The sequence below is a fragment of the Zea mays genome, chromosome 5 (genome assembly GCF_902167145.1).
Source record: "Zea mays cultivar B73 chromosome 5, Zm-B73-REFERENCE-NAM-5.0, whole genome shotgun sequence".
NCBI classification, from domain to species: domain Eukaryota; kingdom Viridiplantae; phylum Streptophyta; class Magnoliopsida; order Poales; family Poaceae; genus Zea; species Zea mays.
Window position 1 is genome coordinate 5,711,556 of NC_050100.1, and position 70,506 is coordinate 5,782,061.

At 51.9% G+C, this 70,506-nt stretch overlaps 2 protein-coding genes and 2 non-coding genes across 5 annotated transcripts; 3 read left to right on the forward strand and 1 right to left on the reverse strand.

Annotated features, from left to right (window-relative positions):
- The first annotated feature begins 20,412 nt into the window (after window positions 1-20,412).
- Window positions 20,413-28,718, forward strand: LOC100282522 (NADH-ubiquinone oxidoreductase 23 kDa subunit). Of its 2 annotated transcripts, XM_008645452.3 has the most exons (9): window positions 20,413-20,681; window positions 20,834-20,915; window positions 21,561-21,614; window positions 21,755-21,846; window positions 21,931-22,044; window positions 22,951-23,018; window positions 23,178-23,289; window positions 23,371-23,496; window positions 28,456-28,718. In XM_008645452.3, exons 1-8 carry the CDS (start codon window positions 20,628-20,630, stop codon window positions 23,464-23,466), a joined length of 672 nt encoding a protein of 223 aa, XP_008643674.1. In that variant the 5' UTR covers window positions 20,413-20,627; the 3' UTR covers window positions 23,467-23,496; window positions 28,456-28,718.
- Window positions 24,520-24,593, forward strand: TRNAT-AGU (transfer RNA threonine (anticodon AGU)). The gene has a single exon. It is a non-coding gene; the product is annotated as a tRNA-Thr (tRNA).
- A 308-nt stretch (window positions 28,719-29,026) lies between the features above and the next one.
- Window positions 29,027-29,100, forward strand: TRNAT-AGU (transfer RNA threonine (anticodon AGU)). Its single transcript has one exon. It is a non-coding gene; the product is annotated as a tRNA-Thr (tRNA).
- Window positions 29,101-29,846: 746 nt separating this feature from the next.
- LOC542395 (Alpha-tubulin 3) lies at window positions 29,847-32,587 on the reverse strand. Its single transcript, NM_001111970.1, has 4 exons — window positions 32,395-32,587; window positions 31,313-31,547; window positions 30,854-31,224; window positions 29,847-30,755 (listed from the first exon to the last, which is right to left on the reverse strand). Exons 1-4 carry the CDS (start codon window positions 32,485-32,487, stop codon window positions 30,102-30,104), a joined length of 1,353 nt encoding a protein of 450 aa, NP_001105440.1. The 5' UTR covers window positions 32,488-32,587; the 3' UTR covers window positions 29,847-30,101.
- Between the last annotated feature and the right edge of the window lie 37,919 nt (window positions 32,588-70,506).

Consider the following 70,506-nt stretch of genomic DNA (forward strand, 5'->3'; position numbering starts at 1 on the left):
CTCTCCCCTTCTCTCCTGTTCTCTGACTGAAAGGCAGTGGAGCCCCTCTTTCTCTCCCTTTGTGCAAAATTCAAATTCCTGTGAAATCTGGAGATTTCCTGTTGTGGAATGTGTTCCTTTGTATGCCTTAAACATCATTGCAGGTTCCTAGCTCCTTCTGGAGGGTTTTCATACCTCAAATGGCCATTTTCCTAAAACCCTAACTCCCCGCACACCATGTGCTCGGTGAAATGCCCAAACCAGCCAAACTTGCTCCAATTGAACCCAAATTTTTCAAGCACCTCCACAACACTTCCAGCAACATCCTTGCCAAATTTCACGCCAATCCGAGATCCCAAGCTTAAATTTTACCAAATTTCCCATTTAGAGCGATCGTTTCCGAGCCGAGTGCCCAAATCCCTTTTTCTTCGCCTAAATTCAAACCAAGCACACACTTCACTCATATTCACCTATATAAACCTATTCGTGAAGTATCGGCTCCATCCCATATCGTTTCGTGCCTCAATTCGAATTCCAATCATCCTATGACACTATTTATCTGTCAAACGCCGTTTTTGCATCATTTGACTTCTTGATCGTCCCGTCTCATGCAATATCTCTCTGTGTATGTATTTATTCACATTTCATATGCTTATGACTATGTGGCTAATACGTGCTCACCTCTTCTGTCATTTCAGTGACCTTGTTTGACCGTGTGCCGTCTCCCGTCCTGCCTGGATCGTCACCTCTCGTGTGAGCTTTCCAGGTAGTCATCTCATTCTTTGCTAAATCTATCGGTGATTTTTGCTCTGTGCTTAGTCTCTCTATCTCATTTGCAGACTGTAGATCAGGATGCCGCGCACGAAGAATGCGTCGGCGTCAGGGGGTGGCGATGATGAGGACCCTCGTCGCCCATTCAGGCAGGTCAAGGGCAAGACTGTGTATTTGGAGCAGCAAGAAGGCCGCAAGAAGCGGCGTACGGGCAGAGAAGCCCGTGCAGCGGCAGCAGCTGCAGCAGCCGCTGCGCAGGCCGCACTTGGAGATCAGCCGCATGTTCCATCCGATCAGATTGCATTTCGTGCTCGTCGTCTCACCTCCCGGCCTCGCTCCTCCACTCACACCTCCGCTTCCACTCCGCCACCCACTCTGCCTGCTCCCGTCACTCCTATTGCTCCATCCACCTCCACAGCCATACCCACTACCTCCACTACGCCAGCTTCCACTGCTTCCCCTGCTCCCGCTCCCGCTTCAGCTCCTCCTGTCCCTCCACCTCGTTTCCGGGAGCGTGATGAGACTGAGGTCCGTCCTCTGGTTTCGGATCCTCGTCTGTTTGATCTTCAGTGTGCTACTGCGGCACGGGTACGTCGGTTCAGGTACGTGCTCGTGGAGTCTTGGCTACCAGCTCAGAGAGACCCAGCAGCAGGTGTTCTTTTCAGCACACGGATTCACGAGTCATTCTTCAGAGCTCAGATGTCTGCTCAGATAGCGCTGCGAGTGCACCGCCTTTTGGATCTTCCAGCTTTTCTGCTTGCAGCGGGTGCTGAGTCTGAGGCACATCTCACCTATCTGCCTGGCCTCCTGACCCTTCTGACTATCAGCGGTAGATATGTTGAGGAGTGGGTCCGCGTCTTCTACGCCTCTGTTTGGATTGACCCGGATCATCACTGGATGAGGTTCCGCTTTGAGCGAGAGGATGTCACGATCACTGCCAGTCAGATCCGACAGCTCTTTGGATTCCCAGAGTCGACGACTCGCCTTCACAGTCTCTGCTACGGCTCTTCTGACCCTCCTCGTCGCCCTCACGGCGGTGTGGCTCCAGGGACAGCTCACGTCGCGGCTCTGTTCCGCCCGCCTTTCACAGATGGGTCGCGACGTTCACCAGCAGACTTTACTACAGCAGCGAAGTACTTATATGAGCTCATCAGACGGACACTCCTGCCGAGGATGGGATACAGGGAGGCTACCACTCATATTCAGCTTTGGCTCCTTGGTGCCCTGGTATCCCACTCACAGTTTAATGTTGTGGACTTCCTGATTTGTGAGATTGAGGACACCGTTCTGGGTGGGGTTCGTGCTCGTCGGCAGTTACCTTATGCTCACTACTTGTGCCACATCTTTGCGCAGCTGATTCAGCCACCTCGATTTCAGAGCATCCTTGAGGCCTCACGCCTTGTATTTGGATCTTACCGTCCTGCTCCTGAGATTCCAGTGCCAGCTTCTGCTTCTGTGTTTGACTCTCAGGCCGAGGATGCAGCTCTTCGTCAGTTTGACACTCAGGGTACAACAGCTGATGATGATGATGATGATGATTTTGGGGTTCCTCCTTCGCCTCCGCCTCCTATGCCTCCACGCTCACACGATCATGAGGCTGGGAGTTCTCGTGCTGCCCCTGCTCCTCCTCCGGCTATGGACCCTGCTCTTGCGGCGATTCTGGCCAACCTGGCAGCTGAGCAGGCCCGGTTATCCGAGACGATGCTCTCGATGTTTCAGAGCATGCAGGACAGGCAGGATGCACTTCAGCAGCAGCTAATTCAGGATAGGGCAGAGAATAGGGCATTCATGGCTCTCATGCTTCAGCATTCTGGTATCTCAGCACCTCCGGTTCAGTCTGCTCCGCCTCCTCCGCTTCACGCTCCAGTGGTGCCATCGATTTTGTCTGGACCCCCTGTTGGTACCTCTCCGCTCCGGCCGGTCACTTTGGCGTTCACCTCTCCGGTTCTCAGCTCTGTCTGTCCGCAGCCGCCAGTGCCACCAGCATCTGCTGTTCCCACTACCGCTGTGGCAGTATCTGTGACCGCTTCTGTTCCGGTAGCTCCTGCAGCGCGGCCTCCGTCCGAGTCAGTACCAGCTCCAGCTTCTACCGCAGACCCTGGATCCAAGACTGACTCTGACCCTCCGCCGGCGTTCGCTCTGCTACCTCGACCTCGACCGGATGCGCCCCCGTCGCCTCCTCCTGCTTCAGATGTTTAGGTTCAGGTCCCTTTTGGTGTTTGACGCCAAAGGGGGAGAGATATGAGTTGTGAGAGCTAGGGGGAGTTAGAGAGTTAGTAGAGAGTCAGAGTCATTTTGATGTAATATATGTGCCTGCTACTCTCTGTACTAGCTTGATGTTTTTAGCTCACAAACTCGTCATATACTCTCTCGTTGCTTATGATTGACTGTGTGTGTTATGTTTTCACCTTATATTTTATCACCAGTCCTCTAGTTCTTGCTTCATTGTTTTAACTTCACTTTTATATGAACAAGAATCTGATGATGTGTATGCGCTCACTCTTATTATTATGGTACACATTCTTTCTGTCAAAGATTACTGAGTATAACTAACCATTCTTTCTATTGACAGAATCTTCAAAACAAACTACTCTCACAAAACTTGTAAGGTTGTCATCAATCACCAAAAAGGGGGAGATTGAAAGCATCTAGGCCCCTGGTTGGTTTTAGTGATTAATGACAACGTAATATTATATGTGACTAACGTGTGTTTTGCAGAGACAAATTGTAACGCCCCGAATTTTTGCAGTTGAATTTTTTCTTTTCTTTACTTGCCAAAATTCGGGCGTTACCTTTTCTTTTTCTTTTTCCCCTCGCTAAACCTTGACCTTTTCCAAAGTTCTAGCGGGATTCGGTTTGGATTTCCCGTGTAAGAAAAACCCTAAATACTTTATGTTGTTTGATGCACCATGCCGAACCTTGCATTTCTTTTGATTGCTTTGAAAGTGCAAATGCATTCATGTAGAAAGATCGGATTTCGAAAATGAGGAGAAGATCTTTTCTTTCTTTTTCTCTCTCTTTCTCTCTCCTCTTTTTCTCTCTCTCCCGCGCCGTGGGCCGACCCCGGCCGGCCCAGCCGCCCCTGGCGCCCCCCCTTTGGGCCCAATTGGCCCATGCCGCCCCCCTCCCTTTATTTTCCCCAAAACCCCCCAATCCCTCTCCCTCTCCCTCATTTTCCCTCTCTCTCTCCTAGCGCCGCCCCTACCCGCCCCTGCCCTAAGCCGCCGCCGCCCCCTGCTCGGCCGTCGCCCCCTGCCGGCCGCCCCTCGCCGTCGCTCTCCAACGCCGGTGAGCCCCCCTCCTCCCTCTCTCCTCCCTCCCCCATCCCCCCCTCCCCTTTCCCCTCGCCGCTCGGCGCCATGGCCGCCGCCATGGCCGGCTCGGCCCGCCCCCCGGCCGCGCCCTGGCCGGCTCGGCCAGCCCCGGCCGTGCCCCCCAGCCGGCGCGCCCCCTGGCCGCCCAGCCGTCCGCCCGCCCGGCCCCTTGGCCGCGCCCCCGGCCGTGCCCCCAGCCGGCGCGCCCTCGGCCGCCCGCCTGGCCGCCCTGGCCGCGCGCTCGCCTGGCCGCTTGGCCGGCTCGGCCGCCTGGCCAGCCCGACCCCCCCCCCCCCCCCCCGCGCTCGCCTGGCCGCCGGTTCAACCGGGCCGGCTCAGCCGCCCCGCCGCCCAGCTCGCCGCCCACGCCCGCGCCCGGTTCAACCGCCCCTAGGGCCGGTTCAACCGCCCCCCTCTGTTTTTTTTATTTTTTTTATTTTATTTTATTTACTTTCTATGATCAGAGTTATTGTATTTTAGGTAGGCTAATCATTGTTAATGTTATTGAAATAGGGAGTTTAATTTAAAATTCCGTTATGCTAATTGATTCATGTAGTTAATTGTTTATCTCGTGCAATGTTGATCAACTTAAAGTGATTAGGTTTCCATTAGTGTATATGTAACAGAATTCTTTTGTTAAGAACCAATTGTAATTGATCGTTAGTGCATAAGATTTAACCCCCTGCGAGACCCTTTCCCGTTTCTTTCTAACCATAACAAATGCGATATCGAATGTCATACTTGATGCATACTTACTTTATTTGTTCCCTTGTATGGTGTACTGTTCTTTTGTATTAAATGTGGATGGATGTATGTATGTTTGCAATCGCATAGAGAACGATTCGGTCGAAGAGCCCGAGGAACCCGCAGGAGAAGCCCCTGAGCAGCAGTCGTTTGGTGGAGGCAAGTGTCCCTTGACCTATCTCTGTCCTATTCATTATTTAATTCACCTCCCGCTTACACATTTATACCTAAGGATTGACTAGCTTTTGTTATCCATGTCCTTGTTTACCTATCTGGGTTGGATTATTACTGTTTAGCTTTATGCTATTGCTCAACTATAATCAATGAACATGATGAGATTATCTATGATACGCTGTTTTCCCTTATCTTATGATGATGTATGCTTGTGGTTATCAAGGGGGCTCGAGCGGTTTCTCGAGTGCCTCTCCGTAAGGACCTGTTCTATGGATGACCGCCCGGGAAAACAGTGCAACCATGAGGGTGGAATGGGGTGCCCTTAGCTGAATAATTAGAGGATCCGGGGTGTAGTTCACTTAGCCGTCGTGCCGTCAATGGGGCTCGGTGTATGCGGCTCGCTCTGCCAAGTTTGGGTTCGCCCCTTGGGGAGGAGTGCGGTGCATTTAGGAAACCTAACGGGTGGCTACAGCCCCGGGGAATCTTTGTAAAGGCTTCGTAGTGAATCCCTGGCCATTCACCTCGGGAGTGAATAAGGGTCTTGCAAGCCCGGGCCAGAGAGGGAATCACGGCTTGTGGGTAAAGTGCACAACCTCTGCAGAGTGTTATGAAACTGATATATCAGCCATGCTCACGGTTATGAGCGGCCAAGGGAGCTCCAGTGATTAGTGATACTTGATCAGAGATACTTTGGTACAGGTGGATATGAGATTGATGGTTTTGATCATGGTTATGGTGCTGGTAAGTGGTACTCTTTCCGTTTGGAAAGGAGTACGTTTGGGTTAATAACTTGGGTTAATGCTAAAACTTGGCTTTCTACTAGTAAGTAATAATCTGACCAACTAAAAGCAACTGCTTGACTTATCCCCACATAAAGCTAGTCCACTACAGCCAAACAGGATACTTGCTGAGTATGTTGATGTGTACTCACCCTTGCTCTACACACCAAACCCCCCCTAGGTTGTCAGCATTGCAACCACTGCTCAGGCGAAGATGAAGCTGTGGAAGGAGACTTCCAGGAGTTCCAAGACTACGACGAGTTCTAGGTGTGGGTTAGCGGCAACCCCCAGTCGGCTGCCTGTGAAGGCCGCGTTATCTACGTTTCTTTTCCGCACTTTGATTTATTGTAAGAGCTATATGGACGTCTCTGACGTATGATGTAATCGACTATTTCCCTTATTAATACTATTTTGAGCACTGTGTGATGATGTCCATATTAGTAACTGCTGTGTACGTGAATAACTGATCCTGGCACGTACATGGTTCGCATTCGGTTTGCCTTCTAAAACCGGGTGTGACACAAATGGTAAGTTAGGTCGCATGACAGGTAGAAGTACTACAACGTGAAAACAATCCCGGAGATAAGAACTCGAAGCGACGGCTAAAACGACGGAACAAAAGGTGAAGGTCTATGGAGTCCGAGTGTCAAGGAGATGTGGACACTCGCGATTTAGTTAGGTCTTTTATTCTCTTTTAGCCGTACTATAAAGAGGGGTTGTCGATGAGTAGTTTGACCAAGAGAGTTCTAGTGTAGTGTTGGTGCACAATCACACTCATATACAGTGCTAGGTGTCACTCTAGAACTCACACACAAGTTAGAACGAAAACCGATTTGAAAATCAGCTAAAACAAGACTTAGTGTTTCTGGCTTAGGGGCACCGGACTGTCCGGTGTGCACCGGACTGTCCGGTGCACCCTCTGCCAGGTGGGGCCAGGCTGGTCCACGGTAGAGTGTTTTCCCTTCGCAGAAACCCGAGAGCGCAGCTTTCAGAGTTGAATTTTAGTGGTGCACCGGACACCGCACCGGACTGTCTGGTGTGCACCGGACAGTGGACTGTTCACTGTCCGGTGCGCCATGAGTCCAACGGCTCTCTGTCAGAACTAGCCGTTGGAAGTGACCGTTGGCGCACCGGTGGCGCACCGGACTGTCCGGTGCGCCATCGCGCAGTAAATTGCCTGTAACGGCTAGTTGGTGGGTGAGGGCTATTTATACCCCCTCCACCCACCATATTCAATGTCTTGCACTCCACATTTATTCCAGCACATTGGTAGAGCATTGCAAGCACCAAAAGCCTAGTGAGGAGATTAGAGAATCATAATCCACGCTTGTTCCTCATTAACGCTAGTGAGAGCCACCTAGAGCACACACCACTTGCATTAGGCTTCTCTTGGTCAAGCGAAAGTCTACGGCTTGTTACTCTTGGTGATCAGCATCACCTAGACGGCTTGGTGGCGTTGGGAGCTCGGTGATCACCGTGAAGATCTTGTTGGTGACCCGACTCAAGTTTGTAAGCGGTCTCGAGGGATCCACCGCGCCGGAGTGGCAAAGGATCATCTCGTAGTGAGCACTTGGTTCTTGCGAGGACCAAGGGGGAGCGATACCCTTGCGCGGGTGCTCCAACGAGGACTAGTGGAGAGTGCCGACTCTTCGATACCTCGGGAAAAATTGGAGGAGTCTTCTAAACTTTGCTTTACATTCCACACTTAATTCAAGCACTTTACATTGTGTATTTGTTTAGCAAGTATTTGAAGTATTATCTTAGCTTTGTTACATTTCTAGTATTATATTCTTAGTGCTAGTTGTTGGGGTGAAGTTGGGCTCTTGTTTAGCTCTTGCTTAGGTTTTAATTAGTGTTGATTTTTAGAAAAGCCCAATTTACCCCCCCTCTTGGGCATCGTGATCCTTTCAAGGTTGATTTTTGAATTCGGTCGAACACAGAGGTATTAAGCCGAGTCAGATAAGAATTTATTTGAGGACAACATACTGAGAATTCCGCGTGAGAGTACGGATCCGAATAAAGTAGTCGAACATAGATCAAGGTTCGAGGAATTAGATATATCAGCCCGGGCCAGAGAGGGAATCACGGCTTGTGGGTAAAGTGCACAACCTCTGCAGAGTGTTATGAAACTGATATATCAGCCGTGCTCACGGTTATGAGCGGCCAAGGGAGCTCCAGTGATTAGTGATACTTGATCAGAGATACTTTGGTACAGGTGGATATGAGATTGATGGTTTTGATCATGGTTATGGTGCTGGTAAGTGGTACTCTTTCCGTTTGGAAAGGAGTACGTTTGGGTTAATAACTTGGGTTAATGCTAAAACTTGGCTTTCTACTAGTAAGTAATAATCTGACCAACTAAAAGCAACTGCTTGACTTATCCCCACATAAAGCTAGTCCACTACAGCCAAACAGGATACTTGCTGAGTATGTTGATGTGTACTCACCCTTGCTCTACACACCAAACCCCCCCCAGGTTGTCAGCATTGCAACCACTGCTCAGGCGAAGATGAAGCTGTGGAAGGAGACTTCCAGGAGTTCCAAGACTACGACGAGTTCTAGGTGTGGGTTAGCGGCAACCCCCAGTCGGCTGCCTGTGAAGGCCGCGTTATCTACGTTTCTTTTCCGCACTTTGATTTATTGTAAGAGCTATATGGACGTCTCTGACGTATGATGTAATCGACTATTTCCCTTATTAATACTATTTTGAGCACTGTGTGATGATGTCCATATTATGTAACTGCTGTGTACGTGAATAACAGATCCTGGCACGTACATGGTTCGCATTCGGTTTGCCTTCTAAAACCGGGTGTGACATAAGTGGTATCAAAGCCGTGCTGACTGTAGGACCGCTAACCTAGAGTAGAATGGTCGTTCTAAGGACTATAGACCTCTGTCTCTGCCTTGACTTTGATATCCCTTCAAAAGTTGGTCATACCGACCAAACCTATGTTCTACTATATACTATACCTTGCTGAAAATCATGTTTTATTCTAATCCTTCATTTACTTATGATTCATTATTTGTTGGTCATATTAATTCTGTTCTCACCCTTTTGCTTGCGATGTCTTTTGTAGATGGCTCGACTTAGACACACTGCACGAAAGTCAGTCATCCCCTTCTTACCCTCCCGCCTTGCTGAGCGTCCGCTTCGCCGTCCCGTGGCCGGACAGTCCAGCCACTTGGAGAGACTACACCACCGCCTGCGTGAGGAGCAGGAGCGTCGACGACAGGAGCAGCAGAGCTCTTCCTTCTCGCTCCACCAGGAGATAGAGTCTGTGAGGAGCTGCTCCCCTGTGCTTCCTCTGGAGCCGCCCCCTGCACCACCACTGGGCGCCCCAGCTTCTGGAGTAGCTGCTGGAGGAGACCCAGACGACGGAAATGGCGACGACAGCTCGAGCCACGACACCGACTTCTCTGCTAACCCTGAGCCGGAAGGATGGGTTGCTCGACCCATCACTCGCGACGCTGCTCGCGGGTGCCACTTCCACGATGCGCTCGACACCCTGCTACGTCGGGCATTTGACCGGCATACTTGGTTCGTCGAGTATCGCTGTGTGGTCTACCAGCATAGTCGCGGGGTCTACCCGGACCGCTGGGAGGCGACTTGCTTGGTGCGCTGCCCGGAGAACAGTCTCCAGGGTGCGGAGGCCTGCTCAGAGCACTATTCTATCTCTGAACGGGGCTCAGCTGAGGCAGCCATGCAAGATGCTGCACGGCGTGCGCTTTCGCACTACTGCTCGGTTTTCGGTGGGGCAGCTGACGGTCTTGACCTGAAGTATTACCCCCGCCGTCCATCTGGCAGCACAGGAGGCGTGATTGTCTCACCGGTCGGTGAGGGCAATCCTAGGTTGAGCAGCACAGTCAACCTAGCCGCCGTGCTAAACACGGAGCTGGACCATGCATTAGATGAGCTGAGTAGGGCTCGTGCTGAGATCGCCCTGCTGCGGGCTGAGCGCGCGGAACGTCGTCACTTGGATGGTGGTTCCCCCGCTCCCGTCGGGACTCAGCACCCGTACCGCTCACCTCAGCGTGGACACCAGTCTTATGGCAATCCCGCCTGCAAGACCAAGATAACTCTAGAGCCATAGATCGTTAGAGTTGGATCTTGTAATTAATACGAAATATATATATACGTAGAAGCTTCAGTCTTAGCGTTAGTCTCAGTCTTAGTTAGTCTTAGTTAGACAGGGTAGTTTGCTATATCCTGTGCATCTATGTTTGTCATGATGAACTATGTTTGGTTTGGATCTTTGTAATGACTGTCACCAGAGTGTGGGTATCCCCTGCATTTTGGTTTACATATTATGTTAATGGAGTTAGTTATATAGTTGGGAAACCCCTTTTATTCCACTCTCCTTTCTATCTGAGAAGTTGTGTGGTCTGTGTTGGAGATCAGTGAAGATGCTCATCTGTTCAGTGCTGTTGAAGAATTCTATTCTCTTTTCTTATGCTGCAAGATCTGCCAGATCAGTTCTGATGTGTGGTTGCATTCTGCAGATGTCAGAGAACAGGCGCAGAGGAGGAAGGCGTGCTCAGCAGGAGCGAGCCGCTCAACAGGAGGAGGTGCCTCAGCAGCAGCACCTGCCGCCCCCGCCCCCGATGTCCATCGAGCAGATGTTTCTGATGCAGACTCAGGCAGTTCAAGCCATCGGTCAGACTCTGGCCGCCATTCAGCAGCAGCAGCAACAACAGCAGCAAGCACCACCTCAGCCTCAGATGCCTCAGATGCCCAGAGACAAGCGTGCTGAATTCATGAGAGGTCATCCACCAACGTTCGCTCATTCTTCTGACCCTATGGATGCTGAAGATTGGCTGCGCACTGTGGAGCGGGAGTTGCATACCGCTCAGTGCGATGACAGGGAGAAAGTTCTGTATGGTCCCCGTCTGTTGAGAGGAGCAGCCCAGTCATGGTGGGAGTCTTACCTCGCCACCCATGCCCACCCTGACGCCATCACCTGGGAAGAGTTCAGAGGTAGCTTTCGTCAGTACCATGTGCCTGCAGGTCTGATGACAGTGAAGAAGGAGGAGTTCCTGGCCCTTAAGCAAGGGTCATCATCTGTCAGTGAGTATCGAGACAGGTTTCTGCAATTGTCTCGCTATGCTCCTGAAGATGTCAACACCGACGCCAAGCGACAGTACCGTTTCTTGAGAGGCTTGGTTGACCCTCTACAGTATCAACTGATGAATCACACCTTCCCGACATTCCAGCACCTAATTGACAGAGCAATCATGACGGAGAGAAAGCGTAAGGAGATGGAAGATCGTAAGCGCAAGATCAGTGGACCCCAGCCTGGAAGCAGCAACCGCCCTCGTTTCTCAGGCAATCAACCTCAGCAGTTCAGGCAGAACCAGCGTCCACCTCAGCAGCATCAGCAGTTTCAAAGGCAGTACCCTCAGAATCAGTATCAGAACCGTCAGAGCAACCAGTCAGGAGGTCAGTTTCCGAGGCAGAATCAGCAGGCACCTCGCCTTCCTGCCCCAGCAAATCAGCAGAACAGTCAGGCAGCACCAGCTCAGGTTGGAAACAGAGCATGTTTCCACTGTGGAGAGCAAGGCCACTGGGTGATGCAATGTCCGAAGAAGGCAGCCCAGCAGCAGTCAGGCCCCAATGCCCCAGCAAAGCAGAATGTGCCTCAGCCTGGAGCAGGCAATCGCTCTCAGCCGCGCTATAATCATGGAAGACTGAACCACTTGGAGGCTGAAGCAGTTCAGGAGACCCTCGGCATGATAGTAGGTATGTTCCCAGTCGACTCCCATATTGCAGAAGTGTTATTTGATACTGGAGCAACGCATTCTTTCATTACTGCATCATGGGTAGAAGCACATAACCTTCCAATAACTACCATGTCAACCCCCATTCAAATTGACTCAGCTGGTGGTAGAATTCGAGCCGATAGCATTTGTTTGAATATAAGTGTGAAAATAAGGGGGATAGCGTTTCCCGCCAACCTTATAGTAATGGGTACTCAGGGAATAGATGTCATCCTAGGGATGAATTGGCTAGATAAGTATCAGGCAGTTATCAGTTGTGATAAAAGGACAATCAAGTTGGTGTCCCCACTAGGAGAGGAAGTGGTGACCGAGTTAGTCCCGCCTGAGCCAAAGAAAGGAAGTTGTTATCAGCTAGCTGTCGATAGCAGTGAAGCAGACCCAATTGAGAGTATCAAGGTTGTGTCTGAATTCCCGGATGTGTTTCCAAAGGATTTACCGGGTATGCCACCAGAGCGGAAAGTTGAGTTTGCCATAGAGCTTCTTCCTGGAACCGCCCCTATCTTTAAGAGAGCTTACAGAATATCTGGACCAGAGTTGGATGAACTTAAGAAGCAAATTGATGAGCTGTCAGAGAAAGGTTACATTCGGCCAAGCACCTCGCCTTGGGCCGCCCCTGTCCTATTTGTGGAAAAGAAAGATGGCACCAAAAGGATGTGCATCGATTATCGAGCTTTGAATGAGGTCACGATCAAGAACAAGTATCCCTTGCCCAGAATAGAAGATCTGTTCGACCAGTTGAGAGGAGCCAGTGTGTTTTCCAAGATTGATCTGAGGTCAGGTTATCATCAGCTCAGGATCCGACCTTCGGACATTCCGAAGACGGCATTCATTTCCAAGTATGGGTTGTACGAGTTCACAGTGATGTCTTTTGGTTTGACCAATGCGCCAGCATTCTTTATGAACTTGATGAATAGTGTATTCATGGATTACCTTGATAAGTTTGTGGTGGTATTCATTGATGACATTCTGGTTTATTCTCAAAGCGAAGAAGAGCACGCAGATCATTTGAGGATGGTGTTGCAGAGATTGCGAGAGCACCAGTTGTATGCAAAGTTGAGCAAGTGTGAGTTCTGGATCAGTGAAGTCCTGTTCTTGGGTCACATAATCAACAAAGAAGGATTGTCTGTGGATCCGAAGAAAGTGGCAGACATTTTGAACTGGAAAGCGCCAACAGATGCTAGAGGAATCAAGAGCTTCATTGGAATGGCCGGATATTATCGGCGATTCATTGAAGGGTTTTCGAAGATTGCGAAACCAATGACAGCGTTGCTAGGCAACAAGGTTGAGTTCAAGTGGACCCAGAAATGCCAAGAGGCCTTTGAAGCGCTGAAAGAGAAGTTGACAACAGCGCCTGTCCTAGTCTTGCCTGATGTGCACAAGCCCTTCTCGGTGTATTGCGATGCTTGTTACACAGGTTTGGGATGTGTGTTGATGCAAGAGGGAAGAGTTGTGGCTTACTCGTCCCGACAGCTGAAGGTTCATGAGAAGAATTACCCGATCCATGATCTAGAGTTGGCAGCAGTGGTTCACGCACTGAAGACATGGAGGCACTATCTGTATGGGCAGAAATGCGATGTTTACACAGACCACAAGAGTCTGAAGTACATATTCACTCAGTCAGAGTTGAACATGAGGCAACGAAGATGGTTAGAGTTGATCAAAGACTATGAGTTGGAGATCCATTACCATCCAGGCAAAGCAAACGTAGTGGCAGATGCTTTGAGCAGAAAGAGTCAAGTCAATCTGATGGTTGCCCGTCCGATGCCTTATGAGTTGGCCAAGGAGTTTGACAGGTTGAGTCTCGGATTTCTGAACAATTCGCGAGGAGTCACAGTTGAGTTGGAACCTACCTTGGAGCGCGAAATCAAAGAAGCGCAGAAGAATGATGAGAAAATCAGTGAGATCCGGCGACTGATTCAGGAAGGCAAAGGCAAAGATTTTCGAGAAGATGCAGAAGGCGTGATATGGTTCAAAGACCGCTTGTGTGTTCCCAATGTCCAGCCTATTCGGGAGTTGATTCTTAAGGAAGCTCATGAGACAGCTTATTCGATTCACCCTGGCAGTGAGAAGATGTATCAGGATCTGAAGAAGAAATTCTGGTGGTATGGAATGAAGAGGGAAATCGCAGAGCATGTGGCTATGTGCGATAGTTGCCGAAGAATTAAGGCAGAACACCAGAGACCAGCTGGATTGTTGCACCCGTTGCAGATCCCTCAGTGGAAATGGGATGAAATTGGTATGGATTTCATAGTCGGACTGCCTCGCACTCGAGCCGGCTACGATTCTATTTGGGTAGTGGTGGACCGTTTGACCAAGTCAGCCCACTTCATATCTGTCAAGACCAACTACAACAGTGCAGTATTGGTAGAGTTGTATATGTCTCGGATCGTTTGTCTTCATGGTGTGCCAAAGAAGATAGTGTCAGACAGAGGAACGCAGTTCACCTCTCATTTCTGGCAGCAGTTGCATGAAGCTTTGGGCACGCATCTGAATTTCAGTTCAGCTTATCATCCGCAGACAGATGGCCAGACTGAAAGGACCAACCAAATTCTTGAAGATATGTTGAGAGCCTGTGCGTTGCAAGATCAGTCCGGATGGGACAAGAGATTGCCTTATGCAGAGTTTTCCTATAATAACAGTTACCAGGCCAGTTTGAAGATGTCACCATTTCAGGCGCTCTATGGAAGGAGTTGTAGAACTCCGTTGCAATGGGATCAGCCTGGAGAAAAGCAAGTGTTTGGGCCAGACATTTTGCTTGAAGCCGAAGAGAACATCAAGATGGTCCGAGAGAATCTAAAGGTAGCGCAATCGAGGCAGCGAAGCTATGCAGACACAAGAAGAAGAGAGCTGAGTTTTGAAGTCGGAGACTTTGTCTATCTGAAAGTGTCACCGATCAGAGGAGTCAGAAGATTTGGAGTGAAAGGCAAGCTAGCACCCCGCTACATTGGTCCGTATCAGATTCTTGCAAGACGAGGAGAAGTGGCCTATCAGCTCAGTTTGCCAGAGAATTTGTCTGCTGTGCATAATGTCTTTCATGTGTCTCAGTTGAAGAAGTGCTTGCGTGTGCCAGAAGAGCAGTTGCCAGTGGAAGGTCTGGAGGTCCAGGAGGACTTGACCTATGTTGAGAAGCCAGCTCAGATCCTTGAGATTGCAGATAGAGTCACCCGAAGGAAGACCATCAGAATGTGCAAAGTCAGATGGAATCACCACTCTGAGGAAGAAGCAACCTGGGAGCGTGAAGATGATCTAGTGGCCAAGTACCCAGAGCTCTTTGCTAGCCAGCCCTGAATCTCGAGGGCGAGATTCTTTTAAGGGGGATAGGTTTGTAACGCCCCGAATTTTTGCAGTTGAATTTTTTCTTTTCTTTACTCATCAAAATTCGGGCGTTACCTTTTCTTTTTCTTTTTCCCCTCGCTAAACCTTGACCTTTTCCAAAGTTCTAGCGGGATTCGGTTTGGATTTCCCGTGTAAGAAAAACCCTAAATACTTTATGTTGTTTGATGCACCATGCCGAACCTTGCATTTCTTTTGATTGCTTTGAAAGTGCAAATGCATTCATGTAGAAAGATCGGATTTCGAAAATGAGGAGAAGATCTTTTCTTTCTTTTTCTCTCTCTTTCTCTCTCCTCTTTTTCTCTCTCTCCCGCGCCGTGGGCCGACCCCGGCCGGCCCAGCCGCCCCTGGCGCCCCCCCTTTGGGCCCAATTGGCCCATGCCGCCCCCTCCCTTTATTTTCCCCAAAACCCCCCCAATCCCTCTCCCTCTCCCTCATTTTCCCTCTCTCTCTCCTAGCGCCGCCCCTACCCGCCCCTGCCCTAAGCCGCCGCCGCCCCCTGCTCGGCCGCCGCCCCCTGCCGGCCGCCCCTCGCCGTCGCTCTCCAACGCCGGTGAGCCCCCCCTCCTCCCTCTCTCCTCCCTCCCCCATCCCCCCCCTCCCCTTTCCCCTCGCCGCTCGCCGCCATGGCCGGCTCGGCCCGCCCCCCGGCCGCGCCCTGGCCGGCTCGGCCAGCCCCGGCCGTGCCCCCCAGCCGGCGCGCCCCCTGGCCGCCCAGCCGTCCGCCCGCCCGGCCCCTTGGCCGCGCCCCCGGCCGTGCCCCCAGCCAGCGCGCCCTCGGCCGCCCGCCTGGCCGCCCTGGCCGCGCGCTCGCCTGGCCGCCGGTTCAACCGGGCCGGCTCAGCCGCCCCGCCGCCCAGCTCGCCGCCCGCGCCCGCGCCCGGTTCAACCGCCCCTAGGGCCGGTTCAACCGCCCCCTCTGTTTTTTTTATTTTTTTTATTTTATTTTATTTACTTTCTGTGATCAGAGTTATTGTATTTTAGGTAGGCTAATCATTGTTAATGTTATTGAAATAGGGAGTTTAATTTAAAATTCCGTTATGCTAATTGATTCATGTAGTTAATTGTTTATCTCGTGCAATGTTGATCAACTTAAAGTGATTAGGTTTCCATTAGTGTATATGTAACAGAATTCTTTTGTTAAGAACCAATTGTAATTGATCGTTAGTGCATAAGATTTAACCCCCTGCGAGACCCTTTCCCGTTTCTTTCTAACCATAACAAATGCGATATCGAATGTCATACTTGATGCATACTTACTTTATTTGTTCCCTTGTATGGTGTACTGTTCTTTTGTATTAAATGTGGATGGATGTATGTATGTTTGCAATCGCATAGAGAACGATTCGGTCGAAGAGCCCGAGGAACCCGCAGGAGAAGCCCCTGAGCAGCAGTCGTTTGGTGGAGGCAAGTGTCCCTTGACCTATCTCTGTCCTATTCATTATTTAATTCACCTCCCGCTTACACATTTATACCTAAGGATTGACTAGCTTTTGTTATCCATGTCCTTGTTTACCTATCTGGGTTGGATTATTACTGTTTAGCTTTATGCTATTGCTCAACTATAATCAATGAACATGATGAGATTATCTATGATACGCTGTTTTCCCTTATCTTATGATGATGTATGCTTGTGGTTATCAAGGGGGCTCGAGCGGTTTCTCGAGTGCCTCTCCGTAAGGACCTGTTCTATGGATGACCGCCCGGGAAAACAGTGCAACCATGAGGGTGGAATGGGGTGCCCTTAGCTGAATAATTAGAGGATCCGGGGTGTAGTTCACTTAGCCGTCGTGCCGTCAATGGGGCTCGGTGTATGCGGCTCGCTCTGCCAAGTTTGGGTTCGCCCCTTGGGGAGGAGTGCGGTGCATTTAGGAAACCTAACGGGTGGCTACAGCCCCGGGGAATCTTTGTAAAGGCTTCGTAGTGAATCCCTGGCCATTCACCTCGGGAGTGAATAAGGGTCTTGCAAGCCCGGGCCAGAGAGGGAATCACGGCTTGTGGGTAAAGTGCACAACCTCTGCAGAGTGTTATGAAACTGATATATCAGCCATGCTCACGGTTATGAGCGGCCAAGGGAGCTCCAGTGATTAGTGATACTTGATCAGAGATACTTTGGTACAGGTGGATATGAGATTGATGGTTTTGATCATGGTTATGGTGCTGGTAAGTGGTACTCTTTCCGTTTGGAAAGGAGTACGTTTGGGTTAATAACTTGGGTTAATGCTAAAACTTGGCTTTCTACTAGTAAGTAATAATCTGACCAACTAAAAGCAACTGCTTGACTTATCCCCACATAAAGCTAGTCCACTACAGCCAAACAGGATACTTGCTGAGTATGTTGATGTGTACTCACCCTTGCTCTACACACCAAACCCCCCCTAGGTTGTCAGCATTGCAACCACTGCTCAGGCGAAGATGAAGCTGTGGAAGGAGACTTCCAGGAGTTCCAAGACTACGACGAGTTCTAGGTGTGGGTTAGCGGCAACCCCCAGTCGGCTGCCTGTGAAGGCCGCGTTATCTACGTTTCTTTTCCGCACTTTGATTTATTGTAAGAGCTATATGGACGTCTCTGACGTATGATGTAATCGACTATTTCCCTTATTAATACTATTTTGAGCACTGTGTGATGATGTCCATATTAGTAACTGCTGTGTACGTGAATAACTGATCCTGGCACGTACATGGTTCGCATTCGGTTTGCCTTCTAAAACCGGGTGTGACACAAATGGTAAGTTAGGTCGCATGACAGGTAGAAGTACTACAACGTGAAAACAATCCCGGAGATAAGAACTCGAAGCGACGGCTAAAACGACGGAACAAAAGGTGAAGGTCTATGGAGTCCGAGTGTCAAGGAGATGTGGACACTCGCGATTTAGTTAGGTCTTTTATTCTCTTTTAGCCGTACTATAAAGAGGGGTTGTCGATGAGTAGTTTGACCAAGAGAGTTCTAGTGTAGTGTTGGTGCACAATCACACTCATATACAGTGCTAGGTGTCACTCTAGAACTCACACACAAGTTAGAACGAAAACCGATTTGAAAATCAGCTAAAACAAGACTTAGTGTTTCTGGCTTAGGGGCACCGGACTGTCCGGTGTGCACCGGACTGTCCGGTGCACCCTCTGCCAGGTGGGGCCAGGCTGGTCCACGGTAGAGTGTTTTCCCTTCGCAGAAACCCGAGAGCGCAGCTTTCAGAGTTGAATTTTAGTGGTGCACCGGACACCGCACCGGACTGTCTGGTGTGCACCGGACAGTGGACTGTTCACTGTCCGGTGCGCCATGAGTCCAACGGCTCTCTGTCAGAACTAGCCGTTGGAAGTGACCGTTGGCGCACCGGTGGCGCACCGGACTGTCCGGTGCGCCATCGCGCAGTAAATTGCCTGTAACGGCTAGTTGGTGGGTGAGGGCTATTTATACCCCCTCCACCCACCATATTCAATGTCTTGCACTCCACATTTATTCCAGCACATTGGTAGAGCATTGCAAGCACCAAAAGCCTAGTGAGGAGATTAGAGAATCATAATCCACGCTTGTTCCTCATTAACGCTAGTGAGAGCCACCTAGAGCACACACCACTTGCATTAGGCTTCTCTTGGTCAAGCGAAAGTCTACGGCTTGTTACTCTTGGTGATCAGCATCACCTAGACGGCTTGGTGGCGTTGGGAGCTCGGTGATCACCGTGAAGATCTTGTTGGTGACCCGACTCAAGTTTGTAAGCGGTCTCGAGGGATCCACCGCGCCGGAGTGGCAAAGGATCATCTCGTAGTGAGCACTTGGTTCTTGCGAGGACCAAGGGGGAGCGATACCCTTGCGCGGGTGCTCCAACGAGGACTAGTGGAGAGTGCCGACTCTTCGATACCTCGGGAAAAATTGGAGGAGTCTTCTAAACTTTGCTTTACATTCCACACTTAATTCAAGCACTTTACATTGTGTATTTGTTTAGCAAGTATTTGAAGTATTATCTTAGCTTTGTTACATTTCTAGTATTATATTCTTAGTGCTAGTTGTTGGGGTGAAGTTGGGCTCTTGTTTAGCTCTTGCTTAGGTTTTAATTAGTGTTGATTTTTAGAAAAGCCCAATTTACCCCCCCTCTTGGGCATCGTGATCCTTTCAAGGTTGATTTTTGAATTCGGTCGAACACAGAGGTATTAAGCCGAGTCAGATAAGAATTTATTTGAGGACAACATACTGAGAATTCCGCGTGAGAGTACGGATCCGAATAAAGTAGTCGAACATAGATCAAGGTTCGAGGAATTAGATTCGGACTCAGATCAATTAACAGCCTTCGAGAGTTTGATTTAATGAGCTTCAGATGAGATTTATAATTCGAAAATGATTTTCGAGTTCGCATTCGTTCCGAGAAATAAAAGTTTTAACAGGCTCCAAAATTGACTGTTTCTCGCGATCGAATAATTCCGACTTCAGTGAGCTTCCATGAATAATCCTGATAAGCAGAGATAGACACGATCGAGAAATAGGAAATTTTCACTGAGCATTCGCGTTAGGGACAAATTTCCCGACATAGCACGAAACTGACACCTGGGTGTCACACTTTAAAGGCAATAACTTTTTTTAAGATCACCTTAAGTGACAAATATATAATATAAGTTTTTTTCTATTTTTTAAAACAATGTCAGTTGCATAGTCACATCTGTCATGTAACTCAAGTTGTACGTGTATTTGAGTGAATGTTAACATTGAAGTCTTGCGTTCCAATCTAAAGAAAACTGAAAGTTGCATAAATTATAAGATGGATTTTATATTTATCAAGTTAAATAGACATTACGCGTAAAACAATATCATTAATAGATAATTTATTTACTAAAATTAAATTTTGCATAATTTAATATGGTTATTTTTTAGTTATATGGTCTTCTGACTTTTAGATGTATACTTTTTTTCTATACATTATACAATATATCTAGTTTCAATAATAGATAGTTTTAATAATAGTTAGAGTTCTACGATCATTAAGTAAATTGTTGCGATATATATATTGTTAGAGAAATATCACAAAACGTTATATGATAAAATAAGTTTTAGAGATAAAATTTGTTTTAAAAGCATAATTTCAACTGATACTAGCCTTAAGTAAAATCCATGTCGGATCAAAATTCTCGCTGCGATGTATGTAGTCCCTTCCCTTAAAGATATTTTAAACGGACTAACTTATAATTCATTTCACTATTTTACTCAAGGTCTGACCGGCGTGTATTATTAAAAAATCATAACTATTGTTAATTTTTGCTGTGATATTTTTATCATTAATATACTTTAAATGTGGCTTTCAATTTTGTTTTTCTTAAAAAATGAATAAGATGAGCCGCTCAAACTTAACAAAAAAAGTCAAACGAATTATAATTTAGGACGGAGTGAGTATTTTTTATTCTAAACTCTACTCTATAAACAAAATAGGACCCTTTTGGGGAAAAAATAAAAAATGTCATAAATTCTACATTTCTTGTGAATTTTTATATCATTTTTTGTGAAATTGCTGCATAGTCTATTGTATAAAATGTTATGAAACTGTGTTTGGGCCGCCTTTATCCGCTTGGGCCCCTGTCGCGCTATGGGACACAAGCCAGCCCACCGTCAACCCGCATCTGCAGCACGTCTCCTCCTTTTCCTCGTCCACCCGGCCATCTCCGCATCCACTACCGCAGGCCGCAGCCCAGCACCGGCCGCTCTACGCCGGCACGTCCTCGTTTCTGTCCGAGGTCATCGCCTCCGCAACTTCGTGGCCGGTGAGGTCGCACCACCATGGCGTCGCTCCTAGCCCGGCAGGCAGCGCAGGCGCTCCGCGCGAGGCAAACGGTACGAAATCCCTAGCCTTATATTTTCGTGCCCGGCGCTTCTAGAGTCCAGATCCCTCTATTTGCTCGCGGATTCTTAGATCGAGCCTTGCCCTCCATGGGTGCTGGCGTTGCGATGCGCGTGTGACTTTGTGGTGCTGGTGTTTGTTCCAGGCGCAGCTCGGGCCGGCCGCGTCGGCGATGCAAGGGCACCTCCGTACCTACATGAACGCGGGGATTCCCAAGCGGTTCAAAGGTCACTGCTCTCCCCTTTCTATTGGGCCGTTTTCCAGTATCGGTACACAAAAATAATGCGCTGGTTAACTACATGTTACGAGTAGTGTGCAACAGCAGTGAATTGAGGGATGTATGAAACCTTTTGGTCTTGGGTTATTGATTGATTGTATGTCTTTGTTTCAATCAACATGACGCGATCAAATAGGACAGACTGCTGAACTTGAAAATTGAAATCAGAAACTGATGAGGATAATTCAATGCGGTTCTGTATGAGTTTGCAATTAGTTATCTGTTGATGGATTTTGGTACCTTCGGCAGTGCAAAAGAGCAGTATATGAAACTTTTCAGGATGAGTTTTGGGTTACCAGTTAAATTTGAGTTTCAAGTTTCAGCCAACATTTAATTCTCAACATGAAGCTGTGCCTTGCCGTCTTGGTTTATTTTTAGGATGGCCTGTTGAACTTCACATTTGAAGTTGATGAGTGATTAGGCATACTACCATATGAGCTTTATTTATTCACACTTCGATTTTCATGTCCTCCTATGTGTTTGCATACTTAATTTAAATTTGCTCAGTGTTACTGTTCTCTGATTGTTTAATCCCTTAATTTAAATGTGCTCAGTGTTACTGTTCTCTGAGTTTTGAATCCTATTTAATCACCAGAGGATGAGGAGAAAGAACAGCTTGCAAAAGATCTCGCAAAAGATTGGAATGCTGGTGAGTTTCTGATAATGTCTTTCTGTGCATTGGACAAGAGTATGGTTGTTGCCAATTTTGTTTATTGCTGCCCCCCCCCCCCCCCCCCCCCCCCAAGCAAACACGTGCACGCACATCTCATTGTGATTTTCGTGTTTCAGTGTTTGAAAGGAGCATCAATACATTGTTTTTGACTGAAATGGTCCGTGGCTTGATGCTAACTCTCAAGTACTTCTTTGATAGAAATGTCACAGTAAGTGATGAATTTGTCATGTGACAGTAATCTGTACTGTAGTTGCACGTTTTCATTGACTGCTTTTATCTCACCGCGTTGCAGATTAACTATCCGTTTGAGAAGGGTCCTCTGAGCCCCCGCTTCCGTGGTGAGCACGCTCTCAGACGTTATGAATCTGGGGAAGAGCGCTGCATTGCTTGTAAACTATGCGAAGCTGTAAGTTGTACTGAAGTTTAAAGTTTTCTTACTTCAGATGATGAAGATCAAATACAGCCAGGAACCTGTTGTTTTGCTGTCTTTCCCGAATGCTAGTTGTCAAATCAAATCCCAAAAATACCAGTTACCTACTGGTATCTTTGCTGTCGGGGTCTGAGATTTTTAGCTAAACCAGACGCAAAACCCCAAATATGTCCTTTTGAGTTCATACAAGTTACTATAATTTTAGTATTTTGAGTATCATGTCTTGAAAAGAAATTTGAAACGTAAGTCATTTGCAAGCAAATCATTTCTGTCGTATTGCTGCTCAATGTTTTAGGTGTTCCTTATTATCTTCTGGCTGTATATGGAGTATGTTCGTATAAGGTGTCATGAAAGTTTTGGCGTGGGCATTATGCATTCAATCATCATTGTACATTCAACTATAAATACCAGTGGTTCTTGATGTTGAGATCAAAATTATAGGTTCCTTGTCTCTACTGACTCGATACTAGATATACCAAACACTTTGGTAAAATGTACTCCATCCGTTCACAAATATATGACGCGGTTGACTTTTTTCAAAAGTTTAATCACTTGTCTTATTAAAAAAATCGTGTGTTATCGTTTATTTTGTTGTGATTTATTTTATCACTTAAGGTCGTTTGAGTGTGACTTAAAATTTTACATTTTCGAATAAATATTTTAAATAAGACGAGTGATTAAACTTTTTTAAAAAGATAAATTGTGTCATATATTTATGAACAGAAGGAGTAATATATTAATTGAATATGCTTGCTTCAACACGAGGTACTTCTGACTAATTTAGTATAGTGAAATGTTTTTTTTGTTATACTAGGATTGTTGATGGTTCTTGTAGTAATTAAGGTGGCTGTTATTGATACATAATTCTGACTATTCGAGCAGATATGCCCAGCGCAGGCAATTACAATTGAGGCTGAAGAACGTGAAGATGGCAGTCGCCGAACCACAAGGTAATCAAAATGAAGTTTTTCCTCTTTCTTTTTTGGACTTGTGGCTGATATCGGGTTTCAACTCGAGTCTACCTCAACTTGATTGGGACAAAGTCTTTGTTGTTGTTCTTATGCAATTAAACTTCATTCTGAACTTGTGTTGCTTTTTTCTCATCACAGATATGATATTGACATGACCAAATGCATTTACTGTGGGTTCTGTCAAGAGGCTTGCCCAGTCGATGCTATTGTTGAGGGGCCTAACTTTGAGTTTGCCACTGAGACACACGAGGTAAACCACTTCATTCCACTGCAGGTTTTATCTCAAGTTTTTTCATGTCTTGCTGCTAAGTTTTGGCATGCAACGATGCAGGAACTACTGTACGACAAGGAGAAATTGCTTGAGAATGGTGATCGCTGGGAGACTGAGATTGCTGAGAACTTGAGATCTGAGAGCCTCTATCGCTGAATCTGTCTTCCATTATGGTTGATAAACTGGGTTCTTCCATTTTCCATATTTTGCTCAACTAGCTGATGAATAAGCAAACGATGTATCATAACTTAGGTACGATGTTTTTGTACCTTGGCACCATCTGTGTGTTTTGTTCATTGCCTTGCTAAAGGTGGCACCAGATGTTCTTTGATGGGAAAATTCCTTTTGTAGCACTGAGCTGTTTTCAGTCACCTTATTTTGTATACAATGAAACAGAACGCTGTGTTCATGGCACAGTGATTTGGTGAATGTTCACATGCTTGTTTCCGACTCCGTTTTAAAACAAAACAAGGTTTGAACTGATTAGCTTGTTGTAAATGTCGTTTATTTTGAAAATTGAAACAAACGGGGCTGGTACCAAAATTTTGAACTTGGGACATTGTAGGATACAGTTGGGGTGGGCTGGTCTATAGTATATATACGTGTCTGCCTATCTATGTCCTTGCACATGAAGCGTTGAGAAACTTTTGGTAAAACTGAGAGGAGGTGGTGTCTTGGAAAACATATACGGAGTATATTATTTTTTGTAGATTTGAGGGTCTTAGAGTGTGTTTGGTTGGAGAGTTAACTTGAATAGAGTAGCTTTATTCTAGTTTTTGAGAATAGAGCAGCTTCATTCTAGTTTTTGATAATAGAGACATTCTATTCTGTATTTGGCTAACAGAACATAGTCGCTCTATTTTTTGTTTAGTTAAAGAGTAGAATATAGTGGAGTCACTCTGTTCTTTGTTTTGTTGGAGAGTCATATGAGTATAGAGGGGAGGAGAGCGAGGAGAGTGCTTGCATCCGGTCATTTTTTGTGGAGCGGGAGCATTTCAAATATTTATGATAAATTTCTAAATAGAGACTTCAGGAGCCGCTCCGCTCTTATTTTGTTCAAAACCAAACACCAAATAATATAAATAGAGCCACTGCATTCTTCTCCACTCTTCAACCAACGCATCTTAAGTGTCTCCTTATATATATTTAAAGGAAAATATCGGACAAGTGTTCAGTTTATGTTGATGACTATTTCAAATAAAAACAAAAGCTTTCGTAGCTCAGTTGGTTAGAGCACCCGTTTAGTAAGCGGGAGGTCTTGAGTTCAACTCTCAACGAAAGCTTTTTTTTTTCATGTTGTTTTTACTGTTCAGCTGACCTTTGATTTTTTTTCTTTTTTTTGATAGTTTTTTTTTTCTCTTTTTTTGGTAGTTCACCTGAAGTTTGGGAAGTTTTTCTAAAGTTTTCAGCTCTATCGGCTCTCGTTTTTAGAGACCAGCGATGTCTCGTGGTCCGAACGGCTGCAACAATGACAACAATAAATCAATACTGTTCAGCAACCGCAGCCTGCGGCAACAGCCAAGGAAAGAAAAGCAACTTATCAAATAGCAACAAAGACCGAACCTTTTGCAAAATCTTTTAGTATGTGTTTGGTTTTGGAACGAAGTGGGTTGAGTCAGAGCCAACCATTTTTCTGGGTTGGATCGGACCCGTTCCTTATTTGCTTTCAGTAACAAGTTGAACATAGTTTGTTGTTTGATTACAGGGTTAAAATGGGTTGGAGTATGCACCATCTCTTGTTTGTTTCGTGATGAGCGATAAATGAGAGATGAACTCAATATGATCACCTTCTTGATCATATTACTATAATGAGAATGATAAAGATGGCAAAATTCAAAATAAATAAAACCGACACTATTTTAATATTTGAGAAATCCATAAGCACAAGATATACATAAATTAAAGCCATTATTGACCAAGTCATAAATTTTTAGCGATGAGGTCTCACTATTACATTCCAGTCATCATTAAAGAAACATCCCAACAACATCAAGATGCATTTTATTTGTAACATTTGCCATGACTAGCAGACTTATCTAGACGATGATGATCACTGACCTTTAATTGTTCGACGACAGGCTCGTGGGTTGTGCTTACCCTAGCATCAGAGGGTAGGCTAGCGGGGGACTGCTGGTGGGAGGTGCAGCAAGCCAGTGGGAGAGTCTGACGGCACTGACGGAGGCCAACACGCTGGAGGGCAGGCCAGTGGGGGACTCACGATGTGAGGTAGGCGTGGTATTAACGTCGGAGGGGGGCCCTCGTCCTAGCAGGCTAGTAGTGGCGACACGCCCTTATGCTCGTGTCGAGTGGATAAGACATGAATGACGGGATGGTGGAGAGTAAGTGGGTCGAAATGTTTCGTTTGTTTTTGAGGAATCACCAAAACTCACAATTTCAAGAAGTATTTCGATCCTGAACCAACCTAATACACGAGCCTTTTAAATCAAGCGCGTGTTGTTATGGATTGAACCTGTTCCAACCCGCATTGACCCGCTAACCAAATACACGGTTACTGCTTGGTTCTGACTTCTCATTGATTGACGGGATTGCAATTTAGCCATCGATTAGTTCTAAACCCATATTTGGTTAGCCTAGAAACTTTGGCGTGCCACGTGCGTCAGCTACAGCCAGAAGTCAACTGCCGATTTAGCCACTCAAATTGGTCGCCCCATTTTGGTTGGTTGAATGTCTGTTTTTGCTTGGACTAAATGATTAAAGTACTGTTTAGTTCGTAGCTAATTGTACCACAATCCGAATTGAATAACTAACTTTAAGCAAAAAAGTTACACAAAGTATGACAAATTAGTCAGGGAACCAAACATGCTCTAAATCTCCCATGTAACTCACCTAGTAACTTATCTGTTCTAATTTATAATTCGTTTAACTTTTTTACATTAAGGTTTAGCCAGCTCGTTTCATTAATAAAGTTCATAACTTTTTTACATTATTTATTTGGTTTGAATGTTTCATTTTTTCTGCAATTTTTTTGAATAAGACTTACCAGTCTTAGAGTAAAAAAGTCAAATTATAATTTGGAACGGATGCATTAGAAACTAAAGTTACTACTGCTTACAATGACCGTAAACCATATTTGAGACCGCCGCCTCCGGGGAAGGAAATGTGCTAGTCGGGCAAGGCGTCGAGCCTTCGACGACCCGAATTTGGTTTTTGATGCATCGATTTTACTAGATGTCTAGATATATAGTGAAATATATGTAAAAAAGTTAAAATTACTTGTAATTCAAAACGGAGGAGTACAACATATATATTCAATAGCAGGAATAATAATGATATTTGTAAGTATATATTATACTATAATAAAGTAATGTTATTTTAAAATGTTTTATTGCGCTTAAATAATTTTCTACTAATGGAAGCCATTTTCGCACGAATATATGACAATTTCACAAACCAAGAAGGCATAACGACATTTTTTATAAAATAAAAACAATTTAATCCTTATGAAATTTCTGAAGAAAATATTGAATATTTTGTGTTAAACATAGAACAGTAATGCTCGTGTGTAAGTGTACCTATCCATTTAGTGGGTTATAATTAAATAACAATGTAATTAAAAAACTAACAAGTGTGCTAAGTGTTGGACTTATAAGTTGGTGTATTAATGGTTAAATTATAAAGGCAAACATGATGGTGTTTTTTATTATGTTGAAGTAAAAAGCATATCTAGTTCAGACAGAAGACAATAACACAAACAATCCTAGGAAAAGACATCTAAAACTTTATAGCTGGTAATCTTTTGATTTCAATGATTTGTGAGTCTAACTATGCAATATAAGTTATCAGATTCAGTATGATTAACATTGTCAGCTGAAGATGAAGTCAATATCAAACATACAATAATTTACAAGATACACAACTTTAAAGCTAATAACTTTTTTTAAGATCACCTTAAGTGTCAAATATATAATATAAGTTTTTCTATTTTTGAAAACAACGTCAGTTGCATAGTCACATCTGTCATGTAACTCAAGTTGTACGTGGATTTGAGTGAATGTTAATAGTGAAGTCTTGCGTTCCAATCCTAAGAAAACTGAAAGTTGCATAAATTATAAGATGGATTTTATATTTATCAAGTTAAATAGGCATTACGAGTAAAACAATATAATTAATAGATAGTTTATTTATTAAAATTAAATTTTGCATAATATGGTTATTTTTTAATTATATGGTCTTCTGACTTTTAGATGTATAATTTTTTCTATACATTATACAATATATCTAAATATAAGTTAAAAGTTATGCAAAGCCGCAGTAACCTACAATTTAGGTCAAGGGAGTATATAAGAAATCATATTTAACTCCCTTCATTAACTATAATGCAACATTAGTATTTTACTTAGTCCATACACTAATTAATTATCATACAAACCTAGTGAGTCGAGAGTGTTTTAGGCTAGTTTCAATAATAGATAGTTTTATTAATAATTAGAGTTTTACGATCATTAAGTAAATTGCTGTGATATATATTATTAAATAAATATCACAAAAGTTATATCATAAAATAAGTTTTAGAGATAAATTTTGTTTTTAAAACATAAATTCCACTCATACTAGCCTTAAGTAAAATCTATGTGGGATCGAAATTCTCGCTCGATGTATGTAGTCCCTTCTCTTAAAGATATTTTAAACGGACTCTTTCAACCTACTCACTCTGCCCCAATTTATAATTCGTTTCACATTTTTACTCAAGGTTTGACCGACGTGTCTTATTAAAAAAAATTATAACTATTGTTAATTTTTGTTGTGGTATTTTTAGCATTAATATATTTAAATATGGCTTTCAATTTTATTTATATGACTAGCTTGCAGATAGGAAGGGGTGGAAGTGTGCAATTCACGTGCCAGAACCCTGATTGATAGTTTCGCTTTTCCTCCTTAATCGTTTGACCTTTTCTTGTGTCCATTTTAGATCTTGCTGGTCCTTGTGGGTTTTATCTCGTTTATGTGTTTCCCCGTTTCGTTGTTTTCGGTTCTCCTTTGCCTTTGTTTCCCTTTTCTGTTCTTTGGGGGTTGAGCTCTGAGGTTTTCATACGGGGTTTCATCTCTAGCCTACCCCAACGTGCTTGGGACAAAAAGGCTTTGTTGTTGTTGTTGTTGTTGTTGACTAGCTTGTTGATAAACTGGGTTCTTCCATTTTCCATATTTTGCTCAACTAGCTGATGAATAAGCAAACGATGTATCATAACTTAGGTACGATGTTTTTGTACCTTGGCACCATCTGTGTGTTTTGTTCATTGCCTTGCTAAAGGTGGCACCAGATGTTCTTTGATGGGAAAATCCCTTCTGTAGCACTGAGCTGTTTTCAGTCACACCTTATTTTGTATACAATGAAACAGAACGCTGTGCTCATGGCACAGTGATTTGGTGAATGTTCACATGCTTGTTTCCGACTCCGTTTTAAAACAAACAACGTTTAAACTGATTAGCTTGTTGTAAATGTCGTTTATTTTGAAACAAACGGGGCTGGTACCAAAATTTTGAACTTGGGACATTGCAGGATACAGTTGGGCTGGTCTATAGTGTATATACTTCTGGTAAAACTGAGAGGAGGTGATGTCTTGGAAAACATGTATGGAGTATATTGTTTTGTAGATTGGAGGGTCTATAAGTGTCTCCTTATCTATGCATTTGAACAAAAATATCTGACAAGTGTTACATTTATATATATATGACTATTTCATATTTTAAAACAAAAGCTTTCGTAGCTCAGTTGGTTAGAGCACCCGTTTAGTAAGCGGGAGGTCTTGAGTTCAACTCTCAACGAAAGCAATTTTTTGCATATTGCTCTTACACAATGCTGCTGAACTATGATTTTTCTCTCTCTTTTTTTTTTGTAGTTCACCTCAAGTTTGGGAACTTTTTTCTGAAGTGTTCTGCTCTATCGGCTCTCGTTTCGAGAGACGAACAGTGTCTGCTCTATCGGCTCTCATTTGTAGGTTCAGTTGGTTCGATACACATCAGCAACAGCAAAGGAAAGAAAAACAGTAAGAGCAAGCTTACAGCAACGAAGATCGAACCTTTTGCAAAATCTTTTACTCTGCCTCGTTCTCGACTTCTCGTTGACAGACGGGACTGCAATTTATCCATCGATTAGTCAACCCATATTTGGTTAGCCAAACTGCCGATTTGGCCACTCAAACATTGGTCGCCCCATTTTGGTTGGTTGAATGTCTGTTTTTCTTGGACTGGGGATGGCAAGAAAGAAATGATTAAATCTCCTGCGTAACTTATACTACCTAGTAACTTACCCGTTCTAATTTATACTTCGTTTAAACATTTATTATATTAAGTTTGGCCAACTCATTTCATTAATAAAGTTCATAATTATTATTTATCTGGCTTGAATTTTTCATTTTGTCTGCATTTTTTTTTGAATAAGACCTATCGGTCTTAGAGTAAAAAAGTCAAATTATAATTTAGAACGGATGTAGTTAGAAACTAAATTACTACTGCTTTAAAAAAACACAATGACCTTGAGACCATATTTGAGACCGTCGCCTCCGGGGAACTAAATTACTACGCACGACCCGAATTTGGTGAGTTTATTGGAATCTGGGGCAATGCAAAAACACCCCCCAAAAGCACAGAGATCTTTAGAACCAAGAGTGCTTAAAGCGACAGACTTCAATTACAAATGCAAATACTAGAGCAGTTCAGCAAGTGATGATGGAAGGAAACACCCAAACATTACCCAGGGGGGCCAGGACACAAACAAAGGTTTTTCAACACCACAACCTGGCTCGACAGCCAAACAGATTCATGCAAGCAGATCAGTATTCCTCCTCCTCGTCACCGTCATCACTGCCGCCCTCTGCGGCGACCTCCTCGTAGTCCTTCTCCAGGGCGGCCAGGTCCTCGCGTGCCTCGGAGAACTCCCCCTCCTCCATGCCCTCGCCGACGTACCAGTGCACGAACGCGCGCTTGGCGTACATGAGGTCGAACTTGCTGTTGATGCGGGAGAACACCTCGACGACGCTGGTGGAGTTGGAGATCATGCACACCGCGCGCTGCACCTTGGCGAGGTCGGCACCCGGCACCACTGTCGGCGCCTGGTAGTTGATGCCGCACTTGAACCCCGTCGGGCACCAGTCCACGAACTGGATGGTGCGCTTCGTCTTGATGGTGGCCACCGCGGCGTTCACGTCCTTGGGCACCACGTCGCCGCGGTACATCAGGCAGCAAGCCATGTACTTGCCGTGCCGTGGGTCGCACTTGACCATCATGGAAGCCGGCTCGAACGCGCTGCTGGTGATCTCCGCCACAGACAGCTGCTCGTGGAAGGCCTTCGCAGAAGAGATCACCGGTGCGTAGGAGGAGAGCATGAAGTGGATCCTCGGGTAAGGAACCAGGTTGGTCTGGAACTCGTTCACATCCACATTGAGGGCACCATCGAACCTCAGAGAAGCAGTCAGCGATGAGATCACCTGCGCAACAGTTTACACATACATTTTAGCAACGGTTTCAAGGATGTATGAACAAAACCAGAGCACAACCCCCAGCTGGGATAATGCAATTGTCCTACCTGAGACACAAGGCGATTCAAGTTGGAGTAGTTGGGCCTCTCAATGTCGAGGGAGCGCCTGCAGATGTCATAGATGGCCTCGTTGTCGAGCAGGATGGAGACATCAGTGTGCTCCAGGAGTGAGTGAGTGGAGAGCACGCTGTTGTAAGGCTCCACAACAGAGGTTGACACCTGGGGAGATGGGTACACAGTGAAGCCCAGCTTGGATTTCTTGCCGTACTCCACAGACAGGCGCTCAAGGAGGAGAGAACCAAGGCCAGAGCCAGTGCCACCACCAACGGCATTGAAGACCAGGAAGCCCTGGAGGCCGGTGCAGTTGTCAGCAAGCTTGCGGATACGGTCAAGGCACAGATCAACAATCTCCTTGCCAACTACAGGAACAAGAGCGTGATTGGCATCATCAGCGATCAATCAAACAGTGTGAGCTGAGATGAGCTAATTCTGTGGAAGGCTAATTACTTGTGTAGTGGCCACGGGCGAAATTGTTAGCGGCATCCTCCTTGCCACTGATGAGCTGCTCAGGGTGGAAGAGCTGGCGGTACGTGCCAGTGCGCACCTCATCGATCACAGTGGGTTCTAGATCAACGAAGATTGCACGGGGAACGTGCTTCCCAGCACCAGTCTGGCTGAAGAAGGTGCTGAAGGCATCATCGTGATGTCCCGCGGTCTTATCTCCAGGCACTTGGCCATCAGGCTGCGTGAAATAGAAAGGTGTTTAATGTGGTTCAGATCATAAAACGATCAAAGGAACATGATTGCGAGGTGCCATTAGTGTAATAAGTATTTGAATCAGAAGGCAGGCGAGCATCTCAAATTCATAGGAGAGAGAAATTTCAGTACAGTCGTATTACAGTTGCACAGCACAAACTAGAACTAAAGCGTCATTCCTGCATCAGATCTGAGAAATGGGAACAACATGGGTAAATTTTACAGAATCAGAGCTTGAGTCACGAAATATTGCAGTTGTACAGCACAAAAGAAAGCATCGTTCCACTGGAAAATTTTGGATCAGGCCGAAGAAATGAAAACAACATGAGTAAAAGTTACAGAATCAGAGCTTGATTCACGAAATAGTAAAAGGCGAATTCAATCAATTCCTAGTCGACAATAACAGAAACAAAGATAGCGCAGTTCATCCACACACAAACCAGATCCAAACCGGTCACGGAACGGCAGATGACTTATTACGACATCGCAATCTGTCAAGAATTGGCGTGACCATCAACAAATACGAGATGCCAAATTCGATCGGAACATCCTGTTATTTCTGCCGCAAAGTATTAACAAACGAAATCCACGATACACCTAAAACACAGGATGGTGGCAGCTTAAATCGTGCAGGAAATTTCAGATCCTAGTAGTACTAGCAACAGATCTGACGAAAAAAAAACCCTAACCTAAGCCACTTCAGTACTTCACCCCGATTCGAGTACTAACGCCCTGCAACTGCAAATTGCAGCACTCCTCGACGACAGATCAGAAAACAATCGAAGATGGTGATGGAGATGCTTTTCAAGGAAGAGAATACGAGCCGGTCGCACCTGGATGCCGTGCTCGAGGCAGTAAAGTTCCCAGCACGCGTTGCCGACTTGGATGCCGGCCTGCCCGATGTGGACGGAGATGCACTCCCTCATCTTCCTCCTCTCCTCTCAAACAACCGCGCGCGACGCCTTCGGAAGAGACCGAGACTGGCGTGAAGGTCGATCGGTGGGCGGAATGGGGAATTGAAGATCTGTCGGGCTCGGGCGAGAGTTTGCGCCGGCGTTTGTGAAGACGCCGAGCTGAAGCGATAATGCTGCTCAGCCTCGCGGCGGCTTTTATAGGCAGCGTGGGAGAGGCGGCCGCGGCCGGCCCGTGATGGCGCGGCGCGGCGCGGAAGACCTAGCCGCCGTCTGGTTCGGGGCTAACGGCGTGATGGTAGCCGACGGCGCAGCCTGGGTGGTTAACGACCGTTTTGGCTTCGAACGGCTCAGCGGCCGGCAACGGTGGGTGTGAGCTGGCGGCGGGTCCCGCGGAGCCGGCGGGCTCGGGGTCTTGGCGAGACGGCTATCTTTACCTGCGGTAGAGGATGTTGTGACACGAACATGTGGGACCAATAGATGGTTATAAATATTTGGGCCCCATTGATGTGGGTGAATTTATCTGCGTGAGGCTCCTGGGAGCAGCGGGTTCTGTTTATAGCCGCCCGTTTCAGTTTTGAAATTTGAAACTGTGTGTCGCACGCGCACTCTGTCACTGCTGAGTGCTGACTGTGCCCGCCTATGGAATGGCCGGCCAGTTGCAACAACGGGCAAGTATAGCTAGGGTTCAAAACCGGATCGAACGTAACAATCTCTCTTATTTTTATTTTCATACTTTATTTCGAAAATAAGATTAAATTGGAACTATCAGAAATAAGATAAAAACGGGACGGAACAAATCGATATCGATAACAGATCGGAATAAGATGTAAATAAAAGCGGAAATAATTGTCACATAGAGTATAAAAATAAAAGTAGTGTTGCAATCGATTAAAACATCACATCCATACATATGGAAGCGAAATATTGTAATGTACATATGACTATCAAAGAAAAATAATTCATTACGGGTTAATTTGTTGAGATATGATATAATCAATTATGATTTGTTCATGTATTATCTAAAATGAGATATCATATGTGGATAAAAACGAGCTATTGTGACTAAAACAAGAAAAGCGGAAACGGTCGAAAAAACACACATGTTGTTTTTGTCCCATTTTCATATTTGTCAAAAACATACCGATGGTTTTTCGCTTTTTCCCATCACCAGCACTGCACAGAATCAAGATCTGTGTAAAATTTTGAATTTTTTCGGTTCAAAAGATTGAATTTTAAAAATCAAAAATAATTTGGGAAAATCTATAGGGGTTCCTATGAGTCTAGAGAATATATTTGTTTTCCAAATTTTTATGTTTTGGTGTCCCAAAAAATTAGGTCATAGACCCATTAACCTGCAGTTTTGGACTACGGGGGTGTTTGGTTACACCCCTCTAAAATTTAGCCCCTGTCCCATCGAATGTTTGAACCTCCGTTTCGGGTATTAAATGTAGTCGGATTATAAAACTAATTTGTCAGCCGAAGATTAAAAGACGAGACGAATCTAGTCCAGTTGGTTGGGTCTATATTTCATACTCCTATTTAAAAGTCAAACGCTTGATGTGACCCGGGCTAAACTTTAGCAGGAGCAACCAAACAGCCCCTATATGTTTTCGACTAGATACGGTATCGTGAGGTCACAAACTTACGGTCGTAGTACTCCTCATTTACACGCAACCAATATAACCAAAGAGTAATTCTAGACTAGAATATAACCAATTATCCGATAAGACAACAATATAACCAATTGTTAATTAATTATAGACTAATTTAACAATAGAAAATAGTTATAGCACTCGTAAATTATTACATCACATTAATTAAACACCAAAGCTAACATAAATGATTATTTATTAGTTAATCCAACACAAGTGACTGCTTAGTTTTACTGACAGATGCTAGCTCATTCGAGGTAACGATTTGGCTTGAGCTCGGATCGAGCTAGCTCGTTAACAAATCGAGTTGAGATGCTAGTAATATAGGTACGACAAACCACCATACATATATTCGCATCCAATAGTATCTAAGGCACTCTCATCTATATTTTACGGTCTCACACTGATGTATAGATATAATTTGTGTGAAGAATTATGTTATGGAAAACTTCATATGTACTTGTATCATTTTATGATATGATTGTAATCGTATATCACACTCAGATGCTTCTAACATGTCTGGATATTATGATTTCAGTTGAATATGTGGATGCATTATCATTCGACTATTGTTTTGTGTTATAATTTGTGTTATTGGAAATCTATGTTCTGAAAACTTTATATGTACTTGTATGACACAACTGTAACCCTCTATTGATGTGTGTTACACTCAAATTATGGTTTTCTACTTCCAAATGTATGGTTTATATATTTTTGTACATCAAATTATTTGTGAATATATTGTTATTTATTGTGCAGGTGATTTGAATAAAATACAGACAAATTCTACGATTTTTATTTTTTCTAACAAAACTGTGTTTTTCGGACAAAAATCACCGGAATTCTGTCAATAAGCAATGAAATCCAGTTAGTCAAATTTGATAATGTAAATCGATCGAGAAATGCGAAATTCGGGTAAAATTCGGTTAAATCCAGTTTTTAGAAATAGTTGAAATTTGAATCGAAGAACAGTATGGTTAACACTTAACACTGTCACTGATGCAAGGACCTTACCAACTGCGGTGCCGACCGTTCGAACCGATCGATTCCAATCGATCGACATCGATCATAGCATTAAATGAACCGGTTAGTAACAACCAACTTTAATGACCTAGTTTTTCTGATTAGTCTACATATGTGATGTAGTTGTTTTTTTAACCATTTGAATTTCAAAAAAAAAATGAAAACCATATAAATTACTTGGTTTTATCTTATTTACAATTTATTTTGTTTTAATATTTAAGTTACATATTTTTATTTATAAATTACCTAGTTTAAATTATTATGCTCAAGTTATTTAATCTTTAATCGTTGTTACGATTCATATATTCTATCTGTTTAATTATGTAATCAGATGTATTTGAACTATAACTAATATATAGTCGTATAACGCTACGATCCAAGGGAGTGGAGGGGTTAACGACGACGGTGACGTGGGGGGTTGGGGTGGGAGAGGGATGAGAGATGATCCAAATAATATTGTCCATTAAATTTTAATGGATAAAAGATATGATTGTTATCCAACGATATGAACCGTTGTTTTTTTATGATGCGTTAAGTTTGGATGCAAATTGTTTGATTTATTTAGTAGAGGTTATGGATGTTGGGGTTATTTGACTAGGTGCGTTTGTAAGATTTAAACTGGTAGATTATAAAGTGGTATGTTTTTTTGATGTTAACTAAAAGTTTTTAAAAGAACAAATGATTTACGATGAGGAGGCATTCTTGAGTAAGTGAATTGATATCTGATGAAGGGGCGTCGTCAAGATCCGGAGCAAACTTTGATGTAAGTGATGTGATATAGTTCTCTTGGAGCCGACTCCTCTAAAGTAACTTCCAGGAAAGTACCTATCAACCAGACACTGACGTGCAGGGCCGATCGGCGTCTGGCCCCACACGCCAGTGGCCAGGAGTTACTGCAGAGAAATGGTTTCCATTTATCCTATACTGTAATACCACTTTGTTCGGAAGGTCCACCCAAACCACTAGAACTAATTATTATTCATCTAGTAAGTTAGCTGATTTTAGCTAAGTAAAAGCAACTAACAACTAATAGCTATATGAGATGTATAACTAATAATTAGTTAGTGTATTAGCTTACCCGTTCTAAACCTCTTAGTTAATTTTAGCCGCTATCTATTAGTTTTAAAGATTTGGAACATGGTCTAAGACGACAGTAAAAAATGCTAATTACCAATTAGCAGTTGTAACCATTTCCTTGGCAAGGAATAAATCTTCAACATCCATTAGCAGACAACAAAGGTGCTGTCACGAGGCTATGGCATCTCGTTCCTGCGGGAAATGACTGTCTCTCGTGTTTGTCGTGCCGGCGGAGTTGTGTTTGACGGTGGGTAGGGGGTGATAATAGATTATGATCTAAATATTTTTACGATAAATTAGAACTTTTAATTAATTTTTGTTTAAGAATAAATAAGAATAAAGTTCGAACTTAATCTGATTCAATCCTTAAATTTTATAGAATAAAATATAGAGTCTCTCTAGCGGCGGGTGAGCAACGGAGCCGCATCACACAGGACGACATGAACAATAGATTAGTAGTAGTGGAGATTGGATACTAGACGTGAGTATGAACCGTCTGACCTGACCTATAAAGAAAACACCCTGATCCGACTAATACAATGGACAAATACGAGTCATAATTTTTGACACAAAAACCAACTCAACCTAGAAAAAACCTGACCCAACTGTTGACCACCATATATAGCAACTGGCCACGACTGGACGATCCGACCATGTGGCCTAGACTGTCTGCGCATGTGGTCATATTAACCTGTCTGAAAGTCACTTAGAGGGGGGTGGATAGGCGGAAACTGAAATTTATAAACTTAAATCACAACTACAAGCCAGGGTTAGCGTTAGAAATAAATCCGAGTCCGAAAGAGAGAGAAAACAAATCAACCAAGAAATGAAAACGAATGACACGGTGATTTGTTTTACCGAGGTTCGGTTCCAATGAACCTAATCCCCGTTGAGGTGGTCACAAAGACCGGGTCTCTTTCAACCTTTTCCCTCTCTCAAACGGTCACCTACACCGAGTGAGCTTTCTCCTTAATCAAACGGGTCACTTAGACCCCACAAGGACCACCACACAATTGGTGTCTCTTGCTTTGATTACAAGTGCTTGAAGAACAAGAATGGGGAAGAAGAAAGCGATCCAAGAACAAGAGCTCAAAGAACACAAGCAAAACTCTCTCTCTCTAGTCACTATTAGTTTGGAGTGGATTTAGGACTTGGAGAGGCTTTGATTCTTTTGAATTGTGTCTTGTATTGATTGCACTAGCTCTTGTATTGAATGAGATGTCTGAAAAACTTCGATGCTTGGAGTGGTGGTGGTTGGGGGTATTTATAGCCCCAACCACCAAACCAACCGTTGGGGAGGCTGTCTGTCGATGGGCGCACCGGACAGTCCGGTGCGCCAGCCACGTCACCCAACCATTAGGGTTCTGACGGTTTCGACCGTTAGAGCTCTGACATCTTGGGGCACCAGACAGTCTGGTGTCGCACCGGACATGCACTGTTCACTGTCCGGTGCGCCTTCTGGCGCTGCTCTGACTCTGCGCGAACTGTCCGCGCACTGTTCACGTTTGCAGGTGACCGTTGGAGTTGACCGTTGCGCTCGATAGCCGTTGCTCCGCTGGCACACCGGACAGTCCGGTGAATTATAGCGGAGCGACTCTCCAGAAACCCGAAGGTGAAGAGTTTGAGTCGATCGTCCCTGGTGCATCGTACACTGTCCGGTGGTGCACCAGACATTGTCCGTTGCGTCAGACCAGGGTTTTCTTCGGTTTCTTTTGCTCCTTTATTTTGAACCCTAACTTTGATCTTTTTATTGATGATATTATATTTGGGTCTACTAACGAATCTACATGTGAGGAATTTAGTAGGATCATGACACAAAAATTCGAGATGTCTATGATGGGGGAGTTGAAGTACTTCTTAGGATTTTAAGTAAAGCAACTCCAAGAGGGCACCTTCATTAGCCAAACGAAGTATATTCAAGACATTCTAAACAAATTTGGGATGAAGGATGCCAAGTCCATCAAGACACCCATGGGAACCAATGGGCATCTCGACCTTGACACGGGAGGTAAATCCGTAGATCAAAAGGTATACCGGTCGATGATAGGTTCTTTACTCTATTTATGTGCTTCACGACCGGATATAATGCTTTCTGTATGCATGTGTGCAAGATTCCAAGTCGATCCTAAGGAAGCTCACCTTAGTGTCGTAAAACGAATCTTGAGATATTTAGTTTATACTCCTAAGTTTGGCCTTTGGTACCCTCGAGGATCCACATTTGATTTAATTGGTTATTCGGATGTCGATTGGGCAGGGTGTAAAATCAATAGAAAGAGCACATCGGGGACTTGCCAGTTCTTGGGAAGGTCTATGGTGTCTTGGGCTTCAAAGAAGCAAAATTATGTAGCTCTTTCTACCGCCGAAGCCGAGTATATTGTTGTCGGTGTTTCGAGACCGGGGGGTCCCTGGGCCGACGAGTGAATGTCGCCGCGTGCCCCAGCTCAGATGGGTCGGCGCGAGGCCGAGCGCGAAGGGGGGAAGAAAGGTGGCCGGAGACGGGCGTGAGAGAGGTGGAAGTCCCGCGGCCTTCGTGTTCGTCCCGCGCCCAGGTCGGGTGCGCTTGCAGTAGGGGATTACAAGCGTCCACGCGGGAGAGGGAGCGAGCGGCTTCAAGCGAGCGCCTGTCTCATCCTCGTCCCCGCGCGGCCAACCTTCTCTAAGAGAGCCCTGGTCCTTCCATTTATAGGCGTAAGGAGAGGATCCAGGTGTACAATGGGAGGTGTAGCAGAGTGCTACGTGTCTAGCGGAGGAGAGCTAGCGCCCTGAGTACACGCCATCGTGGCGGCCGGAGAGGTTTTGGCACCCGGTTCGTGTGATGTCGTGGCCGTCGGAGGAGCGCTGGAGCCTGGCGGAGGGACAGCTGTCGGGGCTGTCGAGTCCTTGCTGACGTCCTCTTGCTTCCATAAGGGGGCGGAGAGTTGCCGTCGTGAGGGAGCGTGCGGGGCGCCATCATTGCCTATCTGGCGGAGCGAGCCAGATGGGACGCCGGTATTGTTCCCCGTAGCCTGAGTCAGCTTGGGGCAGGGTAATGATGGCGCCTCTCGTTGACGTGGCCGGCCCACGCCCTAGGTTGGGCGATGTGGAGGCTCCTCCGAGGTCAAGGTCGAGTCTGTCTTCCGTGGCCGTGGTCGAGTCCGAGCCCCTGGGTCGGGTGAGGCGGAGACCGTCGGCTGAGGCCAGGGCTGAGTCCGAGCCCTGGGGTCGGGCGAAGCGGAGTTCGTCGTCTTCTGGGGTTGAGCCTAAGTCCGAGCCCTAGGTCGGGCAGAGCGGAGTTCGTCGTCATCCGGGGCTTAGCCCGAGTCCGAGCCCTGGGTCGGGCGGAGCAGAGTTCGCCGTCTTTAGGGGCCTAGCCCGAGTCCGAGCCCTGGGTCGGGCGGAGCGGAGTTCGCCGTCTTCCGGGGCTTAGCCCGAGTCCGAGCCCTGGGTCGGGCGGAGCGGAGTTCGCCGTCTTCCGGGGCTTAGCCCGAGTCCGAGCCCTGGGTCGGGCAGAGCGAAGTTTCCAATGGGGCCTGAGGCCGGGCCTGACTGCCTGTCAGCCTCACTCTGTCAAGTGGCACCGCAGTCGGTGCGGCGCAGGCGGCGCTGTCCTTCTGTCAGGTCGGTCAGTGGAGCGGCGAAGTGACTGCGGTCACTTCGGCTCTGTCGACTGAAGGGCGCGCGTCAGGATAAAGGTGTCAGGCCACCTTTGCATTAAATGCTCCTGCGATCTGGTCGGTCGATGTGGCGATTTGGTCAGGGTTGCTTCTTGGCGAAGACAGGGCCTCGGGCGAGCCGGAAATGTATTCGTTGCTGGAGGGGGGCCTCGGGCGAGACGGAGATCCTTCGGGGTCGGCTGCCCTTGCCCGAGGCTAGGCTCGGGCGAGGCGTGATCGAGTCCCTCGAATGGACCGATCCCTGACTTAATCGCACCCATCAGGCCTTTGCAGCTTTGTGCTGATGGGGGTTACCAGCTGAGAATTAGGAGCCTTGAGGGTACCCCTAATTATGGTCCCCGACAGTAGCCCCCGAGCCTCGAAGGGAGTGTTAACACTCGCTTGGAGGCTTTTGCCGCACTTTTTTGCAAGGGGATCAACCTTTCTCGGTTGCGTTTTGTTCCGATGGGTGCGCGTGAGCGCACCCGCCGGGTGTAGCCCCCGAGGCCTCGGAGGAGTGGTTTGACTCCTCTGAGGTCTTAATGCCTCGCACAATGCTTTGGCTGGTCTGGTCGTTCCCTCATGCGAGCTGGTCGTAGCCCGGGTGCACGGTCGGGTCCCAAATTCTCGGGCTGGTATGTTGACGCTGTCAACGGTTTGGCCGGAGCCGGGTTTGCGAGAGCAGCCCCCGAGCCTCTGCACAGGGCGAGAGGACGATCAGGGACAAACTCGGCTTCTTTACATACGCCCCTGCGTCGCCTTTCCGCAAGGAGGAGGGGGGAAAGCGCCATGTTGCCCTCGGTGGGCGCCGAACATGGTGTCTCCGGTGAGCTGCTGGCGGGTAATCCGAGCGGACGTCCGTGCCCCATTTGCTAGGGGTCGGCTAGAGGCCCAGAGGCGCGCCCAAAAGTACCTGCGGGTGATCTGCCGGACCCGGTCCCCTGTCGACGGGGTCCGAGGGCTCGATGCCTCCCTCTGATGGGATTCCGTTACAAGATCGTTCCCGCTGGTCTCGGAAATGTCCTAGGGTACCTCGGGAGCGCAGCCCGAGCCTTGGTTATGTATCGAACGTACCCATGGTCATCCCTCGCTCTGCGTCTGAGGCGGCTGTGAACCCTTCGAGGGCCAACCTTCGAACACCTGATCAGTAGTGGGCGCGGAGCCCGAGTAGCCTGAGGCGGTCGTTGAACCCTTCCGGGGGGGCGGCCTTCGAACCTCTGACCAGTAGTGGGTGTGGAGCCCACACGCTCTGAGGCGGCTGTTGAACCCCTCCGAGGGGCCAGCCTTCGAACCTCTGATCAGTAGGGAGGCTCGGAGCCTGGTTCCTTCACGGGGAAGGATCCTTTTTGGGGTATCCCCTTTCCCGGTCCCTGTTGTAAGAGAGAGAAAGAGGAAAAGGAAAAGGATGCGGAATTTGAACAACGTGGCGTACCTTTTTCGACGCGGTCATTATGGCGAAGGCGAAGCGTCGCTCGCTTCCCCTGCCAGTGGCGCCGCCCGTCCTGCCGCGGAGTTAATGCGACAGGGCGAGTGGTTCACGGGGCGGCCGTTGCGCGTGCGCGAGCCGTTCGAGGAACGGAACACGGGCGCGTCGTCTTCACGCCGTGAGAGAGGGTTCTCTCGCTGCCCCCGGATGGGACGTAAGCTTGGCTGACGACGTGACCGCTGCTCCTGCCCGCCTGCCACCGCCATTACTGCCGGCCCATTTTTGGCCGCATTGACCGTCGCGCCAGGCTGGCGCTGCTGGGTCGCCTCGAGTCGCGGTATTGGTTCCGCAGTCGAGGAGGTGCGGTAGTGGCGCGGGCGGCAGTGCAGTTGCTCGCACGCAGCATCCGGCGCGCCGGTTGCATGACGCGTGGGCCTGGGCCTCCATGCTGGGCGTGTTGGAAGTCGGAGAAGTGCGCCCACTTGGCGCGGTTGCATGCCGCCTGCATGGCTGCCCGCCCTTTCGCCCGCTGGTCTGGGCAAAAGTGGAGGGCCACTTATAACCGCTGGGTGGTTGCATGCACCGCGCGCGGCGGTTTGGCTTCTTCTGCTCTGGGTCGGCTTGCATGACGTGTGGGACCCAGCCCCCGCGTCGTAGGGGGAGGACCTTGGAGCGTGTTGGAGAAGACTCAGCCCACGACGGCTGGGGACGCAAGTAGGGAGAGTCGCCTTTAAAAGGAGGGTGACCCCCTTGAAAGGCGACCGTGTCTTCGCGCTCCGTTATGCATCGTGTCTTTCCACCTTCCGAGCCACCGGACGGGGGATGCCCGCAGTCCTTCCGCCTTGTCGTTGGGGGAACGCAACTCCACGGGAGTTGGTACCTTTCAGCCATCGTTCGGCTTCAAGGATTTTCATCATGCAGCCCGGCTGTACCCCTCCGCCGGCGGTCACCCAAGATGGTGACCTCCAGTTCGACGGCGGGGGAAAGCAAGCCGGGCTGCGGCCTCCGCCCCTCCCTCAGCCTCAAGGATTTTCATCACCAGGGCTGGGGAGGGGAGTGTGCCGAGTTGGGGTTGGCCCCTGCGTGGGCGGTGGCCCGCTCCTTCCCTCAGTGATTGGGGGGAAGGGCGGTTGCCGTCCGTGGTGCTGGCAGCTGCCGCGTGCCTGGCTCTCGGACCCGAGTGGCTTCGGAGCCACTCTCGGCGCCGGCTCTCGCCACGGCAGCTGGAAGAGGTTCTTCCACCGACGAGATAGCCGGGGCCGCCTACGGACCGACCTCCAACTCTACGGCCTTCTGCCCGTCCTTGCCTCACGAGTTTGGGCTTGTGCGGGGGCCTCCTGGCAGCAGCATCCGCCCTGAGGTCATCGCTGCCGCTGTTCGGCCCCCCGGAGCAGAAGTCGTCGTCGTCGCTGCCGCTGGAGCGGGTGACGGCGCGCCGTTTGTCGGTCTTCTGTTGCTCTGCAGGCTCCCCCCCCCCGTCGAGTGGGGTTGTTCGTACCTGCGGAGGTGGAACCGGAGTTCCGTTTGTAATGGCACTGTGAATGCCAGTGTTTTTGTTCATTGTGGCTGTCGAGGCCTGAACATGTATGTAATTTTGGGCACGGAGCCGTGTTTTTCCTCATTTTCGAGCACTAAGACTCGCCTGTTGGTTGTCTGAAACGCTTCACCAAGCGTGAGTTGCCCCGTGTAAAGGTGACGAGTGAGGTATCCGTATCCCGGAGGCGTAGGAGTCCCTCGGCTCGGTCAACCTTGTCGTCCGAGGCTTCTCTTGCTTAGTTAAAGGAACCCCTTGGCCGCTCTTCGATGAGCCGAGGCCAGGGGTAGCGGTGTCAGCACGAACGGAGGCAGAGTTGGCTCGAAAAGAAGACCTGGTCGGCCGGAGCCTGGCCGGGTCGTCCGTTAGCGGGACCGACGCCGGAGTTGATCTTCCGAGGCCTTGGGCCGGGCTGATGTCTTCGGGGGACAGCTGGCCGAGGCCTCGGGGTGACCAGCCGAGCCGCCTGCTCGGGCCGGATTCTCGGAGAAGACCCTGGCAGCGATGGCCCGGGCGTGGTGATGACGTCGTCCTTCAAAGTGGAGATCCTCGGATCGCGTCGCCGTCCGAGGCCAGGTCGGACCTTGCCGAAGGTGTAGTTGACGCCGAGGGTGCTGCTGCTCCCTTCTACCGTCAAGATTCGAGCCTGCGGGATCGGATCATCTTGTAGCGTGTGTTTTCTGCGGCCGCCGAGGCCCAAACACACCCTCGCCGTGTTGTAAAGCTGCGTCTCTTTTCCTCTTGTTTCGAGTATCTGGACTTTTTCGTCGGCAGCAGAATTGTCTGTGTGAGCGAGAGTTGCTTCTCGCGGAAGGTGATGAGTGAGGTATCCGTATCCCGGAGGCGTAGGAATCCCTCGGCTCGGTCGGCCTTGCCGCTTACGCGCACTCTTGTCCATCCATAGCGTTCTGCCACCGACGGAGTCGAGAAGGCTCGAAGAATCGCTTCGGCAGAGGAGCTTTCGAACGTGGAGACTTGTTCGGTCCGCGGAATCACTTATCCGAACGTGAGTTACTTATCGCAGAAGGTGGTGAGTTAGGTATCTGTATCCCGGAGGCGTAGGAGTCCCTCGGCTCGGTCAGCCTTGGCTGCTTATGTGTACTCCGTCGTTTTCAGGATCCACTTTCGAAGTAGTCAAAAGGCACGAAAGACATTCTGGCAGAAAGGATCTTTTTTCGAGGAAAAAATTCGACGCAGAGGGGGTTCCCCCTTTTAGCCCCCGAGGGAGGGTCGGGCTTTGCCGAGGCAAGCCGACCCTTCCTTGATGACTAAACTTTGCGTGGGAGCGAGGTATATGAACAACTTGAAAACATCTTAAGTGTAGAAGCGACGTAGCTGTTGGATGTTCCAAGCATTGCTGTAGACCTCGCCTTGACTGTTGGCCAGCTTGTACGTTCCGGGCTTCAGAACTTTGGCGATGACGAACGGCCCCTCCCAGGGGGGCGTGAGCTTGTGCCGCCCTCGGGCGTCTTGTCACAGCCGAAGCACCAGGTCGCCCACCTGGAGGTCTCGGGACCGGACCCCTTAGGCGTGGTAGCGTCGCATGGACTGCTGGTACCGCGCCGAGTGTAGTAAGGCCTTGTCCCGAGCCTCCTCCAGCTGGTCCAGCGAGTCTTCTCGACTAGCTTGGTTGCTTTGGTCAGCATAGGCCCTCGTCCTCGGGGAACCGTATTCTAAGTCTGTGGGCAAGATGGCCTCAGCCCATAGACTAGAAAGAACGGCGTGAAGCCCGTGGCTCGGCTCGGCGTTGTCCTCAGGCTCCAGACCACCGAGGGGAGTTCCTTCATCCATCGCTTGCCGAACTTGTTGAGGTCGTTGTAGATCCGAGGCTTGAGTCCTTGTAGAATCATGCCGTTGTCACGCTCTACTTGCCCATTCGTCATGGGGTGAGCCACGTCGGCCCAGTCCACCCGGATGTGGTGATCCTCGCAGAAGTCCAGGAACTTCCTACCGGTGAACTGGGTGCCATTGTGGGTGATGATGGAGTTCGGGACCCCAAAACGATGGATGATGTTGGTGAAGAACACCACTGCCTGCTCGGACCTGATGCTGTTTAGGGGCCGGACCTCGATCCACTTGGAGAATTTGTCGATGGCGACCAACAGGTGCGTGTAGCCCCCGGGTGCCTTCTGCAAGGGGCCGACGAGGTCCAGACCCCACACAGCAAAAGGCCAGGTGATGGGTATCGTTTGCAGAGCTTGGGCAGGCAGGTGGGTCTGCCTCGCGTAGAACTGACACCCTTCGCAGGTGCGGACAATTCTAGTGGCGTCGGCCACCACCGTCGGCCAGTAGAATCCTTGCCGGAAAGCGTTTCCGACAATGGTTCGAGGCACTGCGTGATGGCCGCAAGCCCTCGAGTGTATCTCTCGTAGGAGTTCCTCACCTTCAGCGATGGAGATGCATCGCTGGAGGATGCCTGAGGGGCTCCGGTGGTAGAGCTCCTTCCCATCTCCCAGCAAGACGAATGACTTGGCGCGTCACGCCAACCGCCGAGCCTCGGCTCGGTCGAGGGGTAGGTCTCCTCGATGGAGATATTGCAGGTACGGGGTCTGCCAGTTTTGATTAGGCGTGACCCCGCTTCGCTCCTCCTCGATGCGCAGCGCCTCACCCTCAAGTGCCGAGGGTGCCTCGGGCTGAACCGAGGGTGGCTCGGGCCGGGCTGAGGGTGCCTCGGGTCGTGCCGAAGATGCCTCGGACTGAGCCGAGGGTACCTCGGGCTGGGCCGAGGGTGCCTCGGGCTCGGGCGTGTCATCGATCTTGATGGAGGGTCGATGCAGGTCTCGGGAGAAGACGTCTGGGGGAACCGTTGTTCGCCCCGAGGCTATTTTAGCCAGCTCGTCCGCAGTCTCGTTGTAGCGCCGGGCGATGTGGTTGAGCTCGAGCCCGTAGAACTTGTCTTCCAGGCGCCGAACCTCATCGCAGTAGGCCTCCATCTTCGGGTCGCAGCAATGGGAGTTCTTCATGACTTGGTCGATGACGAGCTGCGAGTCACCGCGAGCGTCGAGGCGTCGGACCCCTAGCTCGATGGCGATCTGCAACCCGTTGACCAGAGCCTCGTACTCAGCCACATTGTTGGACGCCGGGAAATGGAGGCGTAGCACGTAGAGTAGGTGCTTCCCGAGGGGCGAGATGAAGAGTAGGCCTGCGCCGGCTCCTGTCTTCATCAGCGACCCGTCGAAGAACATGGTCCAGAGCTCCGGTTGGATCGGAGCCGTTGGGAGCTGGGTGTCGACCCATTCAGCCACGAAGTCCGCCAAGACCTGGGACTTGATGGCCTTCCGAGGGGCGAACGAGATTGCTTCGCCCATGATTTCCACCGCCCACTTTGCGATTCTACCCGAGGCCTCTCGGCACTGGATGATCTCCCCGAGGGGGAAGGATGACACCACAGTTACCGGATGAGACTCGAAGTAGTGTCGCAGCTTCCGCCGCGTCAGGATCACCGCGTACAGCAGCTTCTGAACTTGTGGGTAGCGGATCTTGGTTTCGGACAGTACCTCGCTGACGAAGTAGACTGGCCTCTGAACGGGCAATGCATGCCCCTCTTCTTGCCTCTCGACCACAATCGCGGCGCTAACCACCTGAGTGGTCGCGACGACGTAGATCAGGAGGGCTTCTCCGGCAGCTGGGGGCACCAAGATAGGCGCATTCGTGAGGAGCGCCTTCAGGTTCCCGAGGGCTTCCTCGGCCTCAGGGGTCCAAGTGAAGCACTCGGCCTTCCTTAAGAGGCGGTACAGAGGCAGACCTCTTTCGCCGAGGCGTGAGATGAAGCGGCTTAGAGCCGCGAGACATCCCATGACCCTCTGTATGCCTTTTAAGTCTTTGATGGGCCCCATGCTGGTGATGGCTGCGAACTTCTCCGGGTTGGCTTCGATGCCCCGCTCGGAGACGATGAACCCCAAGAGCATGCCTCGGGGCACCCCGAAGACACACTTTTCGGGATTGAGCTTCACGCCTTTCGCCTTGAGACATCGGAATGTCACTTCAAGGTCGGAAAGGAGGTCGGAGGCTTTCCTCGTCTTGACTATGATGTCATCGACGTAGGCCTCGACCGTCCGGCCAATGTGTTCGCCGAACACATGGTTCATGCACCACTGGTACGTCGCGCCCGCATTCCTCAAGCCGAACGGCATGGTGACATAGCAGTACATGCCGAAGGGCGTGATGAAAGAAGTCACGAGCTGGTCGGACTCCTTCATCCTGATTTGGTGATACCCGGAGTAGGCATCGAGGAAAGACAGGGTTTCACACCCAGCAGTGGAATCCACGATTTGATCGATGCGAGGTAGAGGGTAGGGAACCTTCGGACATGCTTTGTTTAAACCAGTGTAGTCTACACACATCCGCCATTTCCCTCCTTTCTTTCTCACAAGCACAGGGTTGGCAAGCCATTCGGGATGGAATACCTCTTTGATGAACCCTGCCGCCATTAGCTTGTGGATCTCCTCGCCTATGGCTCTGCGCTTTTCTTCGTCTAATCGGCGCAGAGGCTGCTTCACGGGTCGGGCTCCAGCTCGGATATCCAGCGAGTGCTTGGCGACATCCCTCGGTATGCCGGGCATGTCCGAGGGACTCCACGCGAAAACGTCGGCGTTTGAGCGGAGAAAGTCGACGAGCACTGCTTCCTATTTGGGATCGAGCTCGGAGCCGATCCGGATCTGCTTGGAGGCGTCGCTGCTGGGGTCGAGAGGGACGGACTTAACCGTCTCCGCTGGCTCGAAGTTGCCGGCGTGGCGCTTCACGTCTGGCACCTCCTTAGAGAGGCTCTCCAGGTCGGCGATGAGGGCCTCAGATTCGGTGAGTGCCTCGGCGTACTCCACGCACTCCACGCACTCCGATGGGCGGCCCTGGGGCTGCTTGTCCTTCCGGAAGATAGCCTCGACCGCCTCCTGGCCAGAGGCGAACTTGGTGGCGATGTCCATCAGCTCGCTCGCCCTGGTGGGGGTCTTGCGACCCAGCTTGCTCACCAGGTCGCGGCAGGTGGTGCCGGCGAGGAACACGCCGATGACATCCGAGTCGGTGATGTTGGGCAGCTCGGTGCGCTGCTTCGAGAATCGCCGGATGTAGTCCCGGAGAGACTCTCCCGGCTGCTGTCGGCAGCTTCGGAGGTCCCAGGAATTCCCAGGGCGCACGTACGTGCCCTGGAAATTGCCGGCAAAGGCTTGGACTAGGTCGTCCCAGTTGGAGATCTGCCCCGGAGGCAGGTGCTCCAACCAAGCGTGAGCGGTGTCAGAGAGGAACAGGGGGAGGTTGCGGATGATGAGGTTGTCATCGTCCGTTCCACCCAGTTGGCAGGCCAGCCGGTAGTCCGCGAGCCACAGCTCCGGTCTCGTCTCCCCCGAGTACTTTGTGATAGTAGTCGGGGGTCGGAACCGGGTCGGGAACGGCACCCGTCGTATGGCCCGGCTGAAGGCTTGCGGACCGGGTGGTTCGGGCGAGGGACTCCGATCCTCCCCGCTGTCGTAGCGTCCTCCACGCCTGGGGTGGTAGCCTCGGCGCACCCTCTCGTCGAGGTGGGCCCGACGGTCGCGGTGATGGTGCTCGTTGCCGAGGCGTCCCGGGGCCGCAGGCGCTGTGTTGCGTGCGCCCGGTGTAGACCGAGGCTTCCCGCATGAATCGGGAAGTCGTGGCGCGATGTTACAAGGGGTGCCCCTGCCTTCGGGAGGCGGAGCTCTCGGCCCGTCAGACCGCGACGCCTTCCAAGAGATTCTTGAGCTCTCCCTGGATTCACCGCCCCTCGGTGGTTGATGGCTCTGGCATCGCACGGAGAAGCATTGCTGCTGCAGCCAGGTTCTGGCCGACCCCACTGAAAGCGGGTGGCGGCCTCATCCTGACATCGTCGGCGATGCGGTGTTGGAAGCCCTGGGGTAGATGACGCATTTCTCCGGCCGGAGGTTGGCCCGCCCATTCCTGCCCGACGTCCCGACGGATCGGCTCAAGCGCTCCTGCTCCCTCGTCGAGCCTGGCCTGCACCCCGCGCATTTGCTCGAGCTGTGGGTCATGGCCCCCCTCCTGAACGGGGACCACAGCTAGCTCTCGTGGGATGTCAACGCGAGGCACCGGCCTAGGGAGATCACCGTCCTCCGGCACGCCGAGATGGTTGCCTTCGGAGGGACCCCCTAGATCAACGTGGAAACATTCGCGGCTTGGGCCGCAGTCCTCGTCGCCGAGGCTGCGGCTACCGTCGGAATAGTCGGAAAGGCAGTAGTCGCATGCGGTCATGAAGTCCTGCATGGCACTGGGGTCGCCAAGTCCAGAGAAATCCCAACAGAAGTCGGGCTCGTCGTCTTCCTCGGACCCAGAGGGCCCGTAGGTCGAGACGTCCGTCAGCCGGTCCCAAGGTGACCACATACGAAAACCCAGAGGGTTCGGTCTCGCCTCTACGAGAGCGTCCGCCAAAGCGAAGTCGCTTGGCAGGTCGAGGCTGAATCCGAAACGTGAGATGGGAATCGGTCGGTACCTCTTGGTCGACAGGCGGTGATGAAGTCACGTCGGGGACTGACTGCACCGTCGTCTCAGGTTCGAGGGTGACGTCCAGCAAGCCTTTCGCGAGCGTGCTGGCGTCGTCCGTTTGCTCGGAATTGGCGTGTCACGGGGAGACGGCGCTCGTCTTCGTCTCAAACGCGAGGTCGACGCCCGACGCGCCCCCCGTTGGGGCGCTGGCGCCGTCGACTCGCTCAACAGCCGACGAGGCGCTGCCTCCTGCTTGGCCTTGGTTGCCCCGCCTCCTCCTCCGTCGGCGGGGGAGAGGACGGGGTGAGCTCGAATGTTGTTCTTCCACCACGCGGGGAAGACGTCGTCGATTCCGCCGCCGGCGGGCGGACTGTCGGCCGCCATTGTCGTCGTCGCACGGCGGTGGAAGGAGTATCATGTCGTAGCTGCCGTCGAAGGACATGAACTCAAGACTCCTGAAACGGAGCACCGTCCCGGGCCGGAGAGGCTGCTGGAGACTGCCCATCTAGAGCTTGACGGGAAGCAGTTCGTCAACACGCAGCAGGCCCCTACCTAGCGCGCCAACTGTCGGCGTTTCGAGACCGGGGGATCCCTGGGCCGACGAGTGAATGTCGCCGCGTGCCCCAGCCCAGATGGGTCGGCGCGAGGCCGAGCGCGAAGGGGGGAAGAAAGGTGACCGGAGACGGGCGTGAGAGAGGTGGAAATCTCGCGGCCTTCGTGTTCGTCCCGCGCCCAGGTCGGGTGCGCTTGCAGTAGGGGATTACAAGCGTCCACGCGGGAGAGGGAGCGAGCGGCTTCAAGCGAGCGCCTGTCTCGTCCTCGTCCCCGCGCGGCCAACCCTCTCTTAGAGGGCCCTGGTCCTTCCTTTTATAGGCGTAAGGAGAGGATCCAGGTGTACAATGGGAGGTGTAGCAGAGTGCTACGTGTCTAGCGGAGGAGAGCTAGCGCCCTGAGTACACGCCATCGTGGCGGCCAGAGAGGTTTTGGCGCCCGGTTCGTGTGATGTCGTGGCCGTCGGAGGAGCGCTGGAGCCTGGCGGAGGGACAGCTGTCGGGGCTATCGAGTCCTTGCTGACGTCCTCTTGCTTCCGTAAGGGGGCGGAGAGCTGCCATCGTCAGGGAGCGTGCGGGGCGCCATCATTGCCTATCTGGCGGAGCGAGCCAGATGGGACGTCGGTCTTGTTCCCCATAGCCTTAGTCAGCTTGGGGCAGGGTAATGATGGCGCCTCCCGTTGACGTGGCCGGCCCGCGCCCTAGGTTGGGCGATGTGGAGGCTCCTCCAAGGTCGAGGTCGAGTCTGTCTTCCGTGACCGTGGTCGAGTCCGAGCCCCTGGGTCGGGCGAGGCGGAGACCGTCGGCTGAGGCCAGGGCTGAGTCCGAGCCCTGGGGTCGGGCGAAGCGGAGTTCGTCGTCTTCTGGGGCTGAGCCTAAGTCCGAGCCCTGGGTCGGGCGGAGCGGAGTTCGTCGTCTTCCGGGGCTTAGCCCGAGTCCGAGCCCTGGGTCGGGCGGAGCGGAGTTCGCCGTCTTCAGGGGCCTAGCCCGAGTCCGAGCCCTGGGTCGGGCAGAGCGGAGTTCGCCGTCTTTCGGGGCTTAGCCCGAGTCCGAGCCCTGGGTCGGGCGGAGCGGAGTTCCCCGTCTTCCGGGGCTTAGGCCGAGTCCGAGCCCTGGGTCGGGCGGAGCGGAGTTCGCCGTCTTCCGGGGCTTAGCCCGAGTCCGAGCCCTGGGTCGGGCGGAGCGGAGTTCGCCGTCTTCTGGGGCTTAGCCCGAGTCCGAGCCCTGGGTCGGGCGGAGCAGAGTTTCCAATGGGGCCTAAGGTCGGGCCTGACTGCCTGTCAGCCTCACTCTGTCAATTGGCACCGCAGTCGGTGCGGCGCAGGCGGCGCTGTCCTTCTGTCAGGTCGGTCAGTGGAGCGGCGAAGTGACTGCGGTCACTTCGGCTCTGTCGACTGAAGGGCACGCGTCAGGATAAAGGTGTCAGGCCACCTTTGCATTAAATGCTCCTGCGATCTGGTCGGTCGGCGTGGCGATTCGGTCAGGGTTGCTTCTTGGCGAAGACAGGGCCTCGGGCGAGCCGGAAATATATTCGTCGCTGGAGGGGGGGCCTCGGGCGAGACGGAGATCCTCCGGGGTCGGCTGCCCTTGCCCGAGGCTAGGCTCGGGCGAGGCGTGATCGAGTCCTTCGAATGGACCGATCCCTGACTTAATCGCACCCATCAGGCCTTTGCAGCTTTGTGCTGATGGGGGTTACCAGTTGAGAATTAGGAGCCTTGAGGGTACCCCTAATTATGGTCCCCGACAATTGCCACAGGCCACTGTTGCGCGCAATTGCTTTGGATGAGGCAAACCCTTAGGGACTATGGTTACAAATTAACCAAAGTTCCTCTTCTATGTGATAATGATAGTGCAATCCGCATGGCGGATAATCCTGTTGAACATAGTCGCACTAAACACATAGCCATTCGGTATCATTTTCTAAGGGATCACCAACAAAAGGGGGATATCGAGATTGCTTATTGTTGGGGACCATAATTAGGGGTACCCTCAAGACTCCTAATTCTCAGCTGGTAACCCCCATCAGCACAAAGCTGCAAAGGCCTGATGGGTGCGACTAAGTCAAGGATTGGTCCATTCGAGGGACCCGATCACGCCTCGCCTGAGCCCAGCCTCGGGCAAGGGCAGCCGACCCCGGAGGATCTACATCTCGCCCGAGGCCCCCTCCAGCAACGGACATACTTTCGGCTCGCCCGAGGCCCAGCCTTCACCAAGAAGCAACCTTGGCCAAATCGCCACGCCAACCGACCAAATCGCAGGGGCATTTAATGCAAAGGTGGCCTGACACCTTTATCCTGACGCGCGCCCTCGAGTCGACAAAGCCGAAGTGACTGTAGTCACTTCGCCGCTCCACTGACCGATCTGACAAGAGGACAGCGCCGCCTGCGCCGCTCCGACTGCTGTGCCACTCGACAGAGTGAGGCTAACAAGCAGCCAGGCCCGGCCTCAGGCGCCATAGGAAACTCCGCTCCACCCGACCCCAGGGCTCGGACTCAGGCTCAGCCCCGGAAGACGACGAACTCTGCTTCGCCCGACCCCAGGGCTCGTACTCGGGCTCAGCCCCTGAAGACGACGAACTCCGCTCCGCTTGACCCCAGGGCTTGGACTCGGGCTCAGCCCCTGAAGACGACGAACTCCGCTCCGCCCGACCCCAGGGCTCGGACTCGGGCTCAGCCCCGGAAGACGACGAACTCCGCTTCGCCCGACCCCAGGGCTCGGACTCGGGCTCAGCCCCGGAAGACGACGAACTCCGCTTCGCCCGACCCCAGGGCTCGGACTCAGCCCTAGCCTCAACCGACGGTCTCCGCCTCGCCCGACCCAGGGGCTCGGACTCGACCTCGGCCTCGGAAGACAGACTTGACCTCGACCTCGGAGGAGCCTCCACATCGCCCAACCCAGGGCACGGACCGACCACGTCAACAGGAGGCGCCATCATTACCCTACCCCAAGCTGACTCAGGCTATGGGGAACAAGACCGGCGTACCATCTGGCTCGCTCCGCCAGACAAGTAATGATGGCGCCCCACACGTTCTATGACGACGGCGGCTCTCAGCCCCCTTACGGAAGAAAGAGGACGTCAGCAAGGACTCGACAACCCCGACAGTTGTCCTTCCGCCAGGCTCCAGCGCTCCTCCGACGACCACGACACCACACGAACCGGGTGCCAAGACCTCTCCGGCTGCCACGATGGCATGTACTTAGGGCGCTAGCTCTCCTCCGCAAGACCCCCCGTTGTACACCTGGATCCTCTCCTTGCGCCTATAAAAGGAAGGACCAGGGCCATCTTACAGAGGGTGGGCCGCGCGGGGAAAGGACGGGACAGGCGCTCGCGTGAGGCCGCTCGCTCCCTCCCGCGTGGACGCTTGTAACCCCCTACTGCAAGCGCACCCGACCTGGGCGCGGGACAAACACGAAGGCCACGGGATTTCCACCTCTCATGCCCGTCTCCCTCCGGCTGCCTTACCCTCTTCGCGCTCCGTCTCGCGCCGACCCATCTGGGCTGGGGCACACGGCGACAATTCACTCGTCGGCCCAGGGACCCCCCGGTCTCGAATCACCGACAGTTGGCGCGCCATGTAGGGGCCTGCTGCGTGTTGACGAACAGCTTCTCGTCAAGCTCCAGATGGGCAGTCTCCAGCAACCTTTCCAGCCCGGGACGGTGCTCCGTTTCGGGAGTCTTGAGTTCATGTCCCTCGACGGCAGCTACGACATGATACTCCTTCCCCCGCCGTGCGACAGCGACAATGGCGGCCGACAACCCACCCGCCGGCGGCGGAATCGACGACGTCTTCCCCGCGTGGTGGAAGAACAACTTTCGAGCTCACCCCGTCCCCTCCCCCACCGACGGAGGAGGAGGCGGGGCAACCAAGGCCAAGCAGGAGGCGGCACCTCGTCGGCTGTCGAGCGAGTCGACGGCGCCGGTGCCCCAACGAGGGGCACGTCGAGCATCAACCTCGCGTCTGAGACGAAGACGAGCGCCGCCTCCCCGCAACACGCCAATCCCAAGCAAACGGACGACGCCAGCACGCTCGCGAAGGACTTGCTGGGCGTCACCCTCGTACCTGAGACGACGGTGCAGTCAGTCCCTGACGTGACTTCGTCACCGCCCGTCCACCAAGAGGTACCAACCAATTCTCATCTCACACCTTTTGGATTCAGCCTCGACCCGCCAAGCGACTTCACTTTGGTGGACGCTCTCGTAGAGGCGAGTCCAAACCCTCTGGGGTATCGTATGCGGTCACCCTGGGACCGGCTGACGGACGTCTCGACCTACGGGCCCTCGGGGTCCGAGGAAGATGACGAGCCCGACTTCTATTGGGATTTCTCCGGACTTGGTAACCCCAGTGCCATGCGGGACTTTATGACCGCGTGTGACTACTGCCTTTCCGACTGTTCCGACGGTAGCCGCAGCCTCGGCGACGAGGACTGCGACCCAAGTCGTGAATGTTTCCACGTCGATCTAGGGGGTCCCTCCGAAGGCAACCATCTTGGTATGCCGGAGAACGGTGATCTCCCTAGGCCTGTGCCTCGCGTTGCCATCCTACGGGAGCTAGCTGTGGTCCCCGTTCCGGCGGGGGGTCATGACCCACAGCTCGAGCAAATCCGCGGGGTGCAGGCCAGGCTCGACGAGGGAGCAGGAACACTTGAGCCGATCCGCCGGGACGTCGGGCAGGAATGGGCGGGCCAACCTCCGGTCGGAGAAGTGCGTCATCTACCCCAGGGTATCCAGCACCGCATCGCCGACGATGTCAGGGTAAGGCCGCCACCCACTTCCAGTGGAGTCGGCCAGAACCTGGCTGCAGCGGCAATGCTTCTCCGCGTGATGCCGGAGCCGTCAACCACCGAGGGCGACGAATTCAGGGAGAGCTCAAGAATCTCCTGGAGGACGCCTCGGTCCGACAGGCCGAAAGCTCCGCCTCCCGAAGGCAGGGGTACCCCTCGGAACATCGCGCCGCGACTTCCCGATTCATGCGGGAAGCCTCGGTCCACACCGGGTGCACGCGCAACACAGCGCCTGCGGCTCCGAGTCGCCTCGGCAACGAGCACCATCACCGCAACCGTCGGGCCCACCTCGACGAGAGGGTGCGCCGAGGCTACCACCCCAGGCGTGGGGGACGCTACGACAGCGGGGAGGATCAGAGTCCCTCGCCCGAACCACCCGGTCCGCAGGCTTTCAGCCGTGCCATATGACGGGCGCCGTTCCCGACCCGGTTCCGAACCCCGACTACTATCACAAAGTACTCGGGGGAGACGAGACCGGAACTGTGGCTCGCGGACTACCGGCTGGACTGCCAACTGGGTGGAACGGACGATGACAACCTCATCATCCGCAACCTCCCCCTGTTCCTCTCCGACACCGCTCGCGCCTGGTTGGAGCACCTGCCTCCGGGGCAGATCTCCAACTGGGACGACCTGGTCCAAGCCTTCGCCGGCAATTTCCAGGGCACGCACGTGCGCCCTGGAAACTCCTGGGACCTCCGAAGCTGTCGACAGCAGCCGGGAGAGTCTCTCCGCGACTACATCCGGCGATTCTCGAAGCAGCGCACCGAGCTGCCCAACATCACCAATTCAGATGTCATCGGTGCGTTCCTCGCCGGCACCACCTGCCGCGACTTGGTGAGCAAGCTAGGTCGCAAGACCCCCACCAGGGCGAGCGAGCTGATGGACATCGCCACCAAGTTCGCCTCTGGCCAAGAGGCGGTTGAGGCTGTCTTCCGGAAGGACAAGCAGCCCAGGGCCGCCCACCGGAAGATGCCCCCGAGGCGTCAACTCAGCGCGGCGCCAAGAAGAAAGGCAAGAAGAAGTCGCAACGCCGCCGCCGCGGACCTTGTCGCCGCCGCTGAGTACAAGAACCCTCGGAAACCCCCCGGAGGTGCCAACCTCTTCGACAAGATGCTCAAGGAGCCGTGCCCCTATCATCAGGGGCCCGTCAAGCACACCCTTGAGGAGTGCGCCATGCTTCGGCGCCACTTTCGCAAGGCCGGGCCGCCAGCGGAGGGTGGCAGGGCTCGCAACGACGATAATAACGAAGATCACCAGGCATGAGAGTTCCCCGAGGTTCGCGACTGCTTCATGATCTACGGTGGGCAAGCGGCGAACGCCTCGGCTCGGTACCGCAAGCAAGAGCGTCGGGAGGTCTGTTCGGTAAAGGTGGCGGCGCCAGTCTACCTAGACTGGTCCGACAAGCCCATCACCTTCGACCAAGCCGACCACCCCGACCGCGTGCCGAGCCCGGGGAAATACCCGCTCGTTGTCGACCCCGTCATCGGCGACGTCAGGCTCACCAAGGTCCTCATGGACGGAGGCAGCAGCCTCAACATCATCTACGCCGAGACTCTCGGGCTCCTGCGTGTCGATCTGTCCTCGGTCCGGGCAGGCGCTGCGCCTTTCCACGGGATCATCCCCGGGAAGCGCGTCTAGCCCCTCGGACAACTCGATCTTCCTGTCTGCTTTGGGACACCCTCCAACTTCCGAAGGGAGACCCTCACGTTTGAAGTGGTCGGGTTCCGAGGAACCTACCACGCAGTACTGGGGAGGCCATGCTACGCGAAGTTCATGGCCGTCCCCAACTACACCTACCTCAAGCTCAAGATGTCGAGCCCCAACAGGGTCATCATCGTCGGCCCCACGTACCGACACGCGTTCGAATGCGACGTGGAGTGCGTGGAGTACGCCGAGGCACTCACCGAATCCGAGGCCCTCATCGCCGACCTGGAGAGCCTCTCTAAGGAGGTGACAGACGTGAAGCGCCACGCCGGCAACTTCGAGCCAGCGGAGACGGTTAAGTTCGTCCCCCTCGACCCCAGCAGCGACGCCTCCAAGCAGATCCGGATTGGCTCCGAGCTCGATCCCAAATAGGAAGCAGTGCTCGTCGACTTTCTCCGCGCAAACGCCGACGTTTTCGCGTGGAGTCCCTCGGACATGCCTGGCATACCGAGGGATGTCGCCAAGCACTCGCTGGATATCCGAGCTGGAGCCCGACCCGTGAAGCAGCCTCTGCACCGATTAGACGAAGAAAAGCGCAGAGCCATAGGCGAGGAGATCCACAAGCCAATGGCGGCAGGGTTCATCAAAGAGGTATTCCATCCCGAATGGCTTGCCAACCCTGTGCTTGTGAGAAAGAAAGGAGGGAAATGGCGGATGTGTGTAGACTACACTGGTCTAAACAAAGCATGTCCGAAGGTTCCCTACCCTCTGCCTCGCATCGACCAAATCATGGATTCCACTGCTGGGTGCGAAACCCTGTCTTTCCTCGATGCCTACTCAGGGTATCACCAAATCAGGATGAAAGAGTCCGACCAGCTCGCGACTTCTTTCATCACACCCTTCGGCATGTACTGCTATGTCACCATGTCGTTCGGCTTGAGGAATGCGGGTGCGACGTACCAACGGTGCATGAACCATGTGTTCGGCGAACACATTGGCCGGACGGTCGAGGCCTACGTCGATGACATCGTAGTCAAGACGAGGAAAGCCTCCGACCTCCTTTCCGACCTTGAAGTGACATTCCGATGTCTCAAGGCGAAAGGCGTGAAGCTTAATCCCGAGAAGTGTGTCTTCGGGGTTCCCCGAGGCATGCTCTTGGGGTTCATCGTCTCCAAGCAGGGCATCGAAGCCAACCCGGAGAAGATCGCGGCCATCACCCGCATGGGGCCCATCAAGGACTTGAAAGGCGTACAGAGAGTCACGGGATGCCTTGTGGCTCTGAGCCGCTTCATCTCGCGCCTCGGCGAAAGAGGCCTGCCTCTGTACCGCCTCTTAAGGAAGGTCGAGTGCTTCACTTGGACCCCTGAAGCCGAGGAAGCCCTCGGGAACCTGAAGGCGCTCCTCACGAATGCGCCCATCCTGGTGCCCCCCGCTGCCGGAGAAGCCCTCTTGATCTACGTCGCCGCGACCACTCAGGTGGTTAGCGCCGCGATTGTGGTTGAGAGACGAGAAGAGGGGCATGCATTGCCCGTCCAGAGGCCAGTCTACTTCATCAGCGAGGTACTATCCGAGACCAAGGCCCGCTACCCACAAGTTCAGAAGCTGTTATACGCGGTGATCCTGACGCGGGGGAAGTTGCGACACTACTTTGAGTCTCATCCGGTAACTGTGGTGTCATCCTTCCCCCTGGGGGAGATCATCCAGTGCCGAGAGGCCTCGGGTAGAATCGCAAAGTGGGTAGTGGAAATCATGGGCGAAGCGATCTCGTTCGCCCCTCAGAAGGCCATCAAGTCCCAGGTCTTGGCGGACTTCGTGGCTGAATGGGTCGACACCCAGCTCCCAACAGTTTCGATCTGACCGGAACTCTGCACCATGTTCTTCGATGGGTCGCTGATGAAGACAGGAGCAGGCGCAGGCCTGCTCTTCATCTCGCCCCTCGGGAAGCACCTACGCTACGTGCTACGCCTCCACTTCCTGGCGTCCAACAATGTGGCTGAGTATGAGGCTCTGGTCAACGGGTTGCGCATCGCCATCGAGCTAGGGGTCCGACGCCTCGACGCTCACGGTGACTCGCAACTCGTCATCGACCAAGTCATGAAGAACTCCCACTGTCGTGACCCGAAGATGGAAGCCTACTGCGATGAGGTTCGGCGCCTGGAAGACAAGTTCTACGGGCTCGAGCTCAACCACATCGCCCGACCCTACAACGAGACTGCAGACGAGCTGGCTAAAATAGCCTCGGGGCGAACAACGGTTCCCCCAGACGTCTTCTCCCGAGACCTGCATCAACCCTCCGTCAAGACCGACAACACGCCCGAGCCCAAGAAGGCCTCGGTCGAGCCTGAGGCACCCTCGGCTCGGCCCGAGGCACCCTCGGCCCAACCTGAGGCACCCTCGGCTCAGTCCAAGGTACCCTCGGCTCGGTCCGAGGCACCATCGGCCCAGCCCGAGGCACCCTCGGTTCGGCCCGAGGTACCCTCGGCCCCCGAGGGTGAGGCACTACGCATCGAGGAGGAGCGAAGTGGGGTCACGCCTAATCGAAACTGGCAGACCCCGTACCTGCAATATCTCCACCGAGGAGAGCTACCCCTCGACCGAGCCGAAGCTCGGCGGTTGGCGCGGCGCGCCAAGTCGTTTGTCTTGCTGGGGGACGGGAATGAACTCTACCACCGCAGCCCCTTAGACATCCTCCAGCGATGCATTTCCATCGCCGAAGGCCAGGAGCTCCTACAAGAGATACACTGTGGGCTTGCGGCCATCACACAGCACCTCGAGCCCTTGTTGGAAACGCCTTCCGACAAGGTTTGTACTGGCCGACGGTGGTGGCCGACGCCACTAGAATTGTCTGCACCTGCGAAGGGTGTCAGTTCTACGCAAGGCAGACCCACCTGCCCGCTCAGGCCCTGCAGACGATACCCATCACCTGGCCTTTTGCTGTGTGGGGTCTGGACCTCGTCGGCCCCTTGCAGAAGGCACCTGGGGGCTACACGCACCTGTTGGTCGCCATCGACAAATTCTCCAAGTGGATCGAGGTCCGACCCCTAAACAGCATCAGGTCCAAGCAGGCGGTGGCGTTCTTCACCAACATCATCCATCGCTTTGGGGTCCCGAACTCCATCATCACCGACAACGGCAACCAGTTCACCGGCAGAAAGTTCCTGGACTTCTGTGAGGATCACCACATCCGGGTGGACTGGGCCGCCGTGGCTCACCCCATGACGAATGGGCAAGTAGAGCGTGCCAACGGCATGATTCTACAAGGACTCAAGCCTCGGATCTACAACGACTTCAACAAGTTCGGCAAGCGATGGATGAAGGAACTCCCCTCAGTGGTCTGGAGTCTGAGGACAACGCCGAGTCGAGCCACGGGCTTCACGCCGTTCTTTATAGTCTATGGGGCCGAGGCCATCTTGCCCACGGACTTAGAATACGGTTCCCCGAGGACGAGGGCCTACGTCGACCAAAGCAATCAAGCTAATCGAGAAGACTCACTGGACCAGCTGGAGGAGGCTCGGGACATGGCCTTACTACACTCGGCGCGGTACCAGCAGTCCCTGCGACGCTACCACGCCCGAGGGGTTCGGTCCCGAGACCTCCAGGTGGGCGACCTGGTGCTTCGGCTGCGACAAGACGCCCGAGGGCGGCACAAGCTCACGCCTCCCTGGGAGGGGCCGTTCGTTATCGCCAAAGTTCTGAAGCCCGGAACGTACAAGCTGGCCAACAGTCAAGGTGAGGTCTACAGCAACGCTTGGAACATCCAACAGCTACGTCGCTTCTACCCTTAAGATGTTTTCAAGTTGTTCGTATACCTCGTTCCCACGCAAAATTTGGTCGTCAAGGAAGGGTCAGCCTTGCCTCGGCAAAGCCCGACCCTCCCTCGGGGGCTAAAAGGGGGAACCCCCTCTGCGTCAAAATTTTCAATCAAAAAGGCTTCCGCGTTCCCCCGGCTATGTCGGTAGCAGGACCCCAAGAAGCGAACGCGGGTGCCTGTAAGTGGCAAGGCTGACTAAGCCGAGGGACTCCTACGCCTCTGGGTTACGGATACCTCACTCGTCACCCACCACGAAAAATGACTCCTACTTGGGCAAGCCACCCTGCTACTGATGAACGGGGCCGGACACGCAAAATGAAAGGAAAAGGGGCACGACTTTATGCTACGATAATAAAGTGTTTTGGGCCTCAGCGGCCGTAAAAGACACACGTGCATTCAAAGGAAATTGCTCCGGCAGAATCAGGCGTCGCCCGGGGAAGGAGTCGCGCCTTCGGCTTCGTCCCCGCCTTCGGCAGAATCCACCCCGGCTTCGGACGACGGCGCAGGCGGGAGGATCTCTGCCTCGAAGGTGGTCGCCAGCACTACGCTCGGGCCCGCGGCGAGCCTCTGGACTTCAGCCAGGGCGGCTTCATCTTCGTTAGGGAGGCAATACCCCTCGCTGACCCGCTCCAGATCCACGACGTAGTGGGAAGCGAGAACGGCGAAGGCCCGCCTGACGCCATGGTGTAGCGCCTCGCGGAGTCTACCGCGCACGTGGTCACCCAAGGCCTGCAGGCGACTTTGAGGGGAGCTTCCTGAGGGGATGTCGTCGAAGCCGAAGACCTGGCAGAAGTCCGAGATGGCCTCGGACATGGCCGCGTGGTCGGCCTCCCTCTGCTCAGCCGCCTGGGCAAGCGCCCTGGTGGACTCACCAAGGGCAGACTCGAGCTCTGCGAGCAGCCAGAGTGCAAAGCCTCAAACACAAGTGGAGGAAACAAGCTGAAACGAAAACCGAAAACAGCCAGGACATACCTCTAGCTCGGGCATGCTGCTCCGAGGCTGCGGCCTGGGCTACGGCTAGGTCTGCTGCAAGGGCTCTGGCCCGGCTTTCGGCCTCGGCAGCCCGGCCCTGAGATTGATCTCGCTCATCGACGACTTGGTCGAACTCCGACTGCCGTCGTTGCACCTCTGCGCGTGCCGCTGCCGCCTCTGCTCTCAGATCGGCGCAGACCAACCAAAGGTCCACCACCTCAGCGCCCTGCTGGGAGAGGTGCGCAGTAGCCCCGGCGAGCGAGGTCCTCAGGGATCGCAACGAGCCCCAGATATCGACCTCGTGGCGGATGAACGATGACTTGGCGGCGCTCAGATCCGTCAGATCCTGAGGGAAGGAAGCGGGGCGTCACAAAAGACGCCTTGGTCACAAAAAAGGTATGCCTGAAATCATTACATGGAGGATCTTGGGGACGTCCCTGCAAAAGACCTCCAAGGATGACCGGAGCGACCCCACCGTTGCTTGGGCACATTCGCGGAGCTCGTCCCAAGACTGCTCCTCCTGCTCATCGTCAAGAACGAAGAAGGGATCCGAAGCCTCACGGGTCCGGAACCGGAGCAACTGGCGCCGCCTCTCGGAGCTCCACCGCGCAGGGACAAGGCTGCCGCTCGGCGGGACGGATCGCGTTTCCACGCCCCCTCCTCCGAGGCACCGAGCGCCGACGCCTCGGCCATCTCAGCGTCGGCAGCGACAGGTCGCTCCTCGACTGGGACGGCAGCGGCTTCAGCAGCAGCTGGCGCCAGCGCCGGCGGCATGTCCGGTGGGCCCGAGGCCACGTCCGCGCCAGCCGCCTCCCCCAGCGTGACGGCCACCTCGACAGAAGAGCCGACCTCAGGAACTCGCTCCACGGCGACTGGTGTCGCCTGAGCCCCCCCGCTGTGGAGCGCCTTGCGAGAACGTCACCTGAACGGCGAGGCCCGACGCGGCACCGGCTGCGGAAGCCGACGCCGTCTTAAGGGCTTTCCGGGGAGCCAGATCGGTCAGGCCATGGCTTCGCTTGCTGAGGAGGAAAGGAAAGTCATGGTCGGGACATACAAATGAGGAGCCAGGACGAAGACGTTCCAAGGTACTTACCCGCTCTGGGCCATGATCAACCGTGCCTGAGGAGAGGTCTCTCGGATCTCGACCCCCGAAGGTGCCGCCGAGGTCCGCCTCGCCGCCAGCTTCGGTACCATCCTCGCCTTGGGCACCTTGGACGACCGGGAGACGGACTGCCCAGGTGCTGCCACGGCGACCTGAGGGTCGCTCTCCTGCGCTGCCGGCGTGGGCGACGGCTCTCGGGGAACAGACGCCTCGGCCTGACTCCCCGGGGTCACCTCAACTTCCCCGGACGAGGGGTCAAGTGCCCCCTCGGTCTGCCCCCGCTCTTCAGGCCGAGACCTCGGCGTCCCGACTCCGGGAACTGACGGTGCCAACCCGCTCGGGGGCTGGCTTGACGACTCCTGGCCTAGCCTCAAACTCGGGCTGAGGGCAAGGCGGGCAGCCATGTCGTCATCCTCGTCATCGTCTTCATCATCGTCGTCGTCGTCAGGCGTTTCCGGCGACGGCTCCCTCGGGAGTCCATCCCTCTCCTGCCGACGACGGAGCTTTTCCAAGGCGTCTCGGGCCCGCGTCCGCTCGCGGGCCCGAGCCTTCTCCGCGTCCTTCTTCTTCTTCTCCTCCGCGGCAACCCGCCGCGCTGCTCGGTCCACCGCGTCCTCCGGGACCCGTGGCCGGGAAGGCTTGTGCCACCCTACCTCCTGGAGACAGATAAAAAGTCTCGACCGTAAGGACCAAGGGCAATCCGACGCAAGGAGAAAGAAGGAGCGGACACTCGCCAGGGTCACACACCCATGGTCGGGGCGCATCAAGGGCTGAGAGAAGGCGCTGGTGTCCGGTTTTCCCAACGCGACGGCCACCCGCCCGTGGAGAACGTCGATGGGAAGGGGATCCGAGGACATCCGCAAGCCCTCGAAGTCAGCCTCCGGCGTCATCTCCCAAAGCGACAACCGCCGCTCCGCCAAGGGAAGCACCCTCCGGCGGTGAATGGCGGCAATCACTCCCGCGACGGTGAGCCCTCCTTTCCGCAATGCCTCCAGGGCCTTGAGAAGGGGCTCGAGGTTCTTCTGTCTGTCGTGCGGGGTCCCGTAGCGCCAAGCATCGGCGGCGACGGTGACCACTCGTTGAGAGAACGGCGGGAGCATCTCGCCGTCATTCCGGAGGTAGAACCACCGGCGCTGCCACCCTTTATTCGAGGACGCAAGGACGGCGGGAATATACTGCGACGCCCGCGACTGCCTCAGCTGGAGGATGCAGCCGCCGGCCCGCACTGCCGCGCGGATCCTTCTCTCCCCCGTCGGTGAAGCAAAAAGCTCCGCGGAAAAAAGATGAGTCCACAAGTCCCAGTGGGGGGGCGATCCCCAAGTATCCTTCGCACACCGCTACGAAGATGGCGGCTTGTGAGATGGAGTTGGGGCTGAGGTTGTGCAACTCCACCCCATAGTTGTGCAGGATCGCCCGCATGAAGCGGCTTGCCGGCACACCAAATCCCCGCTCGTGGAAGGAGACGAAGCTCACGACGTACCCCAGCGGCGGGGACGGAGCGGCTCCGCTCGCAGGGGGAATCCACTCCGGCTGCCTCTCATCAGAGAGAGGGTGAAGTAAACCCTCAGCAACAAGATCCTCCAGGTCATCCGCCGTGACTGTGGAGAAAGGCCATGGGTCGCGCGGCGAGACGATGGTCACCCGGTCGGCCATCACCGAGCAAAAGGGGTGGCGGCGGAAAGGACTGGGTGGGCGGTTTCCGTTTCTCCAGCTAAATCTCTCAGGTTGCGAAAACCTAAGAAGGAGGCGAGAAGCGGAGCAAAGAACCGTTGCTAGACCCTCCCCCGAGTATATAAAGACCAAGGCGAGACCCGTTCAACATTTCGCCCGGACCCGCCGCGGGATTCAAAAACTCAAAGCGAAACGGCCGCTCCTCGAACGGCTCACGCACGCGCAACGGTCGCCCCACGAACCACTCGCCCCGTCGCATTAACTCTGTGGCGGGACAGGCGGCGCCTCTGGCGGGGGAAGCAAGCGACGCTTCGCCTTCGCCATAATGACCGCGTCAAAAAAAGGTACGCCACGTCATTCAGTTTTGTATCCTTTTCCTCTTTCTCTCTCTTACAACAGGGACCGGAAAGGGGGATACCCCGAAAAGGATCCTTCTCCATGAAGGAAACAGGCTCCGAGCCTCCCTACTGATCAGAGGTTCAAAGGCTGGCCCCTCGGAGGGGTTTAACAGCCGCCTCAGAGCGCGTGGGCCCCGCACCCACTACTGGTCAGAGGTTCGAAGGCCGGCCCCTCGGAAGGGTTCAACGGCCGCCTCAGGCCACTCGGGCTCCACGCCCACTACTGATCAGGGGTTCGTAGGCTGGCCCTCGAAGGGTTCACAACCGCCTCAGACACAGAGCGAGGGATGACCCTGGGTACGTTCGATACATAACCAAGGCTCGGGCTACGCTCCCGAGGTACCCTAGGACATTTCCGAGACCAGCGGGAACGATCTTGTAACGGAATCCGATCAGAGGGAGGCATCGAGCCCTCGGACCCCGTCGAAAGGGGACCGGGTCCGGCAGATCACCCGCAGGTACTTTTGAGCGCGCCTCCGGGCCTCTAGCCGACCCCTAACAAATGGGGCACGGGCGTTCACTCGGATTACCCGCCAGCAGCTCACCGGAGACACCATGTCCGGCGCCCTCCGAGGGCAACATGGCGCTTTCCCCCCCTCATCCTTGCGGAAAGGCGACGCAGGGGCGTATGTAAAAAAGTCGAGTTTGTCCTTGACCGTCCTCTCGCCCTGTGCAGAGGCTCGGGGACTGCTCTCGCAAACCCGGCTCCGACCAGACCGTTGACAGCGTCAACATACCAGCCCGAGAACTTGGGACCCGACCGTGCACCCGGGCTACAACCAGCTCGCATGAGGTAACAACCAGACCAGCCGAAGCATTGCGCGAGGCATTAAGACCTCGGAGGAGTCAAACCACTTCTCCGAGGCCTCGGGGGCTACACCCGGCGGGTGCGCTCGCGCGCACCCACCGGAACAAAACGCAACCGAGAAAGGCTGGTCCCCTTGCAAAAAAGTGTGACAAAAGCCTCCAAGCGAGTGTTAACCCTCCCTTCGAGGCTCGGGGGCTACTGTCAGGGACCATAATTAGGGGTACCCTCAAGAATCCTAATTCTCAGCTGGTAACCCCCATCAGCACAAAGCTGCAAAGGCCTGATGGGTGCAACTAAGTCAAGGATCGGTCCATTCGAGGGACCCGATCACGCCTCGCCCGAGCCCAGCCTCGGGTAAGGGCAGCCGACCCCGGAGGATCTACGTCTCGCCTGAGGCCCCCTCCAGTAACGGACATACTTTCGGCTCGCCCGAGGCCCAGCCTTCACCAAGAAGCAACCTTGGCCAAATCGCCACGCCAACCGACCAAATCGCAGGGGCATTTAATGCAAAGGTGGCCTGACACCTTTATCCTGACGCGCGCCCTCCAGTCGACAGAGCCGAAGTGACCGTAGTCACTTCGCCGCTCCACTGACCGATCTGACAAGAGGACAGCACCGCCTGCGCCGCTCCGACTGCTGTGCCACTCGACAGAGTGAGGCTGACAAGCAGCCAGGCCCGGCCTCAGGCGCCATAGGAAACTCCGCTCCGCCCGACCCCAGGGCTCGGACTCGGGCTCAGCCCTGGAAGACGACGAACTCCGCTTCGCCCGACCCTAGGGCTCAGACTCGGGCTCAGCCCCTGAAGACGACGAACTCCGCTCTGCCCGACCCCAGGGCTCGGACTCGGGCTCAGCCCCGGAAGACGACGAACTCCGCTTCGCCCGACCCCAGGGCTCGGACTCGGGCTCAGCCCCTGAAGACGACGAACTCCGCTCCGCCCGACCCCAGGGCTCGGACTCGGGCTCAGCCCCGGAAGACGACGAACTCCGCTTCATCCGACCCTAGGGCTCGGACTCGGGCTCAGCCCCGGAAGACGACGAACTCCGCTTCGCCCGACCCCAGGGCTCGGACTAAGCCCTGGCCTCAGCCGACGGTCTCCGCCTTGCCCGACCCAGGGGCTCGAACTCGACCTCGGCCTTGGAAGACAGACTTGACCTCGACCTCGGAGGAGCCTCCACATCGCCCAACTGAAAGGGAAATGTGCCCTTGGGCCAATTTCTAAGTATTTTGGTGATTGAGTGCAAACACAAGTGCTTAAATGTGAGAATATGCCCATGGTTGAACAAAGTGCAAATCACAAGTAAAGGTATGTTTCTAAGCCTTAGTACATTGGTTTTGTGTACTAATATCTTGTCTAAGTGTTAGAAACAGAAAGAAGAAGAGAAGAGAAGACTTGGCTGTGTACAGCCAAGGGGCTGTTTCGGTCTGGGGCACCGGACTGTCCGGTGGTGCACCGGACAGTGTCCGGTGGTGCACCGGACAGTGTCCGGTGCGCCAGGCTGCCTCGGCCGAAGAGGCCGCTCTCGGGTTTTTCTCCGGCGAATTCGGCTAAAATTCACCGGACTGTCCGGTGTGCACCGGACTGTCCGGTGAGCCAACGGTCGGCCGGGCCAACGGTCGGCCGCGCGATCGGCGCGCGACACGTGGCCGAGCCAACGGTCGGAAGGAAGCACCGGACTGTCCGGTGTGCACCGGACTGTCCGGTGCGCCAGATCTGCAACGGTCGGCAACGGTCGGCTGCGCCTATTAAGGAAAGGAATCGGGCACCGGACAGTGTCCGGTGTGCACCGGACTGTCCGGTGCGCCCGACGACAGAAGGCAAGGATAGCCTTCCAGATGTGTTCTCAACGGCTCCTAGCTGCCTTGGGGCTATAAAAGGGACCCCTAGGCGCATGGAGGAGTACACCAAGCATTCCTACAACTCTTCTAAGCACCAAGACATCAATCTCACGCATTCGTTTCATTGTGATAGCATATAGAGCTCTTGTGGAGTTGTGAACTCTTTGTGTTGCATTGCGAGCTCTTGTTGCGACTTGTGTGCGTGTTGTTGCTCTGATTTTCGAGTCTTGTGTGCGTTGCTCATTCCCACCTTACTCCGTATTTCTTTGTGAACTCAATTGTAAGGGCGAGAGACTCCAAGTTGTGGAGATTCCTCGCAAACGGGAAAAGATCAAAGGAAAGAAAAACACCGTGGTATTCAAGTTGATCATTGGATCACTTGAGAGGAGTTGAGTGCAACTCTCGTCCGTTGGGACGCCACAACGTGGAGTAGGCAAGTTTTGTACTTGGCCGAACCACGGGATAACCACCGTGTCAACTCTGTGATTGCTTTCTTGTGGTTATCGTGTTTTAGTTTTCTCTAGCCACTTGGACATAATTGTGCTAACACTTAACAAGTTTTTGTGGCTTAAGTTTTGAAGTTTTACAGGATCACCTATTCACCCCCCCCCCCTCTAGGTGCTCTCAATTGGTATTAGAGCCGTTCTCTTCACAAAGGGACTTACCGCCCGAAGAGATGGATCCTAAGGGGAAGGGAATCGTGATCAACGACAAAGAGAAGGAATCCTTCGTCAACGAGCCAAAAGACGACAAGCCTACCGACTCCGGCTCGGGGCATAGACGGAAGGAAGGGAAGAAGAAGAAGACAAGGCGCATCAAGGAGATCATCTACTACGACGATAGTGATGAGTCTACTTCTTCCCAAAAGGATGATGACAACGACTACAAAAAGACGGTCAATTCGAACTTTTCATTTGATTATTCTCGTATTCAACATAGTTCGAATTCGCATTTGCTTTCCATTCCTCTTGGCAAACCCCCACACTTTGATGGGGAGGACTACGGATTTTGGAGTCACAAAATGCGTAGTCACTTATTCTCTCTCCATCCAAGCATATGGGAGATTGTGGAGAATGGAATGAAATTTGATAGCTCGGATAGTCCTATGCTTATAAATGAACAAATTCATAGAAATGCACAAGCTACTACTGTTCTCTTAGCATCTTTGTGCAGGGAAGAATACAATAAGGTGAGCGGCTTGGACAATGCCAAGCAGATATGGGACACCCTCAAGATCTCTCACGAGGGGAACGACATCACCATGCTCACCAAGATGGAGTTGGTGGAGGGCGAGCTTGGACGATTCGCCATGATAAGGGGAGAGGAGCCAACTCAAACTTACAACCGGCTCAAGACCCTTATCAACAAAATAAGGAGCTACGGAAGCACGCGTTGGACGGACCACGACGTCGTCCGCCTACTACTCAGGTCCTTTACCATTCTTGATCCTCATCTCGTGAACAATGTTCGTGAGAATCCCAGGTACACGATGATGACGCCCGAGGAAGTACTTGGAAAATTCGTGAGCGGGCGGATGATGATCAAGGAAGCAAGATACGTCGACGATGCGTTGAACGGTCCACTCCACGAGCCTCAACCCATTGCTCTCAAGGCATCGAGAAGCAAGGAGGCACTACCAAGCAAGGTGGCGCAAATTGAGGCGGCCGGGCTTAATGATGAAGAAATGGCTCTCATCATTAAGCGCTTCAAGACGGCGTTAAGGGGTCGCAAGGAGCATCCCAACAAGACCAAGACGAAGGGGAAGCGCTCATGCTTCAAGTGTGGTAAGATTGGTCACTTTATCGCTAATTGTCCCGATAATGATAGTGACCAGGAAAAGAAGAGTGGAAAATGGGAAAAGAAGAAGAATTACAAGAAGGCAAAGGGCGAGGCTCATATTGGAAAGGAGTGGGATTCGGATTGCTCCTCGTCCGACTCCGACAACGAAGGACTCGCCGCCACCGCCTTCAACAAGTCATCCCTCTTCCCAAACGAGCATCACACTTGCCTCATGGCAAGGGAAAAGAAGGTAACCACTCGTAATGCTAATACTTATGATTCTTCTAGTGATGATGAATCTAGTGAGGATGAAGTAGATTATTCATGTTTATTCAAGGGCTTAGATAGATCTAAGATAGACAAAATTAATGAATTAATTGATGCCTTGAATGAAAAGAATATACTTTTAGAAAAGCAAGAGGATTTGTTGTATGAAGAACATGATAAGTTTGTAGAGGCTCAAAAATCCCTTGCATTAGAAATTAAGAGGAATGAAATGCTTGCTTGTGAAGTGTCAACATGCCATGATTCTATTTCTAACTTAAAGAGCATAAATGATGATTTAAATGCTAAACTAGTAGAAGCAAATAGATCCAACTCTTGTGTTAAAAATGTTGAAGTTTGCACTAGGTGTAAGGATATTGATATTAATGCTTGTAGCGAACACTTAGTTTGTATCTCAAAATTAAATGATGAATTAGCTAGTCTTAATGCTCAACTTAAGACTAGCAAGAGTAATTTTGATAAACTAAAATTTGCTAGGGATGCCTACACGATTGGTAGACACCCCTCAATTAAGGATGGGCTTGGCTTCAAGAGGGAAGCCAAGAACTTAACAAGCCATAAGACTCCTATCTCCACCAAGGAGAAAGGGAAGGCTCCTATGACTAATAGTGTTAAGAAGAATCATGCTTTCATGTACCATGATAGGAGACATGCTAGAAATGCTTGTAATGATTCACATGTTTATGATTCTCATGCCATGTTTGCTCCTAGTTCCTCATATGTGTATGATAGAAATGTCACTAGGAAAAATGTTGTTCCTAAAAAGAATGTTATTCATGCTCCTTGGAAAGTAGCAAATGAACCTTCTACCATTTATTATGCCTGCAATGCTCCCTTTGCTATTTGTAGAAAGGGTAAAAAGGTAATTGCTAGGAAGTTAGGGGCAAGATGCAAGGGAGATAAAACTTGCATTTGGGTCCCTAAGAATATTTGTGCTAACCTTGCAGGACCCAACATGAGTTGGGTACCTAAAACCCAAGCCTAAATTTGCCTTGCAGGTTTATGCATCCGGGGGTTCAAGCTGGATTATAGACAGCGGATGCACAAACCATATGACGGGGGAGAAGAAGATGTTCACCTCCTACGTCAAGAATAAGGATTCCCAAGATTCAATTATATTCGGTGATGGGAATCAAGGCAAGGTAAAAGGGCTAGGTAAAATTGCAATTTCTAATGAGCACTCTATCTCTAATGTGTTTTTAGTAGAGTCACTAGGATATAATTTACTATCTGTTAGTCAATTGTGCAATATGGGGTATAACTGTCTATTCACAAATGTAGATGTGTCTGTCTTTAGAAGAAGTGATGGTTCACTAGCTTTTAAGGGTGTATTAGACGACAAACTTTACTTAGTTGATTTTGCAAAAGAGGAGGCCGGTCTAGATGCATGCTTAATTGCTAAGACTAGCATGGGTTGGCTGTGGCACCGCCGCTTAGCACATGTGGGAATGAAGAACCTTCACAAGCTTCTAAAGGGAGAACATGTAATAGGTCTAACTAATGTTCAATTCGAAAAAGATAGACCTTGTGCAGCTTGTCAAGCAGGTAAACAGGTGGGAGGAACGCATCACAGCAAGAATGTGATGACCACT

Coding starts and splice junctions, on each gene's coding strand:
- LOC100282522 (XM_008645452.3), top strand. CDS start 20,628: ATGGCGTCGCTCCTAGCCCGGCAGGCAGCGCAGGCGCTCCGCGCGAGG. Junction 20,916..21,560: donor GATTCCCAAGCGGTTCAAAG/GTCACTGCTCTC, acceptor TTTAATCACCAG/AGGATGAGGAGAAAGAACAG. Junction 23,290..23,370: donor TTGCCACTGAGACACACGAG/GTAAACCACTTC, acceptor GCAACGATGCAG/GAACTACTGTACGACAAGGA.
- LOC542395 (NM_001111970.1), bottom strand. CDS start 32,487: ATGAGGGAGTGCATCTCCGTCCACATCGGGCAGGCCGGCATCCAAGTC. Junction 31,548..32,394: donor GCCTCGAGCACGGCATCCAG/GTGCGACCGGCT, acceptor TATTTCACGCAG/CCTGATGGCCAAGTGCCTGG. Junction 30,756..30,853: donor TGAATCGCCTTGTGTCTCAG/GTAGGACAATTG, acceptor ACTGTTGCGCAG/GTGATCTCATCGCTGACTGC.